This window comes from Pecten maximus, chromosome 9 (assembly GCF_902652985.1).
Source record: "Pecten maximus chromosome 9, xPecMax1.1, whole genome shotgun sequence".
Lineage (NCBI taxonomy): Eukaryota > Metazoa > Mollusca > Bivalvia > Pectinida > Pectinidae > Pecten > Pecten maximus.
Genome location: NC_047023.1, coordinates 12760002 through 12832090, shown reverse-complemented (window position 1 = coordinate 12832090; position 72089 = coordinate 12760002). Strand labels below are relative to the sequence as shown.

The following is a 72089-nucleotide window of genomic DNA, read 5'->3' as shown; positions in this document are numbered from 1 at the left end:
AGCGACCGTATTTGCCATAAGCCCTGAGGATTAGGCTTTTGGTATACGTAACGCCATGCTATATGAATTATATTAATATTTACAGCCCAGGTTCCCTCGCAGTGATGCGATACTTGTATCTTGTTGCTGCCATTTTCAGATCAGACGAACAGCCTACAAATCACAGAGGTGACATTGAAGTTTCTAGAAGAACACCATAGACTGCCTCCGCGGGTAACATACATGTTATAAACCCGTTGTGTTTTAATGCTTCGCAGGTAATCCCACGTGCATCTGTTCACTAGGATTAAATGTTTATGGTATATCTTTTGTAAGTGTTTTAATTTAAGTTATCTAACATTTCGTTGGTTTTGATAAGCTATTAAAAAAGTTACAGCATGATTTCATGAATTTACACAAATCTGCCCTTAAATCAATAAATCGTCTTTCACGAGATGATCACTTAGGTTTATTTTCCTCGAAATGGTACCAAACATCGATTCCGATAATTATGTGTGAATTCTTTACGGCCAAAATGAAAAGAATACTTTGCATAAGGCCTATGTGATATCAAAACATTTTCTTACGTAAATATTCGGCAGGAAATTCAAAGTAGTTGTGACGCGATCTCGAGAAAAAATCGTACTATCCTAGACGGAAAGGAAGTGGATGATCCAAATGATTTACCATACGATTTACTTTGGCAGGCTAAACTTAAATGCCAAGTTCGGAAATTGCAGAATTAGTTTGCATTTCAGAAGGGAAAATTAACTCATGGAAAAAAAATTATATACGAACATGGCAAAGCGACGGATTGCGGTGAACACGTGGATTGACAGCATTTGCTTTGTTATTGACAACTTTATTTTCATTGGAATCCGTTATGAAAAGATAGGAGTGATACATTGACACAAATACTGATGCTTCTTGAACATGGCCGGACATATATTTCCCCTTGCATTCTATCAACCATAGGTAATTACGGTGATCTACTTTGAACAGTTCATGCAGAAAAAACTTCGTTCTATCTGTAATTATATCTCATGGACAATATTCAAGATTTGTTGAATAGTAGTTTATTCACACTGGTGTTCTAAATGTATGATTTCAAAGAGTGAAGAATCAATCATTCATGACAAGACCAAAATGGTTAATATGGATTATATACTCTAATGATGCACTTGAGTTTTGGAGCCATTCATGGGTGATGCATTCTTATATTCTAAGTAATGCTAATCAGGAAAAGAGAAGCATGGTTGTTGCTTAATATTTTAAATGCATTATTTCGAATTCTCAGTCCTGTCCTCCTCTCCCTATCAATTGTCCCTTCTATACCCCTCATCCTTCATCTTTATCCCTACGCTTTCTTCCCTTCAATCACACTCGTCTAACCATCCCATCCATACGACTCTTCACGTGTATCTCACCACAAGCTATTACAAGTACTAATGACCATGCCTGATCTGCACATCCCCTCATTTTCCCACATCGCCACCATTTCTATCTACTGCCAACTATTACTATAGCCTGACCCACCCCCACACCTCCTCCATTGTGACCTACAGCATATTCCATTCCTTCACATCTTTCACGTCCACTCTCTTCCATAGCCATAGTTATTTATCCTTTACTTAATCCCCGCCATCCCCATGATATCCAGTTCCATTTCCACGTCCCATTGTTTGTCATCTCTGTGTCCGTTTTGCATTTTGATATATTGACAAAGCCATAAATATGGTTTCTGTCGTCCCTGAAATGACACAGGCGTCATTTATGTATGAAGGAAGTAAATATCCAATACCTTATTTGTTTGCGCGAGGTAGCTGCATTTCAATGGTATTAGTGACGTACATAACTATACCGGCAGAGGCGGAAGTCTACGATGGCTAGGGATTGCCAGTGAAACATAATACTAATTAATCAGAGATGTTTACGTGCATGGATTCGAAGAAGTCGTTATAATTAATGTTGCTAGAATCACTGTGGTCACAGCATACGTCAATGCATGAAGACTTATTGCATTACCAAGTGAAATGACTCGAAAATTGCTCCTGTCAGAAACTGGGTCAACGGCATTTCTGTTTGTGTGCATATCGTTTCAGAAAACATATTTGTAACTGTAATGAAATCAGGTCATATTTACTTGGTTGAGCGTGCCTTTTCGTATTTCTGTTATTTATAAGGTATTTGATTGGTTATCTTAATAACTTGTCTCCATTTAAAACGATACACTGTTGGAACTTCCTCACTGGAATATGTCAACATTCTATACTTTAAGGATATGATCGTCGCGAGTTAAGCAATTTTTAAAATAGTACAGGTTCCTTGGTGTGAGGTTCCTAAAAACAAGAAAGAATACCAACTTAGAAACAAAAAAAAGTGATTCAAATTCTAAATATGCTTAACGAGAGCAAAATATAAATAAAAATACTGATTTGCACTAAGACACATAAATAAGTACAAGGAGAACAAGACCATGTGATACGGGGGAGTAAACGTCTTCTGCTTCATTGACTACACCATACAAATCCTGGTTAAAACGCAACCTCAAATGAGAGTTAGAGTGATGTCAACAAAAAAACAAGGCCTATCAACAAGCATCAAACACACATGTAAACTTTAAAATGAGACTATGATGTCGATTATAAAACTTCCCACGATCTTTATCAACCTGTTACTCTCAAAACATTGTGTTATTGACTGATTAATCAATAGTCGACATACATATAAGTCATGAATATCGTGATAAATGGAACAAGCCCTTGGAAATGGAATCAACTGGGATATGCATACACCGTAGGTAGGGGATGCAGGGATGTTGCTATCTATAAATGGAAATTTAACAATTTGGAAATTGAAATAACCACGCTTGCCATACAGCTACTTGTAGGTTGTCCATGTTGGCAATGTTGTAAATAAAGATCGATCAAGGTAAGCGACTGATGTTGAACAGCAACATCAGCGCTCATATAAAACAAGACTACACTACTACCAAGTGCACGTGTACCAGTCACCAGCGGCGTGAAAGGATTTGGTGATTATTCATGATTTAAGCTGAAAACAAAACAAAAAAGAGAGAGAAAAAAGAATAAAAAAAGAATATGAGATAAAATAAGACGCTATTTCTTGATATTGTTTAGGGAACGTTAAATAGCCACGTATTTTCTCGATAAGCTGCATTTATTTATTGTCCTGAATCATGACGTTTGTACTTAAATGGCTGGATAATAATCAATATTGTTTAAATGTTAAATTGTAACTCATCGCAGCGAAAACATATTCACCAGAGATATCCAAAAACAATATCATGTAACTTAGTAAGTAGTTTGTTCTACTAGAAATGTGAATAAAATATATTTGGAGGTGAGTAAAATATCTATCATTCCTCTTCTTAAAGGGAATAAGTTTCCCGCTGAGATTCAAGGTTTTTGGCTAGACAAACTAAATCGTGTTGATCTCCTGTACTCATGTCACCTTTGGTGCCAGCGGGGATGGCATGCTCGAGTTTATTGATCTTGCGACATATGACAAGATAATCCCATATTGACCCAGGTCAAAAGGAAATAGGTCCAGAGTAACATTTAAACGTTAATGACCAAAGACCAAAAGGCTAAGATACAATGTAAAGTCAATTAAAGCAAAGATAAATAATTCATATCTGGAGAAACTATCTATATATGCTAATGACCAATCTTGTCGTAATTCCGTTATTATGGAAATATCATGATTGCTAGAATGACGAGGATAGGGCGCAGCATACACGTCAAAAGTGCATGTACGGATAGCAAGATTATGGATTCGTGAACCTGACTGTTCATACCATGTGTGTACTTTCCTAACTTGTACCCGCTTCGTGCTTTATTGTATCAAGATTTCGGAATCTCTTGGACTTTACTCATTGGACAACTTATATTATATTTGACGCGTTGTAGACTTACATGCACTTACACGAACTGTGTGTGAGCTTATGTCAATAATATCAATTCGCTACTTTTGGGAGTGGCAGGTGAAATGAAATATATATATATATATATATTCGCACCACTAGGTATAAAGTACTGTTGTAATTGAAGCATAATGCAGCATAAAAGTGTGATTTTGAATAATCGTACGACCATATAATTGCCTTTGTTATATATATATATATGTAACTGATTATTCCGACCAATGTTGTGACCCATCTGTGCCACATTTAAATGTGTATATCATTTCTGTATAAACATCAGAAACCCTAATTGGATACTGATGCATGGATACAATTTAAAACGCGTGATCTATTTCTTTTGGCAATAACTTAATTATTGCATTGTATGGTTCTTTTTTGCTTACATTTTGTGAAGTTTATAGCTATACCTCGTTTATTGCTAGAACTTTGTATCAATTTAAAGTACATAATACATCTCTCCCTCGACATACCGTTAAATCTGTATTGACAACACTAGTGATACGTTGTCAGTATAACGAAGTTTAGTTTAAAATCGTTATGTACACCATTTTAGCGATTCTATGTGTTATCTTGTGATGCAGCAATTTTGCCAAGAGCCAATATCAAGTTATGTAGTGATTTTGACAGTTATCGAAGGATTTAATGCAATTATTTCCGCTTGTTTCTGATCATAAATCGATAACCAACATCACAGCTGCAAATAAAACGCGAAATATGGCTGCATATCACAATAGATAACGTGAATGTGCTACAAAACGTAACACAGGTATATCGAGGTTTACGATGCTCTGCATTTATTTGATTAGATTAGATTTCATATTTGACATCCAGGAAACAAATATGTACAGCGGTTAAGCTTTATATCGTGGACTAAGATCTAGATCAACGTTATCAAGAGACAAAATCCCTTTATGTATCAGTGGTATGGATTCTACAGGGTAGATTTGGACAATTGCACTTTCGTTTTAGAAGAGAGGTGCCATTTTTTTTTTTTTTTCTTTTTTTTTTTTAGATGTCCCTTATATAATTCACAATTGTGTTTTAATTTACTGAAAAAAACTGCACATATTAGATCCTTCCTAGGAATATCAAATCATTGATTGAGAAGTTGTGGTTCATTATCGAGAGCATTTCATTTCAATGATGGGCGTTGTTTGACTACTGCGGATCCCCTCCTCTTTGTAGTTGTCTCTATAGCAAAATAATTCATCAGCCGGTGATCACCTGTATCACAACGCTACCGAGACGTGGATGCATTGGATTTACTTCATTCGTATCTTATCAATTCGAACATAACAAATTAAAACTAACATTTGATATTGGAAATCACAACAGATAGCCTTCGGGTAAACATTGTGACGCCTTCGGAATGTGAAAATAGCAACAATACAATCAATACGTGTATGATATATACAATATGTAAAACCACCCACGTGTCTAGGTATAGACCTAATGACGAGTATAAAGACAGTACATAGTCGGAGCTCATATTTTGCAATTGTCAGCAAAACGTAGTTTTCGCACAACCACGCAGTTTAAAATCGTGATGTACACTTTTGTGTATATGAATATTAATATGCGCTGGAAATTTGTTTTTGCGCTATCAAAATGACCACGAACAAATTGGAATCAAATCCCATGGAAAAATAAAATAAAGGTCGCGGTCATTGCAACTACCGCAGCATAGCCATTTTGGTCTTTTCAACATCCACTTATCCAAGAATGATAATATATGTTCAATTCTTCACAGGTTCACACAAAATTATTCTATATTTCGAAAAATAAAATTTTCTTATAATGGCATAAGCGTTAATAAAAATAACAAATAATTTATGATCAATAAATACGCTGTAGAATTATCTCTCAACTAAATAATATTGACAGTGATAGCGCTAAGTGGTTATACCGTTGTGTTGTTTAGGTTGATAAAGAACTAGAAGATTGTAAAATGTGGTCAAATGATGTTGCCCTAATTGTCAGGGTGTTTTTTTCTAACCTCTCCGCGCATTTCAGGATTTTACGACTTGATGGATATGGCGAAAGCAAAGTTAGAAATGTTTGCATGATGTCATAAAGCCTGCTATAAAACTCTGAAAGGGTTTCATAGACATGCATTGAAAGAGATAATACTGTAAATAGCGAAGCACGTTTAAAGCTAGGTTGACTTAGTCTGACATAAACATGTTTAAAAAAGTGTCTGTGAATGAAGCAGAACTCTCGGTTGCTTTGCATTAACATGCATTTATTCCTAATTCATTATGTACCAGGTTCAAATTACCATATGCTGCAAATGTGTATCATATTGACTATAGTCGTTGTTCATCCGGGTACGCACTTAACTACCTTTTGATCATGTTTTGAAACATAGCCCTGTAAACATTATGTGTTTATTGTTCTACATTTCGAATGATTATTTTACAAGATAAAAACATTATAGCAAATGTTATTACCTTTTATTGTTCTTTAAAATAGTTTTCGTGTGAGTCATTGTACTTAAACAAAAGGTACAATGCACAATATACATGTTACATGCAGTCTCCATGTGTATCATCAAATTACGGAATATGATAACAAAACACATGCGCCGTCCGTTTTCCTGGCGAAATGCAACATTGAGGCGGGGAAAACAGATATAAATCTTAACTCTTACAAGTCTGGAGCGATCCGTGGTGAAATAATAGGAGATTTGGGAAATAACAGGAATTGCCATTGTTTTATTGTTGTCTTCCTTTATTGATTCTGAAATGTTCGCAGCAAGTCTTATATAAGGGTTTTCAAGTTAATTAGAAAACAAAAATGCATGTCGTCTGAATCAATCCTTGTACTTTTCTGTCTCCCCCATAAGTGTGATGTAAAATGATTGCCAATCAAAAAGTTAAAATAACATTATACATTATATATGTACATAAATAATCCTTTAAGCCTGGGTTTATTTCCATCAGCAAGCTTAATCAAGCTTATGAGAAAATGCATAGCCAATATTGCTAAATGTATTTCAATAGTTATGTACCATACGAAAATGAACATACATCTACAAATTTCATATACATATTTCTATCCGACAAGGTATGACATTCACTATCTAAATCACCATTGCACGCATTTTCATAGATATAACAGCACCTGATATTAATAATATGTTTGAAACATGGATCTTGGTTAATTCATGCTTAATTCTACTCGATATTATTGCATTGAATCAAACTTCCATGTAACCACTATATTAAACATTAAATTAATTGATACCGGTACAATGCTATTGTTTGTAACGTCAATGAACCTACATGCATTCTTTCGCATAAAACACCTGGCCATGCAATGTTTAAGAAACAGACACTGGTATACATAATCAAGTACATATAGTGTATTCTTACTCTGATATATCGAATGCATTACTAGTCATTGCGGTATTCAATCAAAGTAACTCCGAACATACCATAAGGTATAGAACCGGGATCACTGTTAAATCTATACACGCAAGTGGCTCATAAGAGTCGATAGTGAGGAGGAGGTGGATTTAGAGAAATAAGCCCCAGGATCTACGTGTTTAACGGGAAACTCATTAACTATCTCCAAGCCTAACTCCTTGGAAACATATTTACAAAATGATCACTCAGAGGTTTTCCTAGCCTACTCCATATAAGGCTTTTCTCTTTTACCAACGCCACTTATCCTAGTAATCTAATGTGATTGTGGCAATGGAAATAGGGGGCGCTACAGGGAGAACCTGTAAGCAACTCAGCAAGAGGAATTGGGGTGCTGGAGGAGAATGCTGGGTTTGAAGAAATCCAAGAAAATGAGGTGGATGGCAGTAAAAGGATCAAGGATGGGGTATAGCAGAGCATAATCAGAATATTTATTGCATCAAATGTTTTGTACAAAACTGTTATTATCGCCCAAGGACAACGTGTAATGAATTGTTATGTGGACTGACCACAGTCGGCGATGGTCTTCATTACGTCCCTTAGGCGTTGCCCTAACGGTTACTTGGTTACGTTGTGGGAAAATTGGCTGCTTAATACATTAAAACACTGACATATATTGTCTGGTGAGTTAGTGGTCATTGTGCCAGACAACATAGGAAACTTGAGGACTAGATTAGGTCTCTGAACACTTTTCTTCAACTTCAATACTTTATATGACAATCAAGAAGGAAATTGGTTCAGTGCTTGACACACTGACCGCTATTCGTTTGAATAATAGATGAGAAAATGAAATTAAATGCCTGAAGGCCGCGAAAGACCTTGGACAAACGTTAACATTGTCGTTTTGATTGCGATTATTATGAAAGTATCAGATAACATTGAAAAATCAGATATGCGAGTTTCGAAACAAAATTTCAAAATAATTTCATCAATATTTTGAAGTTAGATAAAAAATACATGTTGTATTCTCCGTTTTATTTAATCTAGCAAACTTAGCAAATTTGATGAGTAAACTCTTACTTGCGTGCAGCATTAGCTGACAATGTTTCATGCAGAACAAAGCAACGTAAATGTTATAATTCTATGAATATTTGTTGTCTAACGTTGTATCTGCAATGTGATTTGAGCACATGGCAAATGTTGTGATACTAATAAAGGTTATTTACTTCCCTTTAATGATTATGTTGCTAGTGTATTAACTAATATTCAATTGTTGTATTATTTTATAAATAACAGAAAATACATTAAAGGTTATCATTTCATGTAATGCACGTATACTGCTTATCCCCGTGCCTGCAATAGCTAATAAATACATGTTTAAAATTCGAAGTACTGCATGAGCAGGGTATTGTCATTATCCCTTCCCTTTGCAGATAAGGTGCCGTTGACAACAAGTAAAAGCTCTAGGTGATTGAGAGGCTCCTTTTGAGATAAAAATTCTGGGTTGTTGTCTTCCGGGGGGAGGACTCTGTGAGGGAGGGATTAGTGTAAAAGTAGACAGTATAAGGTCGCCTTACTGGCTCAGACTAGTTGGAATTTCCCTTTCGCCTAATTTTAGGATTTTTGCATGTAGGGCGAAAGGTCGCTATTTCGAAGCCCGGCACGGGCAGGATGTTTTTCAAAATTCCTTCCTATTACATGTTTGTTGTTATTGCTTGACATGATATACCTTTTCCAGCTCGTGACAGCGATACACACTAGCTAGTCGTACCTGTCTGTACCTCATTTGATATTGATCGTCTAACAGGGAGTTACAAAGTCGCAGACTTAGTTAATATGTACAAGTGTGTCATATCGTAGCAACAGAAACTGTTCTTTACCTTCTTTACAAAGAACTCATACATGAACACAGCCAGCATCTAGAAGTTAATCTTTATTAGATGGAAAAATATGATTAAATCATATATATGTATAGTTGTCTATTAGGAATCATGCGACATATTCAATTGTTACTTCTGAGCTGCAGCATAACGAAAGTTACACTGTACAATAAAGTTAACCACAACATAAAGATACCGGTAGTTAAAACTTCATCGCGTATCGCACTAGATATCATATAACTTTTGTTTTTTGACCAATCAGAAGGATTCTTTCTATTCTCTGCCTTGAAATCCGCTATTGTCATTGGTTCCGATGCAAACGAACCTCAGTAATAGCATAAGCGGTTATTTTGTCATATTTTTGCACTATTCAATGGGAGTTTAAATCAAATAATCATTTGACAATAATTTTATAAGCTATTTGTATCTGATAACAGTAGGAGACATTTGCAATTTAAATGTTCGGATGTACTACAAAATGTTTTTTCCGTAGAGCGCAAAAGGTATTTTCTCGTATGGTTTCCTAAATACGATTAGAATGTGAGCTATCGATCGTCAATCGACCGGTTTCCGTTCTAGTCAAATACTGACCGGTCTGTTAAATATATGTTTACCACAATACGCTATGTTATTCCACTCTCAAGCCATTGTATAAATGTGCCGACTGTTGGATATTTTATGTTATATTCCACTAGCGGCATATATCTTCCCGGTCTATTGATTGGTTAAGAACTCGAACTTTGACCCGAGCTGCAATTGTTATCGGCGTCATCAATAATTGAATGACGTCACATCCCGACCGTCACCTGTGCACCTTATTTGCATACGCGAAATACGACTTGGCCACGTTTCCCGTTGATTCAAACCGATATTATTGTGGTAGAACCAAGTCACATGACTAGTGATTTTTAGATATGGAATTTCACACTCGTAAGTTATTTTTTAAAGGTAACAAAAGACACTCGCTAAAGCTCGTGTCTTTTGTAACTTAAAAAAATTAACTTAATCGATTGAAATAAATTCCATATCCAACAACAACTTGTGGAAACCTCTATATATCTTGTGTCATCTGTGTTTCGTGAAACTAAGGTAAGCGTTTCTAATACTTATAAAAACACATGTTTTACTCATTACTAATTCAATTATATGAACACTACAATGCCATTGCAAATCGCAAATAAATTTTTTCTTTCTAGTCTTGATTTAATGTACATTTGTAAACCGTTAAATAATCGCTGTGTAGTTTGTCTAATGATTTCCATATTTGGAACTAGATAATAACTGACGTTTTAATATTTGCGCAAATCTCAAATACAAATGGTTCATAAGCAACATTCCGTAACTAAACAATTGATGAAATACTATTTTCTTTTCCTCATCGAAAGATACCGACGCAATCAAAACACTTTAATCCTATCATACGATGTTTGGTCTAGGAAGCACGTTCGACTTTGAAACGTATGCAACTTTCACGCTGTTTGTTAATTCGACGGGTGCACAATGCATTCTTAACAATAAATCTTAATAATGCATTCTTAACAATGCATTATTATGTGTCATCTAGGTCTCCACTACAATATAGAAGTCATTATTTTACTCATACAATCTCGTTATATATTAAATGCTTGAATGGTTCCGTATTCAGGAGATATGCATCAAAATTGTCTTCAGTTTTTGTTTCGCTGTGTTGTTGACCGTTTTGTGATTTATATGTGTATCAGTCATCAAATTAGAGCTCAAGTGTTGCTCACAGAAACCGACATGAGACCGTAATTGTTTTCTAAACGTAATCAATAACACGTTGTCCCTAAATCGCTGGTACTGATTTCAACTGGAAGGATTCTATTGAATCTGACGTATATTGCTCATGAATCTAGGAAACTTGACAAGTCGAAATTGCTCTCAAAATGGAAAACAAATGAAAAATACTAAACATAACAAAATAACAATAAGTCATAACAAAGGAACAAAACAACACGTGCTTACAGTTTGACGTTTACAAAAAGTATAACAGAAACAGTGACGTCATTATTTTCTATGTTTTGCAAAACATTCATAATTTTTCTGAATACATCTGTAGTTTTTGGAAGGCTAAATCCGCTTGACTTGATAAATTACGTATATTTAAGCAATAAACTGCCTAGATGCGGCAGACCTACTGGTATAACTGCCACATGTGTCACAGACAAACTGAATGGTGCGCGCTAGCGCACCATGATTGTTTGTCTGTGACACATGTGGCAGTTATACCAGTAGGTCTGCCGCATCTAGGCAGTTTATCGCTTATATTTACGTTCTATTAATGAATCGCAAAAAAATGATTTTTGCAAGTGAGATATTCATACGCCCTCAGGGCAACTTCAGTTATACTCTCATAGATGAAGCTGCTTTTGGTAGGGATTTACTAGTAATATATAAGGGCATTGCCACACCAAATGTAAATATATAATGTGATAACAGAATACAAATGTATGTCTAATAAGATGTAAGATACCTCAAATGCAAATGGTTCATAAGCAACAACATTTTCATCTAATAGACGACTTGTCAGTATGATCATGTCAAGGTATCGGGCCGACCACCACTGCGCTGGTGAAACTTTCTTTTTAAAGAACGCCGATGTGGCGCAGCTGTATAAGCTATGGGTACTTCTGGGTGGGCGATTGTCACCAAATTTTCTTCCTTCGTCGTTTGTGTTACTATGTTATATATATATATAATTAAAAATTGGATAAACAACAAGTAAAATAAAATTTACAAAACAAGATATCCCGTATGCTATTATTAATTGCTGCCCTTGATATTATTAATGTGTGTCAGTTACCTTTAATATAAAATATACGTAAACAACAAAAGGAAAGTAATTAGAAAATGGCCGCTACTAAACGTACATTGGTGTAAATTTCACAGAAGACGGAGCGATTCCTTATCTTTCAATTACTGCATCATTACACGCTTTGACATCTCTTTATTTTCTGTTAGCTACAAAATTGAATCAGTCATACAGTATAAGCATAAAAACTGGATCATGCAACTGTTTTGTACCTTTAAAGTCCCCAGGTGTGTAAATCAAAAAGGGAAAAATCAATCAAAATTAATCTCCAAGAATGGAAATTAAGTATGGTTTACATGTGAGTGACTAATCCCTGTGATTTTATAGGCTTTAAAACCGTTTTGATTGTTTGATATTATAGTATGCATTATATATTCATGCGTAATGAATAACAAATTGCTTTGAAAATGCAAATTCATAAACATACAAATAAATTGTGCACAGTGTGTCTCATTTTATCCAAAACTGTCTTCGTTCGTGCATATTCTTCCTTGTTTCAAACACGTTTTTGACACGATATGCAATACACTAGTTCTGAAATAAAATGTCTAGAACCTATATATATATATATTAAGTGACACCACCGGGGTATTAAGGTAACTATTTCTGTAGCAGATATAACACAGACATTCAATCAACGGTAAATTATGAAACGACGAAAATACCAAATGTGCACGAAGAAATATAATAGAAAACTGTAAACCATACATATTGGAGTTCGGACTGTTCCAAGCACTTGGTTGTTAGGGCTAGACGCCTTGCGTCAACGCGCATCGCGTGCAGAGCTCCGTATCCATTGGGTCGATGGTCAAGCTTCTACTTTCATATTGCCTATTGAAACCCGTCCAGGGAGCATCGGTGTGACAGTACGGAGAGACATCACGATGAGACGACTTCATCTGTAAATGCTCTATCTTAATACAGCAATTTGTATACTCTTAGTAACTCTACCAGGAAGATATACATCCCTGTTTCATTAAGTATAATCGTTGTCACCATAAATCCCTGCTCTGTGTCGTGACCGTGTTCATCCAGTACACTGTCTGACGTTTTGTTACTTTCAATACCTGTCCAGGATTGCGATAAAATAGCAACGAGAGTGAACATTATTCAGTGAACAGGAAATTTTGGTAACATAGCCAGACATTTCTCTTAACAGTTAACAAGTATACAGTTGCATCATACAGCGCCTATATGGTTTGATGGCTTTGCCGCGGAGTGACGTTTTAACAGGTACCAGAACATTTGGGGTCGTAAAAAGAAGAACTGTATCGTACTGCTTGTTCGGAGCTGCTCAATCAGTTTTCATCCGAATTCAAACTGTGAGGTGCATTTAGACTGGAACATGACAATACTTTATTATGAGTTTGTTCGTGTGTGCGTGCGTACATGCGCGTACATGACTAATAATTGCTAGATCAGACTGACCCTCAATATAAAAGCGAATATCACATCTGTCAAAAGGTATTATGTTATGTATATGGATATATTAATACATGATGTTTATGAAAGTGACTATATACGTCAAAATGCACATAGAACATAACGACCTTTAAACACACAGAAATAGTATTGACATGCGCCACCTTTTGATGTAACCGTTGGAATTTTACCGATCATCAACAGCACTCTAATCACGGTAAGTCATTTATTATACTTAACAGCTTTCTGAGTTAATCTCAGACCATTATTTACATTATGATTAAATTAAATGCAATAGTGCGTAAAATATCTTGCATTAAATGTACACAAGAATGGCGTGTTACTGGTGATACGTATCTAAATCTGAGTACTTGCACACAGGAAAGGTTTCGAACTATCTTTGAAAAAGCAGTAATTTATCAGAAATGCTTTTTCATTTTGGCATGCCATCAGCTATAGATCTAGTTTTATTATTTAGAACTAATGTTTACGACTTTTTACACCAAAAAGCTCTTCAGGACTCTCCACAACATTACTTAGCCGAAGTATCGATGTACGATGTGTTTCATCCGGTCTATAGGAGACCACAGGATGTATTGAAATTGTCCAGTTATGTATAGCCTGGTAAAAAAGTAGATAAGCATCTTAATGACGGTTCCTGGTCGATAATGAATTGATACTTTTCTTGCACAATACACAATAAGTCGTTGATTCATTGGTTACATTCTCGAATCTACTAAGCTTATCCTTGAATGAACAATTCCCTGCAACTATGAACTGGTCATGATACAAGAGAGTTACATAAAACCGCTTTCTTTCTGTATTCTCTGTGAAAAGTATGCCGTCTTAAAGAATAGTTTTCTTCTTTTTAACTATTTTATTTTTGTATTAAGTTTAAAGCGTATTGGTACTATTGTTGTATATCAAATAGATACGTAAGAGTAGTTGTCACTCGTTCTTTTCCTTTCGTAATTACTTTTAACTGTAGAACTAACGTGGTACAATGTCGAATATGCTTTAAGAATATAGAAAATTATGAATTAACGAAGGTAAAAAAAATGTACAATATGAGACAATACAATTTTGTCCATAAATGTGCGCAATTAAAAAAAACGGATTGTTTTCAAGATTGACTTACTTCCATGATGCTGTTTCTTGCAACGATTCCATGCTCTATTTATTGCCAGGGTAAAATATTTATTTTCTATCATCCACTGATTTTATAAAAAGTAACATTATCCTGCACATGATAAGACGCATTGACAGAGCACTGCAAATAGCAATAGCAAAATTAGGGCCGTTAGTGTATTATGTAAGGAAATAGACGTCGCATGTTCTATAGGCTGTCCTGAAGGCAACAGAATCAGTCATATCGGGACAGAAATATGAAAGAAATCTTACACACATGAATAAACCAATGGGGGAAAAACTGTATTACAGTTTAAAATGTAATAAACGGCATATATTGTATAATAGTAAACCCTTTGATATGTCCTATGATACTTACAGAATGTGTAAATGAATTGTAAAAATAAACACAATATCAGCAACATCAATACAAAATCAGCGTTATAGTTAAGACAAGCATTGATCAAACTGCACCATACAGCTGCTTCGTCCTACTAGGACGCATTTGTGGTCCCAAGAACGTTTATACTTAGGAGGCGAAGCATGTGTCCTAAGAATGGCAAGAAATGCAGGTGGGCCATAAGAGGTATCTCGAGTCATTTTACGATGAACATATGCTTCATTTATGAAAACGTCAATCCTTGATCTTTGTCAATTTACGGAACTAAGTACGATATGTGCGACATCCTACATATTATATTGTAAGATAATAGTTAAATGAGTCTAACGTCATATGTAGTTTATATTTCGTGATTTTATACTTTCAAATGTATATTACATGTGTAGATCGAGTGGCACATTTAAAAGGATTGTAGAAATTACAAGCAAGTCAAAATATGTAACCGGCAATTTTGTTTTCAGTCTTTTTTTAATAATTTTTGCAAAGTGTGTACTAAGTTTAGGCCTCAATTAATATAATGTTATTGAACTAACGTGTCCACTGAGATACGATTTGGCTTACCGGAATTCCCTCTTTACGTTCAAACAAGATGTAACAGCTAAATTAAATAGTATTCTATGAAAATGGGGGTATTCCTGGAATTGTAACTAGATGAAGTATGGTGAAGAGCATAATGGAAAATTGCGAATAAATAAAACTTTTTTTTTCCACAGCAAAATGTATATATTAATGATTTTGTGAAATTATTGCAATGGACAGAGCACATGAATTTTCAAAAAATAAATCAAGATATTATCACAGTACCCTCGAGTAAGAAACATTATTGCTGATTCAATACACAACGAAAGAAAGCACAGTATTTACATAGGAAATATATCAACAATTACAAGAATAGCTACGAAAATGTCAATATGCCAATGGAAACAAAAACACATCACACCGTCGACAAATAGGATAAATGTCACAAAGGTGACCATGATAAATGTTCGTACAACGTCGTTAGAGAGCGTCATGATGATATCTAACAAGTGGTAAGTATGATGAAGAAGGAAACGAATATATAATATTAAGGTACAATGTATATTAAAATTTGAAAGCAAAGACATGGTGCAGTTGTCTTTTGACGCATAATCTGTAACTCGATACATTTTAATTGCCAGTTAGCGGTGGCGGTTCTTATTTGCTATCCTAGTTAGCAGACCCATCACTAGGGCATTGATCTGTGATTCATGAAGGCCAGACTTCCGTTCTTCTATCTTTGCTAATGAACACAAAGCGAAAGATTTTCGTCGTGTGATCGATCTGATCGGTTCCTTCCTATCTGATGCAGTATATCTACAATGTTCGGTTTTAGTCGATTATAAGTATTACCACCTAAACGAGGAATTTTACGAGTTCTATCCCCGGACCGAGACAAACCAAAGAGTGTAAAGCTGGTATTTCCTGTTCCTTGGTTAGCCTTTGGCTTGCCATCACTTGCTGGTGAGGATTGCCCGTTGTCGGTATCGCGTGACCTGTTGAGGTGTAATGTTACATCATTACAATATTATGGGATTACAAAATTAGTCGTTATTAGCCCATTACCCATAGACATGATTATTATGTGTCTAACTGCGAATCAAAACCGAAACAGAATGTATGGGAATAAACGTTGGTTTAAAATCGAATTGTTGTTATATTTAAAAGATCAAGGAGCCATGTTTGATCAGTGCTTTTTGCATCTTTAAAAAATCAGCTTCATGTACACACGATAATTTCAAAACACAGATGAAAACATGCTTACCTATTAACATTTTAGTTTAAAAGTTTAAATAAATGATGCTTTTGTCTTCCTTGTGAAACAGACCAACGACATTCAGATGGTATATACAATCTATAAACAGTTCCAAATGAAGTTAAAAACCTTCTATCAAATCGCAAAAATATATATCGTGTAGGTTGAGGCCAAGGCATGGTTACACTGGTTGGAAATGTTTTTCATCGCTTTTCAGTGCATAAGGAGTATAGGATGACCAATCAAGAGTCAATTACGCCTCTACCGTCCCTACTTTTCAGAACGAGTATGCCATACATTAAAAGATCAATAGAATTTAAATTATTTCCAATAAGGAAAATGTGTGTTTCGATCAACATGTAGACGTGATAAGGTCATTTTACTGCACGGACCGGTTTTACATGACATGTCATTGAGGTACGAAGCGCTGTGCATTATGATATTTGGACGGAACGTTATGTCACTAACATTACTACTTATAGGAAAAGCATTCAGGTTATCTTGCTTAGAATCAGAGCGAGAGTCATATGACACGTCGTCGGTAACTCACACTTGATGGAACAGGCGCTATAACCTACGATAGCAAGTTAACATACACATAACGAGACTGTCGTAGGAGATACCAACTACGCAGGATATGTAGCTGTTTTCAGTTCATTTGTTCTTATTATGTGTAAACGGGGTACTATCGTAATGTGACGTCATATGTGATGACGTAACAACTATAAAACAAGCTCTTCATATATTTGTTAAGATACTCTATTGTTCATTACGCCTTCATGAACCTGAAATAAACATTATCATTATCGTAATACATCGATAACGCTAGTTCCTCTCGTGCGCCTGCAGATATGTATTAATAAATTAATGTCCCACACGTAGCCGTAAGGCATCAATAACTGCACTTCCATGAAGCGCACTGAAAATGCTTTTGTGTAAAACAGTCCAGATAAAGTTTATATTTATACAAGACTGATAAGGAAATAAACTTAACTTTATTTTTTTTTATTAAGATAATATCTAATAGTGTGAATTATGTTATTTTCGTTGTTTTGAAACCAGAGCGGATTAAATAAACAAATAAACTCTCCAAGAGTTAGTTCTTATGAATAAAAATCACTATGAAATACCCATAGAAGATACCCGTCGTGACAGGCAAAATATATAAAGATAAAACAATTAACTTGTTAAAATGTAGTTTACTCCCGAAAATGGAGTCGGAACACAACGTCATTTCCTAAGAGAAGCATTATTATAGTTCCAAATTGTGTCATGATAAAAAGGCTGTCTATAGCACTAATATACTATCCTCGCTCTCATTAATACTGATAGTCATAAATGGAAATATTGACCATTGTTTTTAAATTCATTGATATTTTAGGATAAAAAAAATGAAATGAAACAATGTTCACGAATTTTGCGATATGATGATTTTACATTTGTAACTCGAGCTATCTGAGAGATGTGCGTCGTCATTATCGTAACATCTAAGCATGTTATCGTGTATTTAGGTGTTGACAGCGTGCATGTTACAAATGTTATCTTAGTTACATCCTCGTTACATTGTACCAGTAATCAATCTAACACCATCTCGCAATCAACGCGGTCTGTGTGGACGCGTTGTTATCTCGGCTACATCCTGTGGCATTGGTATGGGGCCTCAAGTTGCGGTTTGTTTATTTTCTGATATTAATAATTGATTAATAACTATTAGGAAATTTTCACTGGATTACTTATTACAATAGATTAACCCTCATTAAACAGGGGTAAAGACAAGGATGTGATGTACGCTAGATACATGAAATCGTCCCCATCCGTCACCAAAACTTTTTCTCTTCACGGTTGATTCAACCTGTAGTAGTTTCTTTCTAATGTCGTCAGTGATGAATGGTTGAATACTACTTATATGACATAAAAATGATAATTCATTAAATACAATTAGATGAAAACTTAAATATATCACCTATCCCCCGTAAAAGACACCAGAGGAGTAAGAAAATAAAGTCGTCTCGCTGAATGCCAGTCAGTCTGGCCGTCTTGCCTTTCATCCGTCCGCATTCACACAGGTATACCTGAACGGTGAATTTACAATTCATACAGTAAAGTAGTAGGTTTAAAACATACAAATGTTGTTTATTTGTAGTTTATTGTTAATAATATTATAATCAATTATCAAATATCACGAAATTTTAGGTTTCTAATTAATTATTGGTTATGCACTGAACCCCACTAGTTCATTCTCTTCGTCTGGCTGTATCGCTGGGTATCTTGAGTGTGAGTAATCGAGTGTGTTGGCATTTGTCTTGCCACAATGGACACTATAAATATGGAACTTGATCAGCATTATACCAGATAGACTTAGGAATGAAGTGTCGATTGAAATTTTTGGATAATTTAAATAGAGGAATGGCAAAACTCGATTTCGGGATTTTTCGACTATTGGAACAAAGTCATCGTTGTTTAAAACTACATAACTTGGCAGAGCACGACAGATTGGGGCATGAAAGGTCGCAGGTTAAGGTCACTTTTCCGGATAATAAATTGAGAATGGGTTGTAGAATAAAAATCCCTATCAGAGGAGAGCAGAAGCTTGATGATTTTTAGTGTGCGTGGTGGAGGAAGGTTTGCGGCAGGAAAGGTGAAGTGTCGACTTCAAATTTGCTGAAATATATTTAAAAAATCAAATAAAAATTATTTTTCGATGGTACCTCACGAATTTTGTAGGGAACCCCACAATCTGACCAACTTGAAATTTTGACTGATTTTGGAAATAAACAGAGCCTGGATATTTGTTTCTGATTGAACTAGCCTTATGTGAAAGCCACCACCAATACAATTAAAATGCATCAAGGTAAATGTGTTTTGCTTGTGCCTTACAAGGCTTATTAGAAAGCATGTGATAACAAAACATATAATTTATACGATATACTTTGTCCTTTACCTACATATCATGCTATCTTACAAATCTGTGGTTTCGTAGACCTCTATTATCTATAAACATCAGAGTCACTATGACTAGTCATAGATTTTTGCTTGATACGTTATCATCACAATGCCGCGTCGGTGGCTTCTTTTCGGTGTACATACTGCATTCGGCGCTTTCTCCTGAATTCAACTATTCCTTAAATTGCGATTATCTATCAAATTAAAATATTGTTCGTCCTTACTTGCTATGTCTTTATCTTGAAAACGTTTCAAAAGTTTAATGTGATTAAAGGAAGGCAATTCATCAAAAGGATTTAATTCAAAATATTTGATCCGGTAACATTTGTTTCAAAGAACATCAATCATAAAAAGCATTCCTGAACACGTAATAAAGCAACCTCATTAATACAGTCATTAATACGTCATTTTTTCGGGCGTAAAATTAATTATAGTTGATATTTTTTGCGAGATTTAATTGATTTCCGCGCTACACATAATATATCTTCCTTACCAATCAAGGAATTCATATCTGTGGATAGTAGAGAAATACATCAAACCTGCAGCGTATGAGAAACGTCTTAATGAACAAAGCTCAGGCAGAAGGAATCGTTGCTCAAACAAGGATTTGTTTCTGCTTGATTGGATATCACATTGTTAAATCAATATAACAGAGAGCATTTTGTTCACCTACACATGACATCAAAGTTGTGGTAGTGGCCTAAATATATGTAAGACAGTAGACGTTAATTAACAACATTGGACCATTTAACAAAACAAGAAAAAAATCAAACTAGATCCTACATGAAAAAGAATACGAAGAAAACCTCGACAGAAAACAAAGCAAATCCCCGAGACTAGACTGCAACTGTAAACAGTGTCATTGAAGATAACGCTTGTGTTGTTAGGTTACAAGGAACTTAATGACAGGACAACTCAACTGGTTCACGCTTTTCAATAATGGGATGGAATTGTACTTGTTAGCTATTTTGCTTTGAAAACAGCTAAAAGAATGTTACTCTAATGTAATGTGGCGTGAAAAAAAGAACTCTCACGAGGCAATTCCCCTACTAAAGTAATTATAAGAAAGTTTATCTAAAGTGTCCAGATTTCTGAGTGAAAAACTGCAATCTGATTAAATTGCAATAAATAAAACGCTTGGCAGAGTTTAAGTTGAAATATTTAACGATGCCAGAGGAATGTGTTAACTCTAACGAATGTCTGAGTTTGCCTGATTAAGTTCGAGATCGGTCGTTGACAAGATGACAAACAGTCGAATCTAACTATTGTAGAAAAACACGTTTGTTAGGTTTTCTGATGCGTTGAGCGTGGATGCAATTTATCGCAATGTCTACTGAACACAGAGCTTGGTATTCAAGGTTTCACAATATATACAAATGAGTATTTATGACGGCAGACATTCCTCTCTACAATGCATTTCCCCTGTCTACTGAAATTCCCAAACTATCATTCAATTAATAACATTATTATATCCCCAGAGTGGAGGTCATTTGCGATTTTTTCCCATTCAGATTGGATATGTCGAATTAGAGAAGGCTTGTCGTTATTTCTGTAAGTGTGATTAACTTTATGCTGCAGTTGCGTCATGTGTTTTTCCGTTGTGAAGTCCCCATTCCCATCCCCTTCGAATCGAGGCTGCATCTGTGTAATAACGTTACAGAATATCTAGTAAGGTTACATCGTAGTGGGGTTATTTAAAAAAAAAAAAAAATTGCATGCATGAAATACTGTAAACGTGGCTATTTTTGCAGGGGATTAATTTTGCGATTACGATATGTAAACTATACGCGTTGGGGTGATTTTCGCGATCGATACACCTTCGTTGGTAGTTCGAGATTATGCAAATTGATATCAAAATAATACGCGTGGGGGGACTTTTCGCGATCAAAAGGTCTACGTGTAATTAGCGCAAATTTCCCCTTTGTCTAAATTTCCACGTTAACAGTATTGATGTTTACACTTCGGCAAACTTTAGTCTGGCTCTAAATAATACATGGTTGTCAGTGGGTGAGGTCGGGTCGGTACACACACTATTTTTTTTTTTTTTTTTTTTCGAAGTTGAGGTGTAAGTTTAAATATTTTTACGGAAATGTGATAAAAAAGATGGTGGTATCGTAGGAACTATATTCTGTCTACTTCCTGTAGTTGATGCCTTTCCCGCCAGATTGGAATTAGCTGTTTTGCCATTCCCTAAATTGTCGGGGTTTAAACGTCCAATAAATGACGTGTTTTGGTTATTTCATTTACTGTTCAAATGTAAACATAAAAATATTTTATCTTTTTTGTTGTTTACTTGCGCGAACACTGCATTTTTTACTGATATTTCAACGTTACGCTTGTCAGTTCAAATATCTGTATCAATGCAGTTTACACACCAGTAAACAGCAAAAAAAGATGGTTTCTTAATTTACGACATTTTGAAACCGTCTTCGCCGAAAGGCGATGGCAAAAAGATTGAGGATGAAAGTTAAAGAACGAAATTAGCTTACTCCAACAACATGTAAAGATAAACAGTATCACGCTCAAATGCATTTATGTAGTCAAAACTAAACAAAACAGCTATTATTAATCCCCTTTCCTGCTTAGAAAACCATGCAATTACAGGATGCAAGAGTTATCTCCATCAATGTATATCAACCTTTTCACTAGGACCTTTAAGTGGGGCTATTTGGTCAGACGCAGATAGGGGCCACGATAGCTCCGTCGGATAGAACGCCGACCACGTTAGGTGAAGATCCGAGGAGCATCGATCCCTGCCCGTGTCGGTTTGTGTTTCTTGGGAAGCTGAGAAACGGACCGGTCCGTTCTGTCATGGTTGTGTCCCTGGACAATGCATTTTAACTTTACTGACGGGTCTCCCGTATTTTGTTCAGTGGGGTAGTCACCAACTACTACCAGAGGAAATCGCCTCAAAACGAGGGCGGTATAATCAATGAAGAAGTTTAGACTCAATTCATTTATTGACATGATCTGCAGGTGCTAGTTAGCCATACTTATTTCAACATAGGTTAATTTAGCAATCATTGGTGCCACATGTACCTCATGTAATCACTTTTCAAAGGACTTTGGTGGATATCTTTAATGATAGATCTGTCTGCAAAAAGTCATTTACCAAATACATATAACAATAACCAATTATGAAAACCTTCCAACTCCTTATTACGAAACTCTTGTTGAACATTACGACATAAAACGGAACGCCTGAGGATAGAACTTGTGTTGGGCAATGCTGTTTATGACAGTTGTCATCAAATTGTATCAGATTTCGTTGGCAGAAAAAGAACAAATCACAAAAAATATCCACAACGCCAAATATTAAAATAAAAATAAATAAAAATTAAAAAAAAACAAAAAAAAACGAAAGATGCTGTTGAGTCGACAGATAAAAGGGCAACTGGTTGACTCTGGAATTAATTAAGTAACACCCTTCCCATTGACCTGGGCGGCCGGCGCCCGATTCCCTGATAAGGCATGAAAAGATTCGGGGTCACCTGCCCGACCACGTGAGTTTTCCCCGGGTACTGCGGTCTTCTCCAACACTAAGAGCCCTCGCGCAATTCAATCCGGACCAACAAGTGTGATTTATATGAATTTATATAACTTGTTTCGTAATTATTGTAAAACATGTAAAATTTATATGGTTATAGTGTTGGATAAAGGTAACGATTAAGACCAAACTGTATTTTGGAGAAAGCTTACTGATTGGTACCTGGCTAAAAAAATATATAAATAAATATGCTGTTGCATACATGTGCGATGATAATCTAATTATCTGGACACAGTTCAAAACAATGCATGCAAAATATGTGAAGGTTTCCATTGCTTTTCCTCATTTCTGAATATGTGGTAAGTTAAAGCGCCTAAAGCAGCAACGAAACATATCTTTTCTAATGGAAGAACAGTACTAAGTGCGAAAAAGATACAATGTCTTCCACGTTCCAGAATGAATTGAGAGTCAGATGCTGTAGAGAAAAAAAGAACTGTACTTCACCATACAGTTCTTCGTTCTTCTCTGGCTTGCCAATGATTATAAACGAGCTTTTCTCACACGATTCAGACATCACTTCTTGTTAGTTTATATATGTATTCTATAAGTAGTATGTATATGCAGTTTGGTGTGAAATTATGATTGCCTATTTATATTCGTTGAGTGATATTTTTCAATATTAATAAATAAAATGTCAAATATCGGTTGCAATATCAGTAATAAAATATTAAGGAAATATAACATAATATATAACAGAATATGCAAAAATTCTGCCCAGCCGTAAACACATATCCAATTCGGAAATTGGGAATTGAGTACATGATAATATATGGATCTTCGCATGTTTAGAGGAAAGTTGCGGAGCTCTTCCCTAGCTAGTTACTGAATTGAAAACGAATCAGTCTATATAAATGACGATGCGTGTTTAAAAGTAGTAGGTAAGAACCCAGACCGCGGCTTGATAGATTTTCTTGGAACATGTGTTGTTTGTTCGAGGAACACGGGGAATTTTCTGAATACATGTAATAGCTTTGTGGTGGTAAGACGTACTGTCGTCTGTTATGTGTTTTTTTTTTTTTTTTTTTTATTCTTCCATGAAAATAAATATGTGTACATGTCTTTATTTGGAAACGCTCCAATAGAATATCATCAATGTAAACTTTTTTTTTTAATTTTAAAACAATTGCGAAACAAGTTATATCAACTTAAATTAATCACGCTTGATGGTCCGAAACGAAGCGCCCGTGTGGGTGTTACTGTGGGAGGAAACCGGAGTACCCGGGGGAAGACCCACGTGGTCGGGAAGGTGACCCCATAACTTTTCATGTCCGATCGGGGAATCGAGCCCCGGCCGCCTCGGTGAAAGGCATGTGTGTTACCACTGTGCCACCCGACCACCCATACCATCATCAATATCATCAATTCCCACTGCCCCGTCCATAACCGTGTTTTTTTTCAAATATTGCTGCCGAAACATTATTTTCTTTTATTTTTGTATTGATGAAGGTCCGTCGTTATTTTAATTCATTTGGACTTAAACAACCTTAGAAAAAGACGTTCACAAACAAAATATGTCAAATACAAACCAAACGTGTATGCAATAACGTGTTGCAAACATAGCAATTGTAAAAGAATTCTGTCTTACAAATATCTTTATATACATTGTATGAAGAATTATTGACATGAAATTACGGATATTCGATAGATTCTCATTATCGGGTCACTTTGAACGAGATTTTGGTAAAAACCCTCGACTGATAAAAATAGAGCGAAGCCATACACTTTACATTATAGGGCATCGGCGCCATGCAATATAGGCAGGGCATCATTCCTACCTTATATAGGCTAGTAGAGTATATGTTATCTATGTAATGATTTCGATAACTTTGCAACTGGGAAATTTAAGATTTGATACAAACTGTTTCAAATCGGCAGTTTAAAACCTAGATATCAAGCCGTTTTTGGCGACACGGTTTCGTAATTGCCTATTAAATCCATATTTGTACAAGGTGAAATGGCATTGAAACATTGTTACATTTTAAATGGCGAAGCTAGATAATAGCATTTGGTGTACTCAGGTTTCAAATATAGAGAAGTGGTTTTCCCAATCCAGTTGTTAATAAATTCATCAAATTATTGGTTTCATTCCATTTGCAATACTTACCCTCTGGAATTTGAAGTACATCATGAATCCTACCAGAAGATTAAACCTGAAAAATACAGAATCAATTTGGCATTCAAGGGACTTAAAGATTGACCATTAAGACATTCGGGCATATTTATTCCTGACATCGCCAATGGACTGCAGCAAATTTTAAGACTGCCTTTGAAACAAGATGAAATTGGAGATATCATGTGATAATGATTTTTCCGGCTTGGCGCCGGTAGTCGACCTTGATCAGACATTTTAGGAAAATCAAATTATCAAATGAGAATAGTCGTGCAATTTGGTATCGCTAAAGCTGGTTAACGGCCGATAGCAGAATACGCTTGAGTGCCCGGTATATGTCTACAGAATAGCAAAACCTATAAATCGTTTATTTTCACCAAAGCATGCTTCATTTCCAGCGAGACAACGTGTTATTCGTAATTATAGTGTTGAAATCTGTTTTCATTCTTGAATGATCCATTTTGGACTGCCATTCTCTCATAACATGAGTCTAAAAAACATTCATGTTCTTTTCTGCGCTTATCTTTGGTTTTAGCAAAACTGCAAATACAATCTTAAACATATACTAAATTACCTCAATCCGTTTCTTGGGTTCCATAGGTATTATAGCATTATCATTTGTCAATGTCTTAAATCAGATAATTTCTCTCTTCCGGCATTCTCCTTGACGTGACATACATTGCGCCTTGCCACCTCTGCAATGGAAAACCTTTTAAACACTTCTTTGGCAAACATTTTAAGTATAGTTTACCATTAATGGAATCTCATTCAAGCTCTTTTATAATCTTGATTTGTGGTTTAATGTGATGTTCTTTTGCAGGTTTCCTTATTTACCGTAGATATATGTTCTGTAAAAAGAAATATTAAAATGTTTCATCTGACAAGGCTAATTTTCTTTTCAAATTACTTTCCTTTTTTTTTATTTGGTTATCCTTGAATTTGTCGTTCCTTGCTGGCGTTTAGAATGTGTGATGGCAGAAATAAATTGTATCAATTCAGTTCACTCGATATGTCGTCTTGAAAAAAAAAACTTGATCGACATAAACACAATTCATGTATTCTATACATATATAATATCAATGTGCACTCCAGGCAAATTTGCAATTTAAATCAAATCCATTCTTCCTTTTTCCATCAATATTGTGTGAGAGTTAATGTAATTGATAAAGTGCCGAGTGCTTTACAATGCCAGGAATAACAACATTGAAAATAATCTTCAGAGTACCTCTGTCTTCACCAAGTGCACAAGCATATTTAATATTCTTCAATTTGAATTCATACCGACATATTTCAAGCTCGATCACATTATAAGTTGTACAAATATCTAATTCATAGAAATACCACGCATCACAAGAAATGTTCTTATGACCTAATTTAATATAAAAAAAATCGTCATCGCCTTTCAAAGTGTTGGCATGACAACTACAAATATCAGTTGATACAAGACGTGTTCATTTAAATTTGATATGAATCATTTTAATGGAATATTTAAAAACAAATTGCAATAACGAATCTAATACCAATCACAAATAATGAGAAGGGAAAAAATGATTTTTTTTCGGACTAAATGACACTACAAATTGCAATAGAGAAAGATTGTTTTCTCGCAAAAATGAATTGGCAAACCCGTAGTACTTGCGTTAGGACTAGAAATTAAGAAACTGTTATAATAATATTATTACCAAAAATATTTCCATCTTTGCTCAAACAATACATCAACTCCAACTAGCGCTACGGATTACATTTCTTGTATAGAAATCTAAAACACGAGTTCGTACCTAAATATAGTAACAATAGACTTGCCCGTATTCCATACAGTCAAAATCCAAAATTAAATCATTCAGTTCGCTTCTAGAACAGCGACATTTTAATGAAATTATATGAACCCCAAACCTGCGCTTCGGGATGATAGAACAATACAACAACATGAGTTCATACCGAATACATTGCAAGTGATACACAATGACATCCATAGAAAAACTATACACACAATTTTGACGTGTTTAAATGTTATAAGCAAACAAGAAACTATAACTTAGCAATTCATTGAAGAGTATTCATTTTTCAGTGACAATAGCAAATTTTGATGAAAATAAGCTGTCCCGATATTTTTAGGGGGTCTAATGGAGGGACACTTTTTCCCAAATTCTGTTTTCCAAAAAACACATAAAAAATGCTGTTATTTTTAAGATATACTATAATATTACATGTTATTTTGTGAAATTATGCTCTCAATTCAACAGTTTTTTTTACAAAGACACTTATATCAAACATGTTGCATTGGGACGATTTGTTGATCATTAATAACGAACGTGACTATTGATACACTAGACTATGAAAAACATTGACATAAAAAGCTAACAGACATAAAGTACAATAAACAAAATTTGATGTTATTGCATGTTTGCCAGTGAAATATACAGAGGAAATTGAATGGTTTCCCGTTTAATATAACATATATTTCACGGGTATGACAGAATATCGATATTTTCACGAGTGCAAAGCTCATAGCTGCAGTGAAAGTATTAGTTTTGTTAGATTGGTGAATTTCTATATTTCACTGGCAAAAATGCAAAATTAAATTGCAATGATCAGTCCTTTCAAAATGGCACTGTCAAGTTTACGTGGAGTAACGTCACAAAGAGATGACGTCATAAAGTATGTAACTGATTCCCGCACTTTTTGGCACTATTAATTTTTCGATTTTTTTAAATTTTGTTTTCAAGTATATAATATGAAATAAAAACAAAATTGAATAGTTTCCTGTTTGATATAACATATAGATATATGTATATATATATGGCAGTGCATTTTAAGTAACTCTGAAGCTTGCTCGTGTGCACTATTCCCTTGATATCACGATCTCTATCATATATGCTTATCTTTAACAGGTTATGACGTCATAAGTGACAGGATGTCAACAATGCCTCTACAGCCCTACGCATCCGGAATGGTTGCTGAAAGTTCCAATATGTCCGATCTAGACTATTTGATGACTACCATGGACCCTTTCAACTCTACCCATGATTCTGGGAACGCCACGAGATGCCGATCAGTTCATGACAAGGAGTACAATCAAAAGATCAGAATAATCAATTTGTATATAACTTTGATTCTTGGAACCCTTGGCGGAATCATGGTGTTAGCTTGGATGTCGAACAATCGGAGATTGAAGACAAGGATGAACAGTCTGTCACGTGTCAACAGTTTCATTTTGAATTTGACAATTGCCGATCTAGCCGTCATGTTCCTAGCTGTACTTACGCAGCTGATATGGGAGTACCAGGATAAGCGAGAGTGGGGAGCCGGAGCCTTCCTCTGTAAGATGGTCAAGTTCTGTCAAAGCTTTACTCTCATGGCTAGTACTAATATGTTAGTGGTCATTGCTATTGATCGACACCAGGCAATACTACGTCCACTGAAGACGCCAATTGCGGTAAGTGTTACATGTTAGCTACTATTTGTCCATTCATTTCCGACAAGACCACATTAGCTTGTCATCGCCGCTGTTACCTTTAGAGATGGGGTTGTGAAAAGTTCGTGGCCTCGCAGACATCAACAAATGGGTCATCAAATATGTTCCTTCGAATTTGAAGACACTTCTGAAGGTATGACTTCCATATAGAAAACATAGAAGAACTCCTCGTTTGAGTGGTGACTATAAATTGTTTGTATTTTCTTTTTGACGTCTTGCAACTATGAAAACGGAGCGACCGTATGATGTTGATACTCTTCACGCTGACCAATGGCATACATACCCAGACAAAACAAGTACCATAACCCAACCAAGACACATTTGACTACTACAAGTGACAGTTTCTCATTGCAAAAACGCTCAAAAATAATAAACATTTTCTCAGAATTTACTAAGATCCTTAACAAGTCGCTTGACGCTACATATATTAATAGTATGGTTGACAGTTTATCTTTACCATTGATACATATACGTTTATCATGACAAAAACGCATAATTTCACAATCTGTCCTTTTTGTACATCAGCCTGAGTTTAAAATTACAAAGTAGCCGGGGAAATATTCATGAAGCATAGACTAGAATACCGTATAGGAACGGGAAAACAATATGTTCGATATACCTCACTATGTATCGCAGAATGCGAATGAATGATGATTCCTTGCAGAATTCGAGGTTTATCTGACATGTTTATTAAAATATACTATGAATGATTTTTGATACGATAACGGGGAATAATTCGTTTTAACATTAGAAGTTATCGAAAACTGCATCTGAAACCGTCTTCTCTGTCCAGAGATATAGGCCGTGACGTCGCATACATTGCTTTTGTTTTGATATGAATATCTGTAGTATACACTTACTGCATGCGTTCTGTGGTCATTCATTACAAACTTGACGTGAATATTTTCAACATTTTGTTAGCAAGACTCCTGTTTGATTGTGGACCTGTAGGGAACAAGGTTTAGTCTCCGAACAGCTAAAACAGATTATCTTATATCGCAGTTTTTGTATAGTCGATCTTTATAATATTGTATAGATATCAGTGTGGGTATTGATATCGGATCATCATGTATACGGAGCGGGGGATGTGCACACATATCTGTATCTAATAACATCCGTGTTTTGAGTCTTGAGCTTCACATAGGATATATTGTTTTTATTTTCTTTTGTATTTGAAATATTGATATCTATAACAAATACCCGAACAAAGCTTACAATTTAGGCAACGATGTTTACTTTGACGTGACTTTAGACCTACATTTTGGTCTCATCTGCTCAGATTTTGACTACACGTAGCGATGGCTTGTTGAAGAGTTATCGGAATTCGAAAAGTCTCAATACTACCTATAATACATCAATGTAAAACAGGAGCTGGAGAGTCGACCATATCGGCCTATTTGTGGAATGCGAATCAACATGAAAAGTCCCTGCTAGTCCTAGCGTACCTGTATAAGTTTATGTAAGTTTATACCTTACTCGAGTATATCTAGATTACACTTGCAATGTGTGATCTGAAACTCGTATGAATATGTAGTCTTATATGATAACATTTATGAGAAGTAATGTGTAAATAATTGTTATTTATCTCTTATTGTGTACACAAATTTCGTCTATAATCTACACAATGTATTTTGTTTCGAAACTCCATCGCGTTACGACCTGAGGTACTGGAAAAATTACCGATCACCAATTAATAATTCCGTTTCAAAATATTGACCAAATGTCTAAGCTTTTCAATATACCATATCCATAAATGCCAAGTACAGTGATACCGCTTCATATTACATGGTAATATCTGACCTCATGCTTCGTCTGTTTAATTTGCTTATACATAATATGGCGAATATTGCACACTTGTGACGTCCCATCTAAATAGGTCAATATCTAGGAAGAAAGACATTCGCATTCAGGTGTGAATTCCATGAAATCGCGCATATCTCGAAATGATACAGTATTTTTACATAACTTCATCACAGTACTTTATCTTAGAATGTTAAATTTCAATAGGTAACAATAACAAAAATCATCCATAATACACTTTAATGGGACGTAGACAGAATAAACAGATATGAAATTCAAAGAAATACTGACTCCAATTGTTATAATAAGGCACGATATCAATGTTGGTCTCTTCAATACCCCTCTAATCGAAAGTATTTGTTATTTGTCATGTTTTCAAAAACATCATTCCATCTGAAATTTCTTCATTTGTGACTCTTATAGTTATCTTTCGTGGTGTGTTGGCATGACAACTACAAATATCATTTATAAACGACGGGTTCATTTAAATTTAACATGAATCATTTCTTCGAACATTTCAAAATTAAAATAACGAATCTAACAGCAATCAGAAACACTGATAGTGTTGAGATCTGAAGTTGGATTTTTTTCTCTGGCTTAATGAGACTGAAGATTGCAATGGAGAATCTTCTATTTTTCTATTGTATTTATTTATTTTTTTAATGCTTCAAAATTTCCGCGTAGCAAAGTGTACCAATTTAACGAATTCAAGTTTTAGTTAATAACCGAAATGGACCCGTTAAGTGCAATGATGAATTCGCAAATTCATAATGATAGCAGTCGAACAAACAATTAAAACACAACTATTCCTTTTTATTCAAACATCTCCCTTTTCTCAAACATTGTATCAATCCCAAACCAGCTCTCCGGGTTATTTCATGTATAACAATATAACAACACTAGTTCGCACCAAAGTGTTTGCCTGCTTCCAGTATAATGCTAGGAAATACAGTACACTTGGGCTTTCATCTCGTTCGGCTTCCATTCGTTGATATGTATGCATCTTATACAATGATAAATCGCATATGATATATATATATATAGGTTTATGTGTGTGTGTTTTTCCTGTTAGAATTACGCCCTTGATAACTTGTTGAAGCATGTTTCATATCTTCACTGGGATCATTTACTTGTAATTTAGTTAGTTGGTATATAATATCAATCAATTACAGACAGATTCAGTTCCAAAATGCTCATATTATATGAATATATAGATAGATTTTGTGTATCTTGTCTGAATCCGAGGATATCGATATATATGATGTAATACGTGTGTCTCTAAGTTCTGCCAAGATTGACTATCTCATACATGACTAGGAATCTGTATATAATGTTAAATAACTTTATTAGTGTAACTGGCGTGCTGTTTATAATTTTCGAAAACCGCTATGCTAGCATGATATCCGCTTATACTGGGTGCGGTTACAGTGCCAGTATCTTCTTTACAGTAAAGCAACATTGGAAAGTTCATGTTTTTTTATGTTTCATTTTTTCTATTGTAACGGTAAAAATCATAATGTAAACAACGGAAGTAAGCAGAACCGTCTACATGGTTTAAAACAGCAAAACTTACCATTGAAATTATATCATGAACAGATTGATAGCTTTTAGGTTACATATGACCCATTTTTTCCTGAGGTTTTAGAGTTTTATATAATAAATATATAGAGTTAATGCTCGTGTTTTTGTATCTTTTGAAAAATAAATAACGAAATACCATATACAACAACCACTCGTTGTGTGACCTTTTTCTACCACAATAGATAAGCTATTCTGAGGATGAATTGACGTGTTTGGTGTTAACGTGTGCTCCTTTCACAAAATCCAGTGTGGTGGAAGGATATGACCTAATTAAAAATGCCGCTAATTAATATGCATCACTGACAAATTCGGAAATGTATGGAAAAATTACAATCCAAATCATAACTAACGAATAAGTAGGTTTATTCTTTCAAATGAATAAATTGATAAAAATCTATATAACAAAACAACAGCGAACTGCTTCTTGTGCATTATCATTTCCAGGACGTCCTTCAAGTGTTAGCCAATCAAATTGCATTGAACCACGTGATTTTGAAAAGTCCCGGTCAAAGGTCACCGTATCAACCAATTAAAACGCATCTAGAGTTTATTCCATGTGCGGTATAAACTGAATGTTTTTCAACAGTTGTAATGATTTGTCCATGCCTTGGGATTTGAATAACACCCACCTATTGTGGTAGAAATGTATATATACCGTGTATGCTACAGTCCAACGAAGTCTATTACATAATTTTACTGTACTAATGGTACCGGTGTTTGTCTTAGCTCGTAAGTAGGAGTACTGTGTGAATAACCAGTCTGGAGACACACAAGTCCTACCTTGTCCCGCAGCGTTTCTCTATAGCCATCATTTATTGGCTGGTTGTTTTACAGGGTATACTCATCTTTATATGCATTTATTTATTTTCATCATTTTTTTTTCATCTAATTAGATGTTTAATTAGATATTCACATTAGAATCAGCAACCAACAGCGTGTCCACAATGATTGACCACTAACGGATGCTTGTGAAATGCGATCAGTGACACAAAACACGTGGAAATGGTAACATTACACAAAATCCTGTTACGTTATACTGACAACGAGCGACCTAGACCTGTTCTCTTAAAGCTGAAATTAGCAAGTACCATTTTATTTACTTTGGTTTGTCGACTAGTGAAAAAAATCTATGAACATATTCTGTACATATTTCTAAATTCATATTAAAAATGACAGTTAAATTGTATGTTGTGGAAACGTCGAGCTCACATCCATAAACGTGGAAAAGGACGCGTCAGTGATGAACGTTATGTTCTGTGGTTAGTTTGGTGCGTCCTATTGAGTGTATTCAATCAGGAGTATCACATCGTATTAACAAAGAGTCAGTCATCCATTCAGACAACCTAACTAGCAATGAAAAGTGATATCTGATATAGCCTTATTTTGACTTGATCGCCGAAGGGCAAAAACAATATATTTATCGATAGGGGTACCTCGTTTAATGTATCCCATTCTAATGGTGACGTCGGCCGCGTCTCTTTGTACTATCAGCAATAATGTCATTTGTTCGCCTGCCATTATATGATACACATCAGTCTGATCCATATCGCAAAATCAAGACAAATGGCGTTAAGTCGCATCTCTGTTATATTCATTGGAGCTATGATCTAGTCCTCCGAGACCCAAAGCGAACTAACCTTGCAAAACGCAAAGAGGATATGTTTTCTAGATTGCATGGCATGAGAATGACAGGGTTTTGTGTGATAAATTGGTTATTTATTGGGGAACAAATGAGATGTCTTTCAAGGACGGGTGATATGACGATAGCAGATAGGATATCAGTATGATTCAGCGGGCGGATCGACACTCCTCCTCTACGTCTTCTTCCTTGTTGTGGCACAGGAAAAGATATCAATACCGACCAGTCCACATTAAAAAAATTGCTAATGACGTTGTTTTTTTTTTTTTTTTTGGGGTTTTTTTTTGTTTCTTTTTTGTTTTTTTAACAGTTCTTTGAGATCCGAAGTGGTATAATGTGGCTGGTGAACGTTTCAATCTCAGTCCCCGATTGTTTATCGTAAACCGATTGTCACGCTTCAATTAATTTGAATATTGACACAGTACAGATAATACACACTTTCTTTTGAAAGCCAATATTGCAAAAAAACATTCCCTCTACCCATCCATAATTTTACAGATCCCATTTCGAGTTTTTTGTCGTCTTCTAGGATTACTACGGTAGGCCTAAAAGCACGAAACAGTTGGATGGTTGCAGTTTAATACTTATTGGCTATACTGTAGCTAACGTTCATTTTACGCTGAATGGTATTAATACCTTATTTGCCTTTCTTCCCATCTTTTTCAGTCTTATATGTCTCCTCCTTTCCTTCGTATTTTGTTACTTTCTTTCTCGTCTTGTTCCTTTTTATCTTTATTTGTTCCTTTCTTTTCCATCCGCCCTGTCGTCCTGGGTGCTCCTAAAGGTGCCTCCTTGATACCTGTCCTCATATCACTCGGACAGTTATGAGGATGTCACATTAAATCCTTAAATTTCCCAGTTAAGCTACTTTGGGGTTGTCTTTTTTCAGTATTGCACTAAATATACACTAAGCTAAAGTTAGTGCGGCAATGAAATGAATCTTTGCATAACAATTTAAGAGGATGCGCTAAAATCTTCTTTTTATAAATTAAAAAGAAAAGGAAACACAGTATATCGGTGGAATTTGTATTCCTATAAGAAAGCCAAATTCATTGTAACTACAGAAATTTGATAAATTCTGTGCCAGCACTATAGCGGTTTAAGAGGTCTTCCTAAACTTTATACCAGGGCAGAAGATGCTAGTATATAACCAATCCAGTCGTAAATCATGTACCAAGGTCATATTCGAACTATATACAAGGTTATTTGTTGTGACATGTAAACATTCACGGCTTACAGTCATGTGCCTCTTTTCGGAACAAAGCACCATGAAATACGACCTGTGTGTGTTTGGAGGTAAACGGTTTTGGCAGCCGATTAGACCAAAACATCCTTCACCTCTTTTTTGTTGATATCGGTTCTGACAATACGTTTTACAATGATAACACCTCTATTTGAAGGAATTACGTGAATGTGTCCAAATAAACTCGGTCGATACATAGTGTCCAAAGGTTACCATGAGGAAGTATCTAGTTAGAGCCCTATCAAGCTGATGCGGACTTTGATATTGTCAGCATTTGCTGACATAGCAGAAAGGTCTTATAGTGATCTGTCATTTTTTTCGGTCTGTGATGTTTACGCTTTGGGTATGATTGAACAGAAACGTATATTATGTAACGGATTTGTCTGACATGCTGTCAGCTCAAACCTCTCATATTGCAGGGGAAAAAAACGGATAACATCAGAGAAATATCGATTCAATGACGTATTGATTTCTTAATGTTTTTCGTTCGTAATTTATGTTGTTGATTCTATGTCTACTAATTTTCCATAGAGCTGACTACTGTAAGCGTCGTGAACATATGTTAAAAAGCTAATACGTTGGCGTTAACAACAATATTTAATCAGCTGTTCACCAAAGGGTAATTGACAAAGGAAAAGAAATCCAAAATATGGTTACTGACGATAATTAACGAGATGCAGTTGTAACAGATTACAGCTTACAATGTCTTAAATTACTTTTCTCACCCGAGTTTGTGAATTTTATAAAGCATTTAGGTAGAAGTAAACGGAATAACTCTTTTAAAGCCATGGATATTACTGTTGCATTAGTTTTGCAATACGTACCGACAATTTGGTGGAATATTCTGATTGCAATTAATATCATAAACGAATTAATGAGTTTTAAAAAAAAAACTTATTTGAGTCATAAAATGTAATATGTTTTACTATTACAAAAATCAAATCACGTCCGCACTGCTATAGAAACATACAAATATTCTGAATGGGCTCTTAAGATGGGTACATTTGTAGGCAAGAATAAAAGAAAACAAACGAAAGAACAAACATTTGCAATCCAGAAAAACCATCGAAGGGAAAGTAGTCATTACGAATAGTAACATAAATCCATAACCGTCCAATGGATATATCATGGCCATGGCATCGGAACAGCTATGAAATCCCACAAGACTCTTCGAAACATCCTTGTACATACGTCTGGTAGCCTTAAGATAAAACAATCAAAGAATAAGTCACAGAATGTGTATATACTTGGTTTTGTAAAATCGTATGCAAGAAATGCGACTCGTCATATGTCAGGGAGACAGGAGGGTGGTTTTGAGACCGTCTTCGAGAATTCCATATAGATGAAGAAACCCGAGAGAGTAGACAGATTTACAAGATCAGAACGGAAATAATCTTGGGTAAATAAATCTGCTATCACAGACAATACTACGCAACAAAAGCATGCCGTTGGCTGGGAAAATTCCTAAGCGATTTACAGATTTACAGAAAGAGAGAGAGCCATATTTTTTAAGAATTCTAATTATAAACCTGAAAGAGGTAGGGGCATAAGACTCCCACAATCTATGATCAGGATTTGATCAAAATGAAGCCAAATCGAATTCCACACAAAATAGTATTTTACATCAGATCACAATCTCCTTCATTTAATACAACAGTGTACATGTGCTGCACTCGTCATTTTCTGATGAAGAAGTCTTAGTGTAGTCACCGAAACGTCAAGCTTAATTCCAATGCCATTGTATATGTCCTGAGGTTTGGACATATAAATACTCTCAAGAACATAAATTTCCTTCAGTAAGGTCTTGATAATCATATCTGCAATCCCCATTGCATGATAGCAAGAGTCGACTTAATTTAGGGTGTCAAAGCTATTTTTCTTCATAATGTCATCCAGGACGCTTACTGTACTGACACTTTTTTTAGCGGATCGTTAGCGAAGAAGGATTAAGGTACTTTCTGTAGCCGACAAAAAAAAGAGTCTTTAAAAATGTTAGTAGTAAATACTGCAGCTTAAAACTTGGTCAGAGTAGGATAAAATTAGAATTTTGTTATATGATTTATATAAACCCCGCGGGCTGTCCTGTTGGGTGTCATCGGCAGTATGTTTCAGTGAGATAGCGCTATGAGGTAGGTATCAGTTCTGCGCTATCACAAGGAGACAAACACGAACATACCACAGCCTCCCGAAACACACACTCAACACACGTATGCAGGGGAGCCAATCCTTATATGACCATACATGTTTATAAGGCGTAAATAAATACAAAAAAAACATCATTTTACAATGTATGAATTAGAATTTGACGTTATTCTCATAATATTGCTTCAGAGAACATTATTTCCGTAACAGATTTAAACCCATTTTCCTTCCAACTTATATCTTCGGTCGTTAATGAGTATACAAATTTGAACTATACATATTAAAAAAAATAATCATAAGTATGTTAGTTTATAAACAGTCAAATAAGTATACATCTTTTTAACTATTAACAATTATCAGTTCTTAATTATATGTTAAAAGTAAACTAAAACTCCGTTTTTTGAGGATTTAAGATTGTTTTTTTCATTAGCAGACAGGACTCAGATTTCATTAAGAGCTTATTCTCCCCAGGGAAAACATGTACAAGACTACAATTGAAACAACAGAAAAAATAATAATCAGTGACATTATTCCAGGGTGTCATTATGTAGGAATTCTATATGTCATCGCAATAAAAAGAAGAAAAAAATAGTTTGTACTTATAAACGAAGCTGATTAAATATCTCAGAACAGTCAAACTTTAATATAGATCGCCCACGCGTCTGTCCTTTGCCTCTAGACAGTTCTACCAGGGATTGTTACATAACGCAGTAACGAGTATTATAACGTGTTTTTACACGTCACAAAACATGCCTCTGTAGACTATTGGGTTGAACATACACTCTCATGGCTATCTCATGCCGGATGTGTTTTTTTGTTTTTTTGTTTTGTTTCTTCATTCATCTAGAAATATCAAGGCAAATTTGGAAACATAAACCAGTAAAAGGTTTTTAAAATGTCCACCATACATTTCCCATCCTCTGTCGTCGATATTTCCTGTACAGTGTATCTCTTGTGATGTATATCAGTCTTAATGACATCGCAATAGTTCATGCCATATTAGGACGGATGTGTTCCATAGCAGATGGAGCCGCACACGGAATTTTATGAAAGTGCCACCACGCTGAAATGGCATACACTGACAAATTCAACTGACACCCAATCGGTCAGATTATAAGTATTTTGCGTTAAACAGTACAGGCAACCATTTTTTTTAAATCAATTTTAGGACTAGTGTTACTGATTTAAGTATGTGTCGTTTGTTGCTTCGATGCTGGGGCCGCGGTGGCCGAGTGGTTAAGGTGTCCCGACACTTTATCACTAGCCCTCCATCTCTGGGTTGCGAGTTCGAAACCTACTTGGGGCAGTTGCCAGGTACTGACCGTAGGAAGGTGGTTTTTCTCCGGGTACTCCGGCTTTCCTCCAACTCCAAAACCTGGCACGTCCTTAAATGACCCTGGCTGTTAATAGGACGTTAAACAAAAATAAACCAAAGTTTTGTGCCTGATTATCACAAATACGAAAGCACATTTCAAAAACACGAAGCATATAACGAAAACAAGAGGCAAATATCGAGAAGACGAAGCAAATATCAAAGCACAAAGCAGATATCGAAAGCAGGATGCAAAGTGAAGATCAACGGTTGAATCTAAACTACGAAACATGTTTTCTGTGTAGTGTTGCCATGGCACAAGCTAAAAAAAGTTATCTCCGAAAAATAGCAATTCATATACAAATTCCTTTTTTGAAACTGGATGAGAGAAAGTGTTTACTTCCTTAAACGATTTTTTTTTTCAAAATTACAAGCATGTCAAAAATGTATTTGACAAAACATGCAATAGAATATAATTATCTAAATTATGTGTCTGAAGACACAAGAGTAATGCATTTCTTCACGCGACCGTAAATATACTGTTTCTTGCCTTATGAAACGGTATACTCACGGCTGCATGAAGAATGGCATTCCCTTCAAATGTCATACAAAAAAAAGTTTCCAAAATATATGATATTTTTAGGAAATATCAACCTTAAAGAGCTATAGAAGCAGACAGTAAGAGGCCAAGTATTCGTTGGTCGGTTTAACTGTTAAAAGTCCAAGGAAGTAAAAGGTCTAGATTATTATTGGCTGGTTTGACTGTTTGAACGTCCTATCGGTACATTACGGCTACTTAAGGACGGTGACTTGTTGCATGATGTAATTTCCCTTTTATGCCAACTTCCATATAAATTGGCATAGAATCCTTCCCGGTCCATTATACTGAAACCGAAATTCAGCAGTAAACGTCAAGAAGCGCGCATTAAGCAACATATTTCATTCTTCAATTCATCAATCGGTTTATTATCTGAATGTGTTACACAGACCGAAACCACCTTTTTCACTTTGTCTATTTTATTTGCGATATATTGCCTTTCAAAAAACTAAAAATGTATCGAACATGAAAATAGATTTTCCCAACTGAACCTAAAATCAGAAAATCTAACTTGATCATAATGTGAAATTTACCACAAAGCTGTCGGTGGACGTGATCATTTAGCTATTGTAAACTTTCCATTTCTAGATAGTAACACCCCTGCTTCCTACATCCACCGTGTTAACATATTCCAGTTGAATCGATAGCTGGTGGCTTGACCCTATATAACGACGTTTCCCAAACTAGATATCGACTGCTGACAATAATATGACAGCGAGATTTGACGAGATTATTTTATTATTATTATTTATATTTACTGTTTTCGCTATAATTTGATGATGGAGTCCTATGAAGACGTCTCTGATACAGCTCTCTATTCATCCATAATTCTATATGCATATATACTGTATCTAGTACTAAAGTCGGAGTTGAGTAACTATTCACATGTTTGTTTGTCGAGCAATTAAGCCTAAAGGAGGTGGTGCATAGGAGGGCTAAATCGGCCCACGGCGATTTTTTTCCCGGAAACATATTTTTGTCAAAAGCATAATATCCCCGATTATGTGGGAGGAATTAATTTCCATTCCTCAATGTATATATTCTTTTTTTTTGGTGATTTCATTTTTCCCCCATCTAACTGCATAAGAAGCTAATGTTTTGACCACTAATTATTATAGAACACATTTTTATTTCCTATTTGTGAAACAAATTCACCCCATTTGTTAAGGTTTAATTTTGTATATGAATCATCACGCTCCGTGACACTAAAATTAAATTTCAGCCTAATTTGATGTCTAATTTGTGAAAATCATTGTTTTTAACTTTTCATTTAAAGTCTAATACCACAAAGTTATTAATGGAGTACTATCAAAATTTCCGGTTAGAAATAATCTATGGATATTCATAAACATTTAATGAAACAAATTTATTAGGTGAATTACTGGATATGTCAAGATTTTATTATGTTAAATGCATACACCCCCAATTTTGGACAACATATCAAAGTACCGAAAGTACTGAAAAATAGAGGCAAATGCTAAAAATCCAACAAAACTAACAATGCAACCAGACTTTACTGCTTCTGTCAGACAGGGTGCTCCTTTTTAACCCTTGGGTTTTTAATACAATTTACTTCATGACCTTTCATTGTAAGCAAAAATCTTTTGTTATCCAGTAATTTTTGATGATTTTTTTTGGTTGTGTATCAAGATTAATATGCAAACATGTTTTTTAAAAGCAAAATTTGATAGTACTCCAACGATTATTACATTTTATCTGCTTAACAAATAAAAGAAAATTTCAAGAAGGTAATTTTTTACTGATAATTTTGTTAAAAAAGCTGTAATTACACTTTCTATTATACAAATTCATACTAAACACACATGTTTTTATAAAATATAACATCACATGAGACTATCAATGTAATATGAAATTTATCAAGTACTTTTGTACGAGAAATATACTGAATTTAAAAGGGAGGGTACACATTTTTTACAGAAATCATGTAAGGTGGCGCTGCGTATACAGCATTTGCCAATTTTCGTTTTAGTTTTAGTGTCTAAAATGACATGTATTTGGTAAAAGTCTATCATAATATCATGCATAAAATAATATTCGGCCGTGGGCCGCCATGCACCACCTCCTTTTGTTAACAACGTAGCTTTACTTGAATTTGAACCAGATATACATGTACATGTTGATATTACATGTATCTTTGGGGCAGCGGTGGCCGAGTGGTTAAGGTGTACCGACACTTTATCACTAGCCCTCCACCACTGGGTTGCGATTTCGAAACCTACGTGGGGCAGTTGCCAGGTACTGACCGTAGGCCGGTGGTTTTTCTCCGGGTACTCCGACTTTCCTCCACCTCCAAAACCTGGCACGTCCTTAAATGACCCTGGCTGTTAATAGGACGTTAAACAAAAACAAACCAAACCAAACCAAAGTATCTTTTAAAAGTCGCTTTTCAAAATTAACCACTGGACCGGGACGCTATATATAACTTAACTAGAAGAGTCCGCGATAAATACGAACGAATTCCCCGCTGTTAGTATAGTATGGCCGGTTTTAGTGTCCATCTATCGTATATTTATCTTTGTGTGACATTTCATTGTGATTACACTATAAAAGTTTCCGTCAATTTATCTATCATTTCTTCGTTTATAAACCTTACTGTAGTGATTAGACGCATGCGCGAACAGTATAAAACCAAATCGATATGGCCGCTTTTTGAGTCATGCAATAAAGTGTGTGCAATGCAGAAAGCGATGTAAATGGTAAATGAAATTTCTTTTTCTAGGTAGTACAGCTCTATTGAATAAAAATGTAAAGAGCAATTTTCGCTGTCTTCGACTATGGTGTTCAGACCAAGACTAAGAAATCCGTTAGATACTTAATAGTATACTACCTACTTTAACACACGTGGACATGGCATCCCTAAGTTAGAGAATATCATGCAATCCCGCAAGTATACTTTAGTTCGCAACCATAAGACTAGTGGTACTAAAGTCATAAACATTCCCCCCAACAGCTATGTGTTGCGGTGATAATTGTGCATTGTATCACAGACAGCGGAAGCAGTGGAGTCAACATTTTCACGTTCTAGGCATTAATGTCAAAGCGAGTTCACGCATTGCAGGAATCCTTTCCGACAGGGAAAAAAATCGGACAATTAAATGTCAAATATATTCAGTAAAAATGAGTTTAACACGTTCTATCGTCATATAAAGTTGAAATTTCATATCCTCTTCAGACTCTTAAAGTGTCATAATTATGACGTCGGAGGTTGAGGCGATAATAAATTGGAATATCGATCTGTTGACCGAGAATCTCACTCTGAATAAACCGCAGAGTTACATCTGTTTCCGACATATGCGCCGATAGATGAATCTATCATCTTGTTACATCCTTATGATTTTATTAACAATAAAAAAAATCTTCAATTTTCAATTTGATGTTAAACAAATACAAATAAATTTTCCGCGCGACGATCGCCGAAAGGAAGTCAATAGCTACCTTAATGCCAAAGATTGTTAAGATATTTAACGGTAAACAACATGTCAAGCGTCATCAAAATTTGTATAAGATATACGTAGCGGACGATCTGGAAAGGTCTACAAAGTCCAAACCAATGCATTGTTATGAAAAATATGCTTTTGTGTATCACGTTATCGCCCAGTGGCATGAGTTTTAGACACTTGGACGGTCATACCAGATACAAAGCAATGTATCAACTAAAATATCTGCACTCTTAGATACAATGACCGGAAGATATTCTTATGATAGAGGGAAACGTTTTTGATATTAAATTAGGTTTGTTTTTTTATGAATGCGTTTTGATTTTTTGTTATGTTTTTGTTACGTAAACTGGCAGCAACTTGAAAGTTATATTATGATAAAGAATAGCAATCTTAGTTTTTTATATATCATCATGCACACCTACCTTTTTTTCAGTAAATGTGACTTTAGCTTGTTCAAACAATGAAAATCTACAAAATCCTTTTTAATTTTTAATTCAGATTTTACTTCACGTCGATTTATTTATTTATTACTATTATTATTCTTTTTGTTTTTATTTATTTATTCATTTATTTATTTTCATCCATTATTCATTTTTACAAATTAATAACGATTGTACGAAAGCCGATGCTAAAACGAGTAAAAGTACATGTATATCGCTATTACAAGATACTTATCTCGTTATAACAAATTACACTCTTCTCAGCTCACAATGCATGAAAATGTACCTTTTAACTGCGTTTAAATTTGAATAATTTGGTAAAAACGACACCTTCTGAGAGAGAAGACAGTTCATATTGAACGAAAATATAAAGTATATCAACCCCAAATCTTACAAAGCCTTCGTGTGATAATGTACTTTTAGATTTAACACCAATTCTCTTCTGGGTTAAAGTGTCAATCCTAAACCTTTAATTGAATCATAAAAACGTTAATTGATCATAATGGAAGCTACTTGTCTAAGAAGCTGTTACCTCTCGAGAAGTTTACAATGTACGAAGACACTCTGTTAAAATGCTAGTTTCTGGTTGGTATTACATACATGTACTTGTTTGAAGGGATGAAATATATGCCTTGTTTTCAACGCGAAAACCATTAAAAGTTCTGTTTTTACAAGTAACGCGAACCAAGTATTGCCGTATCAGAAGAGCGGGAATGCGCTGCGCACTATACTTGACGCCGAGTTTTTAATGGCATCGCTCCTGGAAAACAATGCAGAGGACATTTCAGATAGAGCTCTACATGCAATTTTGCTGCTGGTGCTCTTATCTGATACGATTTCCAAACAAGAGTAATATCGACGGTATATTTTTGCAAGTGGACAAAACATCTATTTATTTTGCCGTTTCTTCTTCTGACTGGAAACTAAAATCTTTTCAGTAAAGAAAAAGTACTGTTCCGGTTGATAGCTGAACTCGTTACAACGAATAGCTCAAGTCGTAATAACGAGATAGCTTAACTCGTTATAACGAGATAACTGAACTCGTTACAACGAGATAGCTCAACTTGTAATAACGAGATAGTTTACTAAATAATAACGAATTAACGTAAGTCGTGATCACGAAATAGCTGAACGAATATAACGAGATATATAATAGCAATAGCTGAAGTCGTGATAACGAGACAGCGTAAGTCGTGATAACGAGACAGCGTAAGTCGTGATAACGAGACAGCGTAAGTCGTTATAACGAGACAGCGTAAAAGTGATAACGAGACAGCTTTAGGCGTGATGACGAGATACAATGTAGCTGAAGTCGTTATAACGAGACAGCGTAAGTCGTTATAACGAGACAGCGTAAGTCGTGATAACGAGACAGCGTAAGTCGATATAACGAGACAGCGTAAAAGGGATAACGAGACAGCGTAAGTCGTTATAACGAGACAGCGTAAAAGGGATAACGAGACAGCGTAAGTCGTTATAACGAGACAGCGTAAAAGGGGTAACGAGACAGCTTTAGGCGTGATAACGAGACAGCGTAAGTCGTTATAACGAGACAGCGTAAAAGGGATAACGAGACAGCGTAAGTCGTGATAACGAGACAGCGTAAGCCGTTATAACGACATGGATTAATTCGACATAACGAGATAACATAAATCGTTATAACGAGAGTCGAAAAGTCATAAAACGAGGAAGTCTAAGTCGTAATAACAAGATAGTCAAAGACGTTATAACGGGACAGCCTAAGTCATAATAACGAGATACTCATAATACTATCGGCTTTCGTAAGATTGTGACATCTGACCAATTTGTATTCAGACTGGTAATTTCATTTCGTCGAATTAGGTTTCTATATTAATTATCTCAATGAGATTGTGCTGCGATTTTGTTCTCTACAGTGACCAGGAGATATGTTGAATAGAACATTTGCGACTGATTATATCATTTTGCTTAAGGCAAGTCATACGACTTCCAGACGTCTGCGATGACGATTAGATTTGCATTCATTTCTGCGTTGTCTGAAATGTATATCAGCAGACATTCTGCCGCGGATTGTTTCGCACGTCGAATAATGGTTCGGCATAGCTTACGCGTATGCTGTATTATACGTAACGAAAGTAATTTCGTAACGTTTTGTTACAACTAAGGTCATATATTATGATAATTGTATTAACCAATGATGGTGGATGAACTAACGCACTTGTATAGTGTTGTCACACTGAAATGCCATATTGGGATAGTGTAGCATTGCATCCTCTTAGGTACACTAGGTTAGAAAAAAAAATCGTCGCATACGGCTGCCAAGATACCTTGTAAACACTTTTGAATTCTATAACTAGTGTTGGTGTCACACTTTTACCTTCAAAAATGTTCAAAAATTGCGATGATATTTCAAATATATATAAAAGTATGTCTGCAGGATACGAATTACTTGAAATGTTAATATTTGACAAAGAAGTGATTCTAACAGCGTTGACAATGAAAAATGTCAAATTTTCGAGGCAATCCGCTCCTTTATCAAGACACAGATAATACAATTACAGTCACGTGATATATAAACATTACTGGAAATACAATAATACATAAGTTAAAGTAGTATTTTTGGTATTAGTTGAAATATCAGCCATTAACCCTTCGTAAGATTGGTCACATAGTGTTTATATATCAAATTAATTATATACAGTTACATAATAGTCTCGCCTTTGTCACGTGATGTAAACGACCCGTGGGCAAAAACCAGTATGACAATAAACTAAGTCTGTGTACACTTTCAAAGGTTTTCATATTTTGTTAGTGTCGAATTTCATGTTGCTCTTTTGTTGGGAATAAAAATGAATTGAAGTGAAATATCATTTGCCAAATGTAATTACAAAAAAAATCGGAATTCCAACCCGCCGACCACGCGATACATATCACCTATACCCATGCCACCCATACACTTGTGTCTGTAGTATGTAATCAGATCAGCGCCATGTAAATTAGTCTGATCGTGGCTGTAGGTATAATAACGCAGACAAGCGTCCACATATTCTTTCATTTGAACATATTAAAAAAAAGGCTGTGTGTCGTGTATCACATCTTAATATCTATGACAAAAACAGTCGCCATATCTGAAAAAAAAACCTGTATATCCTTTACGTATAGTCTTTCTATCGCAAATCGCAAACCACTTTCTCATTTGATAACAGCTATTTCTGTCAATACATGATTAGTAAGAAGTCACTGAATTTGGTATCCTCTTTCTTAAAAGCCTTTTCCGCCTAATGCCTCCTTAGACACCGCACGCCTCATTTTTTTTACTTTTAGTGGATCATTTGCAACTGCGAAAAATGTTAGGAGTTTTTGTCCCCTGCCGGGGACAAGTCTATAACGATATGTGCTTTCGGCTGTATGCCTGACATTATGAGTATAACGAGACCCGGCGGGATGTTATCTCTACACTTACCTGTCCATTGAAACATTTCAGTATGATGGCACTATAAAAGCGTCCGTCAATGCCATAGCATTCGTGGACAAGTACTGTATGACGGTTCACTCAGTAAACCTCTAATTAAACTACATATATTTACACAAAAGTCCACGACAACTAACTTATAACTTTTTTTTTTTTTTTTTTTACATTTTGGTTTCATACGCAGGTAGATGTTATTTACTGTTTATGCTACTTTTTAATAACTAATAAAGCACAACACTTATACCGCAATATACGTAACTTAACTGATTTTTACTTTTTTTTTCTTCAATATGCGCTAGCTCGCTCAAACATTTCTGTAAATATTCATATGTAAAATCAAAATGATAATCATGTACCGTGTTAGCCTTATTGGGCTCACGAACAAAATTACCAAAAATTATAATAATAATGATAAATACTAGGAAAAATCAAAGATATCTGGGGTTTGATGAACATTCCGGATATATCAAAACCTCCTTCATCTAAAAATGTCTAAAAACGGTTATATTCTTATTAGGATTAGGGATTACGCAAAAAAAAAAAAAAAAAAAAAAGGATCCACTTGAGAGCAGTGAAACTTCGTTACCTCGATGCAAGTAATAAGATTAATTTCTTCGAATGGTTAAAAAAGTTTGACTAAAGTTAATTTGTTTCATTTACATCAAATTTCAAAGATACATGTATATATTTTTTTCAGTTAATGTAATGAGTATCTACCAGTTATGTATAAGTTCAAGCGTCCTCCTTGAATTGCCGTCGATAAGGTTTATGTATATTGTGGCTTCAGATCAACAAGTACCTGATTTTGAAAAGAAATTCTGTCCCAGCACCTTTTTATATTAAAATACAAAACATGACAACATTATGTCTGTGACGTTGATATGGTTGATAAATTATAAACGCGGGAAAATGCAATGTAAATAAAACACACGTGATTCTATCTATCCTACGTACAAAGTCAGGCACGTCATATTTCAAACAATTTATGTCTAGACAAAGAGAGAGTAATACAATTAATTATCGTAAAAACCTTGTCATCCGCCCTGGACTCTGTGACACTAACTTGTCTCGCTATTACCCGCAATAATAGCATTAATGTCCGAGTTAGTTAAAATCCATTCTCCTGTGCTAATTGTACAGGACAGACAATACACTGTCTACGTCAATAGGTACTAGCTTAAAATGATGGCGCCTTTTCAAGCCAATTCCAGTTTCGTTCCGTCCGTTTATTATATTTACGATAGAGATATCTTGTCTTCTATTGAATTCAAGTGTTTTGGTTCTTAAAAAAAAAAAAAAAAACAAAAAAAACTTTATATATATTTACATATATGTGTGTATTTAAATAAATGAAATCTTAAAAAAAAACTATCTTGAACGATACTATATGCTAAGGTTTGTTTGATATTTGTTTGTTTCCCGGGTTTATCACTCCTTGAAAGGCCATGATTATTTTGAGGCTTGGTCTCCTTTTAGTAGTTGGGGACTATCTCACTGAACAACACACGGGAGGCCTATCTACACATCCCACGACAGCACAGACTGGCCTATTTCTCGAGAAACACACATGCTAATGGGGTGACTATCTGTTAAGAATAGACGATGCTTTAATTTAGTTACTTCTCGACATCAGGTACCTGATATTGAATGGTTTTCATTAACTGGCCACTAGCACGTCTGTCTATACTTGTAGTAGACCGAAAAGTATCAATGCCCTTAAACGAAATCGGTTTATTACCGAAACCAACTTTATAAACCTTCATCGATAGCACTGTGTATTCCAAATTGAACGTAACACATCCTAGCTTGCTCTAAAACGGCTAGTGTTATTTTTATTTTTTTTTCATATTTGATCTGCATTCTTTAATTCCCTTCTATTTTGAAACTCATTTTCGATATTTTCATTTTGTCGATATACAATTGATCATGACTAAACAAATGCAGTCTTCTACATCAAATGTAGTGGAGTGCATTTATTCGACAATCCGCAATGATAAAGATTGGCATCGTGATGGACACGTAAAATATGATACCCTAGAACATTACAATTTCGTTATTCCCATGATGCTCAGTGATGTCCCGTAATGCATTTGGAAGGCACTTCCGGTGATTTGATTAGGTTTCCGTTCAAGTTATTGATCATAGAGTATGCTGTTGTTACTCTATTATGTATATTTACCGCTTATCTTAGCCAAAACGTCTATATCTTTATATTTATCATTCCCGATCTAAAACGGTGACTGGAATACGGAAGTTACGTAGACACCAGTAGACCGTGCCTGGCACGTGGCGTCCGTCTTAACGTACATATATCACTTTTCTCGTTTTGTATGTTTGAACTCGATATAGCTTAAAGTGATTAACACATATCAATGACTTCCGGTTTTCGTGAAATCCTATCTGTTTTCGTTTTCCCTTTTACACCGCATGGTCACCTTTTCTGACTGATTTATAGAATGACGACTTCCGGTCATTGATTGCTAGGTCAACTTCTAATGTTCAAGGCTCTCTCCGATGTTCGTTCCAATGGTTTGATCTCTTCCCGAGTCAGCCAGTACTGATGTTGTCTGCCTCTAAACAGTGCTTCAAATAAATTATATGATTTTGTTTATTTCAACCTAGTCATCCCAAAAAGTATTTGAGATATATAATATAGGAACAATATATTTTCATTATCATTGGTAAGTAGGTTGGGTTGTGCGAAACTCTGTCAATTAAATGAGCCCAGAGACAGCAGCTATATTTTGCTGTTAGAAACACACAAGAATCATAATGGCGACAAATTTGTGTTGTTAACGTCATTTATTACTGACTGATCAAATTTCAGCCTTCAGTATTAATAACATAACAATGTTTACAGCATACTACAAAATAATGAGATTAGAGATATCGACATTTGTAATCTAACAGCAAAGATGGGGTTAACAAAATTGGGCTTACTATAAGTATTTGTTTTCATGACAAGAAAGGTCACTGGAATAATTAAATGATCGTACCAGAGTCTAAATCTAAACTCCGTTATTTAGGAAATACATCAATTGATTTACAGGCCCATAAAAATGACTATCAGCATATTGTCCTTCCCCTAGAGCTCCCGCTAATGTCAAGTCCCTGATGGTTTAAAGACCAAAAATGTCCGATGTAATTACATGTAAAGCCATATCGCGGCGGGCACATAAATACTGCTAGGTTAAGAATCATGGCAGTGTCGGGAAGGTAGCAATGCTCTGATTAAGAAGATCCAACATGTTTATGAAGAGATGTTGTCAAACGTCTAGTTTATTGTTTATTTTGAGGTATATGTATATAAGTACATCTTACCGGAAAGGTAGCAATACATATAGTCATCTTTTGTCAAGTTTAGCCAGTAGGATCTTACTTTAAACTCGCCAAGATATCCTGAGTGATACCCGACTAAGTGATGTTTCCTTTCGCGTTATTTCGAAAATAAAAATAGTCACCATGGCCACTTTCTAGTCAAACGTGTGCGGTATGACCTTTGGCAATTTTTTTTGCCCATGTCCGACTTGTCTAACATGGCTTTTACGTTCGCCGGCCATTTTTAAACATAGTTGCACAATCTGAACCAAAACCTGATTTCCAATGATGGAAACTTTCATGAATAATGTTTCAAAATAATCATGGCATTACAAGCGTTGTTATTTTTTGGGTCTGCCTCAAAAGCGGATTTTAAACTTTTTTTCCAACGATGAAGCTTAACTGAAACCTCCCAGGAATGCTCCTTAGATGGTTCCATCATTTAGGATGAGGCAGTTTTCATAACCAAGACACATTTTTGAGGAAACCTTTTAGGGATGGTGGTTACTGATGATTTTTAAAAGCAGGAAACAGCTAGATTGTGTAGTTTAAATCACCGTCTGATTCAACTTGTTTACAAAGTGTTTGTTATTTTTCAATTTTTATTTTATTTTTTTATTTTTTTTTTTATTTTTTTTTTAATATATTTTGTTTTTTTCTATTTAATTTCTATTTTTTTTATTTTTTTTAGCTTGTTGGGGTAGGGTGCATGAAGCATTGCTTATGTATTTCCATTATTACTGACATTTGGTATGTAGGTACTGGGTGTATTTCGAAGCGGTTGTTATCAAAATCAAATTATTATCTTTCTGGGTATTCCAGTATATCCTAAACTTATAATTTCAAATACTACTCAAGTGTATTGTTCGTTTCTGGACATATCCCTACTCGCCATCCTGGCTAGTATTGATTATGGTGTTTTTCGCTTCTATGCTTATTATATTTAAATACCTCCGTATGTCACCTCGGTAGACCAATTAGTCGTCCTGTTCTTCAAAGCATTACTGGGAATTTCGCCTTCCTGTTGTACGTAACAATGATAAATCCGTCAGAAGTGCATGCAGTGAGACTAATACGTTTACACTGGCTGCTAACATCTTATCCGAGACGGCGTCATTCACACCTTGTTGTTAAGAAAGCTAAATACATTATGCTTTCACACAGGGTATTTTCTGGTGACGCGATACGCTAAGCCATGCTAGTTTGTGTCATGCATGTTTATCAAAAAGTTTCTTTGAGAGCAATTTAACTAGAGACAGCTGCCATGAGTGTTGCACATCGAACTTCTTCAAAAGCGGGTTCGCTATAAACAACTTTTATTTATTTCTTTATTGAAATATACATTTATTTTTTAATCAACATTTATTAAAAGTTTGACAGTTTATGGACGTTCAATTTCACGCCACAGTCTCAGCATGTGACTTGTAAAGCATGCGTTAAGTTGATATCCCTGTAGTCCGTATTGTACATAAGGTAGAAAGAGGCAACCAAGAACCGCCAGATAGATTGGTTTAGAAAACAAGAGATAAACAAAACTATGCTTTAAAATCCTATTGAAGCATCGCCATGTCTTCAAACCAACAAGCGTTAACTCTATAGATTGTCGTTACATATCAAATAGTCAAATCCTCATTCGGTTCGTTTGTTTGTTTGGGTTGTTACGTCTCTGCAAATTCAAAGGTCATACATCTTTAAGGGAATACTAATAGAGAGCGCAGCTCGAACGGGCGAAGCCTGTTCGCGTAGCGAACTTAATGGTAGAGATGTCTCGGAAACCCCCCCTTTCCCCCCAATATACTTAGAGTTCAAAAACTTTCTCAGTAACCGGAAACAGGAAGTCACGACAAGATCCAGTGTTGCGCAAGACTGTATTCAAAGTCACATTCTCGGGAGATAACAAAATATCAACATTTTAAAAATATGCAAATGTTTGACTTCACACTAGTTAGAATTTGTTAATAAAATTTATCTCGAACAATTTCTTAATTTTTTTATATTCCAAACGTAACGGTATAATTTTCAACGAAAATATTTCCAGTGTTTTACGAGTGCAGCTCCGGTCCGTTCGAGTTGCATATCACGTGATGTATGGACTCGGTAAACTTCGGCAGATCTCGCGGTATTCGAGGAGTCACGTGACCACCGTAAATATATTAGCATCGAAATCACGGTCTTGATCCTCGAGTTTTAAAAAGATTACAATATTATATATATCTTATATATATATCTTACGCTAAATAAAGCATGTATTTAAATTCACATGATATTTGAGGCAGTGATACGACCAGTCTGTTTTACATTTCACACCATCGGAAACTGTACTACGTTCCGCATAGATGAAACAAATCACGTGGGATTTACTATTCTAGTAGACTAGATTATGTGTGCTTGTTTCTCGAATTCCACGCGCACCGGGATTGCTGCGCTCTCACGTAGGCCATGCCTAAAATTATATTAAATATGGATAATTGATACATTTTTTTTTATTATTTATTTATTCGTTCATTTTACATTGTCAAGTCATGGAATTAATTCTTCCCATGTTCATATACTATAAGTTAATTACCTTAATATAACCGTTGGCCCTTTTTCCTGCCATCATTCATAGATTTCCCCCCATATACCCGTAGTGGCTAGGGATGGTATTAATCGATCTCACACGGGGTATGACGCTATGACGTCATTCACAATAGCGTATCGTCATCATTTTATGCAGTGTAACAACGTCGCAATTTCAACACACAGTATTATGATTTCTCGATCAAAACGATTAACATCACCTAACAATTTTTACTTTTTTAAGACAATATGCGAGAAAAACATGGACTAATATCCTAGACAGGGATATATCAACCCTTGTGTAACTCTATCTCTCGGGTTGATATATTCCTGTTCACGGGACAGACTCATGTAAGATTGTGCCATTCTCCCATACATCACAGGGTGATCCCTTGGTTGCTAGGTCTGACTGTCTTGTTGGGAAGACGTGTTATCTATCGTCTAATGTACCCTAGGCGGTCGATTGTTAGGTGTTGTAATTACGCTAAACAACTGGACTTCTGCGTAAACAAAATAGCATAATGTGAGAAAAATAGTCATATCCCATCCTGAATACGTGACAGAGAAATGTCAAGCACTCCGTGGTATATCCTGATAGATATATTGACAACCTAACATATCACCTCTGGTCTTTGAGGTTTCTCTGTCACACGTTTAACATACGTGATATTGTTAAGGTCACCAGCCGAGTTCTCGATTTGGACGTGTTTAATTTGAATACTGTGTTGTCGGTGAAGCACGTGCAATATCGGAACACTGGCCACATGTGAGGAAGGGAAGGGTTTCTCGTGGATGCGTCTTACGACCGTATGAAATTGGATACAACAGGTCTTGTTATTTGGGGTCTCCAATATCAAATTACAGTTTGAAATGATTTCCAGTAAAGAGTAGTAGACTGATTATCCCAATGTCTGGGAGAATGAAATTTATTTAAACGCACTTCAGTTCGAAATACTGTAACTCAACTTATTTCGCGGCGAATTAATTTCGTGTTTTCATGTTAAACGACTTTTTTGTGGAGATTAGTTACGCGATTTTCAGCCATAAATGGCCTTGTGTAACTGTGAATAAAACTTTACTGCGACGATTGGTTACGCGGATTTTAATCGCCCGCCTCGAAAATTAATCGTACGCGAAAATAAGTTGGTTTACGGTATGCCAGACAGCATGGAAGGAGATAACGGGCTAAAGCACATGAGCTGGAAATCATCCTCGATTGGAGATATAATAGATATGGTCCGTATACGCCTTAATAGTAGCTTTCGACCGCTCCTTCAATTGTACCCTAGGACTGTTACAAGCACATGCAGCAAGAGAATACCAATTTTGTAGCGACTAGGGAAATCATTTCATTTTTCGTGCTGAAAGGTGTCAAGTGCACAATATGAAACCTGTAAAATTCTAATAACAGGAAAAGATTGGTGTTTATACTGTCAGATATGTTGTTGACCCGCCAGGGGTGTCTAATTCCGACATGTACTCAATGAGTTTAGATGTTGGTTACAGTGCGTCCGACAGTTGATTGAAGTCTGCTGTCTGGCTGTTTTTGGCAGACTGCAAGGAAGAGCCCATCGATGTGTTTTCAATACATTTTTATTATTAAATAGACATCATATGGAAACTGCTAGGATAAGCAACAGCCTTTCAAACACGCCTGTCTCGCCTAATGGCGTTGTACGACCCTGAATATAAACAGCACAATGTCAGACAATATCGGTTAACACGAATGCGCGTTGTGGCAAATAATAAAACGGTTAATGAAATCCGAAAGGGAATAACGACAGGCTTAACTGATGTGGGATCGTTACAGCCTTAAGGTCGTACACTCAGAGCATAAAGAGGAAGCACCAGAGAAAGCTATTTATACATGTACGAATTAGGCGAATCACACACGTACGTAAAACATATGTCAAGATATATATAACGAATGGATATTTAAAAAGAAAAAATCTTTTTTGTATATCATATACCTTTTCATACATGACAAAATAAACCAAGATGTTTGCACGAGTGCAGAGATGACATATGTTTATATAAAATGTATTGTTCCTAAATATTCAATGATTAAACAAATAAATATATATATTCATTGAAGGAATTCACGTCCACCGGGAGCAGACACGTAGTCCCGACAAGCGAAAAATTCCACATGGCGGACATCTTGATCCTTGTGGAAAAGGATTATTCTGGATTTTACCTTTCCATAAATTGTCCGATTGGACTACAGCAAAACGACTACACAAAACAAACTTATTTGTCCAACTTCATGGTTAATGATTTTTTGTCGTGATACCTAGAACCTTGAACAATACTGTTACCTCCTCTGCATTTTTTTGAATGCATATAACACAATTGACGAAGGAAGACATCTTTTTGACTCGTGCCCTGACCGGGCCCCGAACTCAACATCTACGGCACCCAATCGCCTAGCCAGAAATACCCGCAGCTTCTACCGCTGCGCCGCATCGGCGTTCTTAAAAAAGAACGTTTCAATGGCGCAGTGATGGTCGGTCCGATATCCTGACATGATCATAGTGGATGTCGTCTATAAGATGATATGAACACCTTGTTCGCAATGTATTTACATACATTGATGCGAATTGTACACATATTATAAATATTCATCACAGTACAACTACGACAGGAAATTCAAATTTATATCTTTGGATCACCAACACATAGTACATATGATACATTGTGCTAATTATTTGATATATAACATAGTAACACAATTGACGAAGGAAGACAACTTTTGACTCGTGCCCTGACCGGGCCTCAAACTCACGATCTACGACATCCATTCGCCTGGCAAGAAATACCCGCAGCTTATACGACTGCGCCTCATCGGCGTTCTTAAAAAAGAACGTTTCAATGGCACAGTGATGGTATATATATTTTATATATATGTGCTACAGAACAGTATATCAGGGAGAGACTCAGCCTATTTAGTCAATTCATACATATCTCGATGAAATAAACGAATTTTGGGAGACGTGTATGAAACAATAGCTGATCCGTTATGTAGAGTCTGGAATGGTTTGGGAGACAACAAATAATTGCTTCGTATGACGTGAAGCAATACAGGAAAGACACATTTCTGTTTGTGAAATATTAAAGGAGTATATATAGACTGTTTGACATTGACGCCGCCGTACGTGTATTGTTGAAATGCATACAACACTTTGAAATTTAATATTAAGAGATGATAGATTGAGAAGGGAATGTTCGTTTCTGACATAATGCAAGCAATGACTTATGTATAATGTCATGAGCATTGCTATACCTTTTGTCATTCTTAAACACGTTTCATGTGCAGCGACGCTTGCACAGCGTTCATATTGCTAGGATCTCCAAAAAAGATAACATCATTATATATCATTTTGACAAAATACATTAATACTTAGATGTAAACTGTCACCGTTATATATAATATAAATAACACATATCTGCATGGGTTTGTTTTATACCATTGAAACAATATCAGTCAAACATGAATTAACATAATATGTCTTCATCTTTGATTTTGCGAAGACGAGATGCAATCTAATATCAGTGAAAAGAATTTGATCTCGCTAAAATGCCAAGGGATGCAAACCTAAGCACGCCAAATCTGATCACACATATACTCAATTGTAAGAAGCATCTGTACATATTCTAATGATAATATATACTGTATATGTAAATATGCAACAGTTATTACATACCTTTGCCGTAATTAAAATATTAACTGTAGTCGTGTCTTCTGGGGGGAAATGATAGTTTCTTAGGCGGTCTTACTGAGAACTTACTGTGAAAAGAGATTCTTCATTGCCAGGTAATTATTCGATTTATTATAAACATCGATATTTGCTAGTATTCGAGTATCTTGTTTCTGTGGTTTCATAATAACATGGTACTGATATGATTTAATCTTGTTTGTAACATTTATTTCCATTGGTTTAAAAATGACGTCACCGTTTGTAACGTTGCCTTTGATAGGCTACCACAGCGACTTGATCGTTTATAAGAGGAAAGAGCTTGTCAAAATAGGCGGATTTCCTCTTGGATTGTGTACAGTAGACTAAATTAAAAGGAATAACTCACATTTTTCATGTTATGGAGCTATCACACAAAAGCCACAGTGTACTCTCATCATAAACCGTGAAGATGCGTATATTTAACCACACTCTATCAATATCTTAACATTGCGACCACATTAATGCAAAAATTCCTATTGGAAAATAATCCATAGGTATTTCTCTTTAAAATGGCCCTAGGTTGGCTGTTTATTATGATGAAACCATATTGATATGCCCGAATTCCTTTCTGCTTACAGTGTTGTTATTCAAAATGTTCTTCTCTAGCAAAAACAAAATAAACAATAAAAATATTTCTCTCGTATAAACTAACAGACTACCAAATATTCCCAAAGATAATTCAAACTTTAATTAAAGTCGCACTATACCTAGACCAAAAAGGAAAATATAAAACCTTTCCGTGTGAATACATTTTTTTTAATGTACACTGCAGCACTTTTCTTGCACTCTACTGTACACAATTGCTGCTGCTGGTAGCATTCGATCCTGTCGACGACCTGATGGTGCATCAGATTTCTAGGCAAAGACAGAAGATATCAGATATGCCTTGAAACATGAAGATACCGTCACACTAAAAAGCAATTATTTACTGTAATGTATTATCTTCAGTTCAAAGTGTAGATTCCTGAAATTCCAATAACAATCTTACACAATAGGTTTTGTTCTTTATGATCTCTGTATTGGATTACAATAAAACAATGTATATATAGATCTTTCGTTAAGAGAAATGTTTTAGGTGACAAAGTTACCAAGGCAGCGTTGACCTAGTGCATGATAGCAAATCAATGTATTATCCCGATTTTAAACAAAAGTAATGAGTACATATATATTTAAATGGAACGGAATTTTGTGTTGCATATACGTAATAAGATACATTTAACTGACATTGAGAAACAATTTTCATTTTCAAAATAAGCAGATATTGGCACAGTATAATGCACGTCTGAAAATAATTACCTTTGTTCAAACATTATTCTTACCAAATTGGTCTAGACACTTGATTCGACGATAATATGATTTCTGATGGAGGAAGTAAAATTTGCATTAAAGGATAAGATATTTCCTTAATAACTTGAAAAAATCACGAAATCATGATCAAAGAATGTTAATACTAAGATTTAAAATTAACGGTGATAGCGATTTATGGTACATTTCCAACTGGTTTCATTTTAACATCAGATTGCAAACTCGGGCCACTGATTTATAAAAAGAAAATCAGTTGCGATTCAACCAGTACAAAAGTTATTGCCTACACATGGTAAATCTGAGGAAATAAACAGGTTTATCGCAGTTTTATTACCGAGATCTTAAAAGCATCCACATCGCAACCGCCAAGAAACCAATAGGCACATCTTTGTTCATTTCATGTTGCGATCTTGATAGCCGTGCGTTTAATGATAACGTAAAGTTCACTGAGCGAAGTGCCGAGGTGAAAGCCTCAGCACTATTCATAAATTAATGAACACTGACTAGTATCAGATGTAAAAACTAATTCTTTGTTTGTTTTTGAAACCCTTCTACTGGGGATAAATTCTCAAGAGTTTGACGGCTTTTGTTCCCGGTAGGTCGCCTACATTTCTCATTATCTGGAAACATATTTTCGAAATAATTCTATTGCATGCAATCATAATAATTTCGACATCTAATCATCTGTTTGTTTGATTGAGATAAATATGATTAGGGGACCGAAGAAGTTATTAGACAAAATATTTATTTATGGTTTTATTTTATTTTCAAAGAGCGGGAATGGAAATTTCTTTATCTCAAGATGTAAATACTTGCCATAAATATGATTTTCGTATTAAAAACCCAGATGGTATTAGGGTTTGTGTTTTTATTGAGAAATGTATTACATATCCAGGTGATAATTCTCATTCTTTACCTAAAGTTTGGTTTATAGTTAGATCCACGTAAATTACACTGGGCGTATATATCTAGGAATCATAATAAATTATGCTTTCTTCTATAATGATGTAAATTAATGATTTCTCCTGCTTATGTCATTAGATGAATATCAAATCATTTTCCTTTATTATATATTTTTTTTCTTCTTAAAGATAATGAGAATTTCTGATAATCATCGGCTGTATTGTGTAAGCAACTGACATTTAATACGACGCAACAATGTTCATGATAAAAAACAAATTGTTTATGACTTTTCTCTTTTACCTTTAAATGCACTTATTACTGTTCATGTCTGGTGGCAATTATTTGATTGGCGGATAACGAATGCATTATCTGTCTATATAACCTCGTTTTGTCTTGATACGATCTGTATATTTGACTGATATTATCATACATGAACGTTATCAGTGTGAGGTGTAATCAATTAATTGATATGTGCATTCTGCCAGGTGTATTTTTAGAACATGTATGATTTGGATAGTTTGGTATTGTTTTTACTAGACAGACTGTTGTCTAGTAATCAACACTATAAATCAGCACTATATTTACACCAGGTCTCTTGACTCTTGACATATGATTTAAACACTGATGTATTGTTTATATATCTATCTTTTATCGGACTAATATCAGACTATATTTCACACCCCAAGTTATATTTCCCATTTTTGTTTTGTTATGTTGTTGAGTAATACATGTTCACAGAGTAAGGATATTATACTGCTCCAAAACGTCCGTGCTTTTGTAAATATTTCGCCGGTGTCTTGAACTCGCGGATATTAGTGAAAAGGCTAATGGAACGAAAATAAAATTGGAGAGGACTTATATAGGCTTGCCTGTTGTCCAATCAATTTGTTTTATAGCAATAAAATTTGTTGAAATGAAATGAAAATAAAACCCCTCGAAATACAATTGCCATACAGTACTTTGGAATTCGATTTGTTTTCAATTTCACAAAATTTTATTCAACAGAGAAAAGGATTTAACAACAGGCATATGCCTATATAGAATTCGTTTTGTTTAGATGTCTTCGCGTTTTAATTGGTCAAGGCATTTTCTATGTGACACAATCTAACATTTGAACTGTTCTGATATTTTCCAGACAAACTTTCGACATCGCATGATTCAACACTGTATAACTGAGAACTAATTTGAGTCTCTGTTTGTTAGACAGACAGGAAAACAGGAAATGTAAAAAAAAATGTCTTACGGCACTAGACGAGAATGCATTCAGTAAAATCATTTTAATTACTCAAACCAATGCAGGAGTTGGATATTTTTTTTGTGTACAGAAACATTTCTTTGTTTTTATTTTGTCGAATTTTCCTCGCAACAGCCAGGGTCATATGAGGACGGTACCAGGGAGACACCAACAGCCCGTCCTCATATGACCCTGGCTGTTGTTATCTCCTTGGCACCCGTCCGCATATGAACCTGGCTGTTGGTGTCTCCCTGGTACCGTCCTCATATGACCCTGGCTGTTGCGAGGACGTTAAACCCCTGAATACAAAACAATATTGATAACTCAAATTCGACAAAATGAAAACAAAGAAATGTTTCTGTACACAAAAAAAATAATTGGGAAGAGACAGTCGGCCTAAGAGCTGCACAAGTTGTCCAAATGCATGATTCAAAAGGCGCGATTGAATAGTATCCCTTCTTTCCATTCATTTTCCCAATACCTTCTTTAACTTTGCTTCACTTTGGACTTTTGTGTTCTTTGTCACTGTTTTCTGTATACGCAGACAAATCAAAGTCTCATCTATGTGATGTTCTGTGCTTAAAGTCTGCTTTGTTGGCAAAGAGTTAGACTGAAATGCTAGTTTCCAGTATAATATGACTGGGTGGCGTGTTAAACTACCGTACATCCCTGTGTCATTTTAGTGTAATGACGATGAAAATGCCTCCGTTAATTACCCCATCATTCCTAAAATGACCAAATTGCGGAGATAGGACCTATATTATACTGAACAAACCGTTAACCGTTGGAACAGAACATCGTAACTACAGCATCAGCCACATTAATTGGTGCCAAAGCAAAACAGTGTGCCACTCCTGAAATGAAAACAACGTTAATGCCAACGAAATCATCATATACGTCGACCTTTCTATCGCACAATGAAATAGAATGTCTGCAAACGAGATAATAAAACTCCTTTGTCCTTATCATCCTTCACTTCCTGAAACACAACTGTGTACATATATCTGTCAGCAGTGAACATTTATGATTGAATTTAAAAGCAAAGAAGATATCATCGAAGTAAAGAACATTATAGCGATTCGGAAATTAAAGTCATTTTCCAGGAAACGGGCACAGTTGGATTCGGGATCTAGAATGCAAGAATTAATTTAAAAAGCACCTTGCCGCTTATTGAAACATAATGTTTCTATGACATTTTGCTTGCAATATTCAGTTTTACAACTGCGCAAAACATAAGAATTTTTAATACAATGCCTCTATATATTATGTATGAGAACCAAACAAAAATATGTTATGTTCATTAACAATCAATCAATGATAACAGTTAAAAATAACAACAAAAATCAGAAATATCTCTTTACAAAGCATTTCATTAAAAACACATCATTATATAATCATACACCATTCACAAACTTTTTCCCTAGCTAGATTTCCCAATATTATGATAAATTACATTGATGTCAGTATGTGTCGTCGTCGTCGTCGTTGTCGTCGGTGTTGTTGTTGTTGTTGTTGTTGTTGTTGTGCTTAGTGTATTTTGATGTTATCGCTCGTGACGTGCCCTGTAAAGATATGGATATACAACCACATCTATAATAGAGGCACGTTTTCAACTAAAAGCATTGCATTTCCGATCGATTTCTGAACACAATAATTTAAGTAATAATGTCGTTACAGTGCATTTGTTGACTGCTTAGTGTGACAATATGAATCAAAATGTCACTAAAATTAACTAGAGCAATGGTAATATGATACGGAGTTAATTAACTAACACGAAATATCAGCTCGTAAAATGATGTACTTTACGATATGCTTTTAATGCCACATTGTAATAACATAAATGTTCTGCTGATGTCCTATCCTTCCATTTAACCGGTCGCCTTTCGGTGGTATATTTCTATATATTTTGTGAAGTATGAGAGTGATGGGAGGTCGTTTGTTTCGTTTCTTTACTTAATGTTGATATGTGTTATTTGATGATAATGTTCAAGATACATTTTATCAAATAATCAAATCTTACTCAAATGATATGAAATACATGGAATATACATTTGCAATAATAGTTATCATTATAGTTTCATAAGCATAATAAATGTGTATTATAAGGTTTTCTTGCCACACGTAGCTGAGCTGTTTAACAGCAGATAAAATATTTCAAACATTGCATGTTTTATCATTAAGACATACATTTTGTATATATGTGATATACTGTGCACCATATTAAGATATTAATAAGAATTACTTCCCTCTGCTTGTACATTTAACTTTCTCATTCTGGGTTAATTGCAACTTGCGTCATAACCATAACATATTGGAACACACAGATGCACAGGATATAACTTAAATCATGTTCAGAGAGTCCCCTAATTTTCTCAGTCTCATTGAAGTGCAACTTGCTTATAACCGTATTGGATTGGATCACACTTATTCATAACATCTTTGATCCATGATGTATTGTCAATCGATAACAATGTAGACAAACATCCATTGTTGTCGCATTACATGATAACGTCAGTATATCCACCTGATTTAGCAGCATTTCAATTTTGATTGCTAATTTGCAGTAAATTATCTGGGTATGTAATTGTGAATATAATAAGAACATACATAATTGATAATATTCTATTATAATAATAGGCAATCACACTTATACTTAATCTGATACTCCCTGAATGTCTGTCTTCCTTTCGGAATACAAATCAAGGAGATTCATTCCGGCCATTCAGTTAGCTGATGCAATATGAGGAATGGAAAGTAGCATCTGGCATATGTGACCCTTGGTATTTTTGTTATGTAAAACATATTCCCACATCTTTTATTCATTTTGCTCCTGTTACACAATATTGGTCAGCACTTAACTGATTATCTGGACCTTCTATGCGATAGATATACAGACTAGAGAATGGACATGAAAACAATTTATGTATGGTCCTTTATGTATTGTTTAGAGAATGTCAGCATGAGACATTTCTGGCCAAACAATGCCAATATACTCCAACAATGAATAGAACAATAAAAGGAACCATAATTTAAAGAAAAGGTCGATTCACATTGATAGCAAAGTATCATGATAAAGAAACTGCATCAAGCAAATTCTATTGATTTAACTTCAAACACTGTTTATAAGTCAGTAGACAAGAAAGGAAAGATTAACAACTCGTATGTTATTATGGTGAGATTATATAAATGCTTGTCTGTTTTGTATCTCATAATACAGTCATTGTCCCCTACGTACGAGAAAATCACTGTCCCCTATTTAGGAAACAATATGTGTTCCCTATGAAGGAGACTAGCAGTGCCCCTATGTACGAGACAGTAAGTGTTCCCTGTGTAAGCGACTAGCAGTGTCCCTATGTAGGAGACAGTACGTTTTCCCTATGAAGGAGTTATTATACCCTATGTATGAGATAATAAGTGTTCCATATGTATGAGACAGTAGGTGTCCTCTATGCACGAGATAATAAGTATCCCCAATGTACGAGACAGGAGTGTCCCTTATTAAGGAATCATTAATTGCCCCCTATTTAGGAGACAGTAGGGGTCAACTATGAAGGAAACAGTAAGTGGCCATATTTAGGAGAGAGTAAGTGTCTCCCTTGTAAAAAACAATAAGTGTCCCAAATTTAGGAGACAAAGTGTTCACTGTGTAGGAGCCAGCAAGTGCCCCATATTTAGGAGACAGTAAATATCCCCTATGTACGGGACAGTAAGTGTCCCCAATGAACGAGACAGTAAGTGTCCTCTGTTAAAGAGTCATTAAGTGCCCCCTATTTAGGAGCAGTAAGTGCCCACTATGAAGGAGACAGTAATTGTCCCATATATAGGAGACAGTAAGTGTCTTCTATTTAGGAGACAGTAAGCGTCGCCTGGTAGGAGACAATAAGTGTCACACATGAAGGAGACTTTCAGTATTTCGCGGTGTCAATTAGTTGGGGGTAAATAAAATGTTCTTATGCAATATCATAATATATGAGCTATTGATGGATTGTGTTGTGACGAATCAAGATTGGGCACTTGCGCCCTGTAGTCTAAGATGAGTTATTGCCTCTCATATCGTCGCCCCTTTCACACGACATGACTGTGAAGTTGTTGAAGGTAACATACAATGTTACAGGTTCAATGTAAACATTCACTTTTCCCTCAAGTAATAACGACATTTATTGTAATACGATATTAAAAGTTATTTTAACGAGATTTAAAATTGTTATGGCGATTTTGAAAGTATTTATTACGAAATTTAAAAGCGTTACTACGAGCAAGAGATTGTGTTCATTGATCTAACCATTTTTTTTCGGCTTCCATACATAACACTGTCAATACAATAATTGATTTCCTGCTGCATTATTAAGTAGGTTTTGAAAAAGACATAACAAATGCAAGTTGATCGTCAAGAGCCGTCTGAAAGGTCATTAAAATTGTGCACATAAACAACTCCAAATGTTTGATTGCATTGAAATACTCTCGTTGTGATAATTATGATTATTCAACTATGCACTCGCGAACCACATCCGCAAATCAGTCATTCGAGCCTGGTCATTGCAGGACAACGTTCAGTTCGATAATCAAACTCCTTTGACATTAGACTAAAGTATATATCGGATAATTGGCCTCGACTTCATTTTACAGATAGCATGTATCGTTATACGTATACGTCATTAGTAAGAAAGCATCACCAAGGAAACAGGCTATGACTGCTTAGCCTGCTATTAGTAAATGGCCATTAAGGGTGTACACCGCAATTTCCTTACACGGAATAGTACATTGTTAAGAAAATCCAGAGAACATGGAAGAAAATGTTCAATAATGCAAGATTTTTTCTTGCAGACGTAATCATAGTATATATTAAACATGTTTGTCACATGATATCCTCGTGCAGGGACAAGTTTCCAAATGGTTGACATCTGAGCTGATATAATGTTAAATCAAACTAATTTTATGTTGTCATATGACCTTCATATGACCTGGGAAAATATCTAAAATATTCATGCTTTCTTATTTGATTTGGAATGGCTCTCTCGTTTTGGGTTTTGGTCAATGGCTCAACTGGGATATGGACTCAAATAAGCATAATTACGGTCATTTGAAGGTCATCAGATAATGTTATCACATAGACAATGCCAAACCGTTATCACCCCGTTACTTGACGGATCATCTGTATTATAAATCAGGTGTTCTTAATGTCCAACGTAAGCTGAAAATCGTCTATGTTACTATGTTTGAACATTAGGGACATTACTTTTATCGCAAAAGTAAAACAAAAGCTCTATAGAAAATCTTCTTATTGGCACAGACAGCTTCTTAAGACAGTGGCGACGAATTGTTGGAATATTTTACTTCCTACTTTCATCAGTCAGACGTTATGTTACATATCATCATAATTATATTATGCGATTCTATGGTAATTATTTGGATAATCATATTGAAATTTTTTCATCCTAAGTTACATGGATTTGCGTCATGGGTTGTATTTTGAAGTTGGTGTCACATTTATCTGTAAAGTTGAATTAGTTCTTATACGTTTTTAGCTTTGTTAAATCCATTGTATTCTCAACGGAAATCTGTTACTATTATTAGCATTACGCGACAAAATTCTACCTTGTTGATTGCTATTGTTTGTTATCACTGGAGTATATACATGTATATATATTGTTCGATTACAAATTATAAAAATTTACAAAACAATAGATGTTGCATAAGAAAAAGAATGTATTATTGATTGATAAACGGGGGGTAATTTAACTCATCCATCCTAGATCTTACATGAGTTCCGCAAAGGCGTCACAGACAATTTTTTTTTTTCATAAGAATCGTTGGTGCTATGTCATGTCCACTTTCCTTTTATCAACTCAAATGGAAAAAAAATACGAAAAAAAAATTTAAAACTGTCTGGTCCACTGACATTTTGATAGAACGATCAGGAGCGTGGTGTCTTAAATCTCTAAATTAAGATATAACTTGTGTTAGTGGGAACATTGAAAGCTCAGCATCTCTTTTTTTCCATTGACACGCGATTCTGCGGGTAATTTTTATCAGGACAGTTTATACGTGAATCGTTGGATTACATCCTAGAAAGTGATATCCATTAAATTGCTTCTGAATACATTTATGTGAAAACCTTCCTAGATGCGTATGATATAGTACCTGTTAGCATGCAACACTGTACATGGTCTGAATCATTATCATTTGACTGATAGTGTTATTATATATTATCTATCCTTAAATATTCTGGGTTTTTCTAGCTTCTGTATTCCTCCACTCATTGTTGTCGGGAGATAGCAAAACAATCCTTTTTAATGCTCGTGATTTCTAGTCAAACCGGGGACACCAAAACAACTTAAACTTAGGACAGTCTTCTACGTCCTAGCTATATTGAGTAAATGTGATTCCTTAGCTTTTTTAAATCAAACAGATTCGTTTACTGTGTTTATCATATTTGAAAGCATATAAGAATGTAAAAACAATAAGGAATAATGCTAAATGTGGTGGCGGGTATTGTTGAAAGAGGAAAACAATAATCAAATTAAGAAATGTTGTTTGCTCGATGATATGTCCAAGTCATCACCACAACATGATGACGTTACTTACATGTTACCTGAAATCTATGAAGATTTATACTGATATGAAGCAGAAGACGCTTACCACTTTGGAACCCATGTCTTATTATACTTCACAACAAAGTTAGATGGTATACTGGAATAGGGTTTCAATTTGTCCGTCCGTCCATCCGTTTGATAGTCCACCAGTGTCTATCATGATTTTGTTTTGACAATTCCTACATTTTTATTCAAATCTATGCTAAAACACTGATATTAGGCATTTGGGCTTATCATTTTTTATCCGACTATCTTTACGGCATTTACACAGTTTTTCGTTCTAATTGTTGAATATTGTCTAAATAACATCACTTACAGTTTTCATCCATACTTTCCCTAACATCACTGAGGTAGTCATTATACACTGGAGTAAGGAAAATGCATTCATGTCCTTGATTTAACCATTTTCATGGCATTTATATCCTTATCTAGACGTTTAAGACGTAGACTTGATAATTATGTATATACCAGCGTGTATTTAAGAAAACAATCCTGGAGATAGGCCTACTTCTCTTTGTACTTTTTCAGGTGTTTCCATGCAAATATTTGACTTGATTTGACTTTTTCAGTGCATCGAATAGGAGCGGAAATTACATGTCTAATTTAAATAAGATTGTTAATTGAATATACTTTTCCTAGAACGAAATTCAAACTACAAATTTATTTATTTTATATTACACTTGCATAATATAACCCTGTACATTTTTTTAATTACAGGTATGGAAGATGGCTGGCGCTGGCTGGGCAGTTGCTGCCTTAGGGTCCTTGCCGATGCTGTACGTTTTCAGAACAAACGTCGTTGACGGTGTTCAGAAGTGTGAAAACATATTCAGAGATCTCCCTAGGTCTCACAGGAAGGCGTTTTTAACTTATGCTGCTGTCGTTGTCTTTCTTATCCCTATATGTCTCCTTATTTTCTGTTACACTAGTATCTTTCTTAAGATAGCAAGAAAAGCAAAGGAGAGCCAAACATCTAAACGACATTCAATCAAACCTGGGAAGATACATCTTCAAAGCACAAACTCGAATTCCTTACCAAAGGCAAAGATCAAGACATTGAAAATGACCTTTGTCATTGTGGTAGTGTTTCTCGTGTGTGGAATTCCATACTTTATCGCCGAAATGATTATGTCCTATGGTGACCACTGTATCATATCAGACCTTGTGTACGGAATCATTGGCGGGCTAGCAGCCGCAAACTCAGCAGCTAATCCATATGTCTTTTTATTGTTTAACTGCAATGGACGCTACTCTCGTGACCGAAAGAGATCAAGTTCAGACACCATTGGGAATTCGACAACCCGGACCGTTTATTCAACAGCAAGCACTCGCTCTGACTACGTGGGCGACTCCAAGGCTATTTACCAACCGTCGATAAAATACAAGTGGAACGCTAGTAGTCAAAACAGCATGGAACTGAACTGCATGCGATGAAATGAATTTGTTTCTTTCATCATATTAAACCACTTTATTGACTTTAACTTTCATCAAATACACTTTTTGTTTTATTAATCAATCCGAATTGTGTTGGGGAACATGTAAATACTTATATTAAAGTGAGAAATTGAAATAACAAATGATGTTTTGAAGGTTATATATATACATGTATGGCATATTGGAACTATGTTTGAACGAAAACACGCTTTAGGCTATATGTAATGTATTTAGTATAAAGTATTATGTATCCGAAGCCAGAGAGGCATGATCAACCAAATTACATCCGTTATGTCCTTCGACGTTTACCGAGCCAATACTGTTTGTATATGTATCATATAAACATATAAGTATTTGTTGGGAGGTAAAGTTACGAGCACTGAAGGTTTAGTTACACCTGATTTGCATTGCATATGGTGCGAGACTCACTGAGACTTTATACGACTTGAAAACAAAAACGTTAAGGAAACACTTCCGTTGAAGGTTGAATAGTTTATTATTCCATATGTTTTCGTAGTGTAACAATGGTCAACAATCAGTGTAGTAAAATTTAATCATAAGAATCATATAAAAAAATATATACATTATAAAATTGTACGTTTTATTTTCGGTATGTTATTGATATGTGTTTACATTGCATGATAATTATACGATAACAGTTAATTAGATAGAAAACTGATTGAATAGATTGCGAAAGTCATAAAAATGCCCTTTTACGTGGACAGTTCGCCGTCAAAAGTGCTGTTAATTAATAATTTTAATCAATTCAAATTTAATTGTAATATACATCAGATATTAAAAAATGTAGAAAATACAAACGTACCGTCGCATTTTTATTTATTTTTTTTTTTTTTTTTTGATTGTCCTGCGGTCGCCTTTTACAATCGAAGCGCAACTCATTATAGCAATCTACTTATACTTTAAAGATAGATAAATATCCATTAAATATCATGCTTAGTTACATTAAATGTACTTAACATACATATTTGAACCTTCAAAATGTCCTCTGGTAGCAGGTATTCTGCATGAATTGGAAAGATATTCATGTTGGGTTGATTGCAAATCTACATTGAAAGCGATAAGACTAAAATTAAGTTTGAATTCAGCTAATTTAATTTTATGTAGACTTGCGTGTTTTTTAAATGCTCCATTCAACCTGTCTATTGTATGACCTGGTTTTGTAGCTATCAACAAATTGCTTTTTTAATTCATAATTAAAAGAGAAGTGTATTTTGTGAATGAATGAATTCTGACTTGAAATGAACATTTTAATATTATTGCGGTTAACACTTCAATGTGTATTGATATACAATAATATTGTAACAAGTTTTACCGTCCTATACGTGTAGAACAAGTGGAAAACAGTATTTCAGTAAATTATCATTGATAACATTTACAGTGTTTCAAGCAACTCGCCATCTCGAATCATGATTTGTTTGTTGAACAGTGTAAACTGCTGGTAAGAATTGCCCATCCATCATCGTTTTTTACATCCATATACATTCAGATTTTTTTGTTTTTGTTTTTTATTGACTACCTCTGTGAAACGCTATTCCCTGTTTTATCTTTGTCCTCCATGAAATGTCAACCATGTTTTGTTCTCAAAAAGTACATGTTTTGATAGATTAGAAGAAAGATATCTATCTGTATATGTTACTGCGAGTGCTTCATCAACTTTACATGTACATATTTGATTTTGAATGATGTTCTCTGATATTTTGCCGTTTTCATTGTAAATAATATTGTCTAAATTGTTATTATCGATACAATGTTAATATCTGAATATAGACTATATCGCTACTATATGAGTATTCTGATCATGGTTATGTTGGTGTTGTTTTTAAGAAAAGTAAATAGTTGCTAACAAAATCAAGATTACAACATTAAGATATGAAGTACATGACTCCCTGAAAGAAAACCTGTCATTGACAAACTTCATTTGGGACAAATGTTTTGAAAGCCTGGTGATTGCAAGAATTACGCAAGAATTCAAATTGCATTAACGTTGTCCTGCAGGGTAGTTCAAACTATAAGGAATTCCTCATGAACGAGTTAAAATCAAAGTGGCATATTGTGTTTTAATTGTTTAATGGTTTTGTTTATAGACAAGTGCTTTGCCAAGGCACGATTGATAATAACCTTTCAGCGATAGTCACAATTGATCATACTATATGCTTGCCACAATCAAAGCCTGATAATAATAGATCCATGGTACCTGCTAGGTCATATAAGTCTTTGTTCCTTTAGACTAATAACAGTACTATCCACTGTGTTTTGGACGGTTTGGTCTTTGCTTAATTTTGTTCATTATCAAATGGAATTTTTTCTCCGAAAATTTCTGAATCATGAAAATTTGTAATGATATGTATATAGGGACTTACAGGTATAAACTTTACTATATTATTCAGTGAGAACAGACTCTGGTTACAATTGATTTATTATGCGTTTGATTGTTTTAATGGATATATATTCTATTATTATTAATCTAAAACAAAGTATGCACAAATGCATTATGCTTTTTAAATATATCAGACAGAATTGAAATTCAGAATAAGAAAGTTGGATTAGAGCTTGAGGAATAAAAATATGCATAGTATGCATGTCGAAATTGAACCATTTCTTTTATAAAGAAGCATTTATGCATCTTCGGTCCTGTCACAGACAACAAAAAGAATGTATAGATTGAAAATGGCCACCATATATGGCATATGGTGACATTTAATATCAATTCTAAACATATTACAAATTAACAATACAAAATTAACATAGCATAACACAATAATTAAAAAACGTCCAAAAATAAACATCTAAAAATGACAATGATAGTCAATTACAACAAAAGCCTGTGTGGGGGTTGCCAAACTCCGCCACAAAACCAGCCTGTGAAACGCTGCTGGTTTCCCCATTATAAATATTTGTAGATTATTTTTGTGTCGGATGTTTTCAAAATTGGTCGCGTTAAAGTTTCACATCAATGTCCATTAAAAACCTATGGTACTCGTTTTCATTTGTTTAAAATTTGTTCCAATACAAAATAAATTGTTGGGACAAAGCATTAACTACCCTTAACGATTACATGCTCGAAAACATACTAAATGTTATAACACAAGAGAATGATAAACATATGTATTTTCATTAATTATCTACGAGTGATTTTCTTAACTGTAAATAACACCATATTATCTGCCACCGATCATCTCATGAACCAAAACGAATCATGACGGTTCTGTTTTGCATGTGTCGATTCTATTTTATACAGAAAATATCATTCTTTAACATATATAATTGATCTATTGACAATGTAGTGACGTTCAGATGCATTTTATTCCTTAACAAACACAATAACTATATTCACGCGGATAACATTTGTAAATTAATACAGAATCCAAAGGTGTAAACGCGTACAAACGAAAGAAGAAACAGTGTGATTTGTAAATACTGTACGAGTACCTGTTTGTGTAAAGGATAACGACATGTGTTTGACATAAATAGTGGGGAGACGTTATCATTTTGGATTTGACATATGTATATATTTTACTATTGATCGATTGACTACGCTGTACCATTGTATCAATCGGAGTGCATTGCAGGTTTAGTATTGTCTATTTCGATTGTCACTTTTCTTTTGTAGATTTAACATTTAGTGATGTTAATCATAAAGCAATGTCAAAATTCTGTACATTTCTTTGTCGTATGATTATAATTCAAGAAGATTACATCCTGTTATTTTATTTCTTGATGTTTTGTACTTTTTGACATCAATATATGAAACCACATCCTGGAAATCAGATGTCTGTATGGACGCCACACATACTGCCAAGTAGCATGCAATATTTATGTAGTATTATATGGCAAACATGTTGCAATGTAACCGGAGCATATATTCTGATGGTTTGTCTTCTGCCGATAGTATTAAATCATGTACATGTGAATTTCAACAAACTGCGTAAAACAAGAGTTTCAGCATCTGCTGTCTTCAGTACATGACACGTGTTGTTATAGCCTGTTTATGACATCCTAGTCGTATAGTCGTATCATAAGACACAAACAAACGAACAAACATATCTGTTGTATCACGCTAGAACGTATTTCCAGGTCTTGCGGGGGGTAACATCACAGTGAAATGTCGGTATAAACCGGCTATAGTTTATCTAACACCATGAAAGTAATCTACTTTAGAAGACGATTCTATCCAATAACAAACATCGAATCGGTGTCTGCATCTCTAACAAAGTTTGCATTATTTCCACCTTGAAGTAAGACCGAATGTATCTAAAGTGTTATTTTGTGACATTGCATAATTCAATTATTTCACAAAATCTATACATATTGTTGAGCTCAAAATCCATATCACCCTTAACCGATAAGTATATGAACAGATTTGAAAATAAATTATCTTGGCTTTAAATCATTTAACACGAACAAATTCTTACAAATAGCTCCTGGTTTTGGTTAAATTTGAAAGTCGGCAAATTTCTATTGTTCCTGTAGGAGATCCTTTCAAATGTAATGATCAATCTTTAGTTGCAAAACAAAA

General features: G+C 35.0%; 1 protein-coding gene across 1 annotated transcript; it reads left to right on the top strand.

Annotated features, from left to right (window-relative positions):
* The first annotated feature begins 28223 nt into the window (after window positions 1-28223).
* LOC117334999 (cephalotocin receptor 2-like) lies at window positions 28224-71283 on the top strand. The gene is made up of 2 exons (XM_033894890.1): window positions 28224-28763; window positions 66836-71283. The coding sequence occupies exons 1-2, from the start codon at window positions 28242-28244 to the stop codon at window positions 67550-67552; spliced, it is 1239 nt and encodes a 412-aa protein (XP_033750781.1). The 5' UTR covers window positions 28224-28241; the 3' UTR covers window positions 67553-71283.
* The last annotated feature ends 806 nt before the right edge of the window (window positions 71284-72089 follow it).

Bases quoted from the DNA above. Each gene is read 5' to 3' on its own strand.
- LOC117334999 (XM_033894890.1), top strand. From the start codon at position 28,242: ATGTCAACAATGCCTCTACAGCCCTACGCATCCGGAATGGTTGCTGAA. The intron at 28,764-66,835 runs GTAAGTGTTACA...TTTTAATTACAG, and splicing joins CACTGAAGACGCCAATTGCG to GTATGGAAGATGGCTGGCGC.